Source organism: Sphaeramia orbicularis, chromosome 15 (genome assembly GCF_902148855.1).
Source record: "Sphaeramia orbicularis chromosome 15, fSphaOr1.1, whole genome shotgun sequence".
Classification (NCBI taxonomy): domain Eukaryota; kingdom Metazoa; phylum Chordata; class Actinopteri; order Kurtiformes; family Apogonidae; genus Sphaeramia; species Sphaeramia orbicularis.
The window spans coordinates 44,332,552-44,404,640 of NC_043971.1; the positions used below are offsets into that span (position 1 = coordinate 44,332,552).

Sequence of the window (72,089 nt, forward strand, 5' to 3'; positions counted from 1 at the left end):
AACTAAGGTTCTCATAATTCATGCATGAAAGGGTTAAAGATGTTTGTGCTGTGTATTAGTGTAACACTAACTGTTGTTGAAATCAAATTAATCTTTCATTTTCACTTTCTTGCAACCAAATGTCAAGTATACATCTGTGACACTGAGAGGTTATTTGGTCTTATAACAAATCTGTGTAAATGTAGCTTAAAAATAGCCTCAAAGCTGAAAGATACATTTTAAGAAATGATGAATGTATATGTCCTCATGTAGGAGCTTGGTTTATTAGTTTATTAGTTTTGATCCCCATTAGCTGCTGCACACCACAGCAGCTACTATTCCTGGGGTCATTAACAACATAAAAACAAAGCACCACAATTTCCCTCAACTCGCTCAACAAACAGGATGTACATACACTCAACTCAACAACACGAAAACCAAAATTCAACAATCACATAATGCAAAACAATTACAATAACAATAATAGCACCAACAACAACAACAATAACAACAAAATAATAAATAAATAAATAAACCCAAAAAACAGAAACAACTACAAAAGCACTCGGAGAGCACAGACCTCTGCCACGACAGATCGCCCCCCACCCCCGATCATCAGCAAAATTTAATCATTTGTTCCTTGTGCCAGTATCAACATTTCCTGAAATTATCATCCAAATCTGTCCATAACTTTTTGACTTATCTTGCACAAGGACAGACAGACAGACAGACAAACCAACACCGGCAAAAACATAACCTTCATGGCAGAAGTAAAAAAAAAAAAAAACAGCTCCACCACAAACAAAAGAAGAAAAACAAACCATCTAGATGATGTCATTATAGGATGTGCAGTAGCTCAGACAGTTATTCTTGGGTAAATATGAAAATTCTTAACCTTTTAGAAAAACAAACTGCTTGAACATTTTTTTTTTTTTTTATAACATTCATTTTAGTTTTTTTTTGTCAATTTCGCTGCAAGAAATGATAATGCAAAGGTATTTTATTACTTTTAAATTCAATTTTAGTAACAGAAATGATCCTTTTGACATTATTTCAAAAACTAAAATTCAAAACACATTTTAAAATACATCAAGTTATCTAGTACAGTTGTGCCTTGACTTACAAGTTTAATTCATTCCGTGACCGAGCTCGTAACTCAATTTGCTTGTATATCAAATCAATTTTTCCCATTGAAATGAATTGAAATGCCATTAATTTGTTCCAGCCCCATAAGTCGAAATATCTCTTGATAATGTCCAATGTATCCAAAATGTGTTTCTAACCTATGAATAATGTGCTTTGAACTTATGTGTAACTTATATTGAACTTATTTCCAATGCATATTGACATATTTGACGTGTTCTGGACGACCTCTTGTCACCTCTTCCAGACACAGCAAAGCGTTTCAGCACCTCCCCTCTGGATAGCGACCAGACCTTGTTGTGCATCAGGAGATAATACCTGCAAAACCTAATATCACCATAATCTTCAAATTTGGAATTACATTTAAAAAACTTAGGAACTAAAATAAAATGAATTTAAATTAAATAATTTTCCAAAGCCACAGGGAGCCGCAGCAGAGGGATGAAAGAGTCATATGTGATTCTGGAGCTGCCAAATAGGATATGGAGGCTGAGGAGATGGGGGATCCGGCACCAGAATACCTATTATATGACCTTCAACATTTTTCTTTTTATTGGCTACAACAACTAGCACTGAAGCTTGCTCATAACTCGGATTTTGGGTCGCAACTGAAAGCAAAAAACTGACCAAGTGACGGCTCATAGCTAGGAAAACTCATAAATTGGTGCACTCATAAGTCAAGATACCACTGTATGTATTCTTTTATTTAATGTTGAATTTATTCTGGCACCAACAAGCAGTGTGCAGTTGAAAAATGAAAGATGGAAATAAATCACATTTTGTTTTGATGCCCCCTTCAGTACAGAAATGACTCAAATCTCTCTTTTTTTTCTCTTTTACTATGCACAGTGCTATACAGTATTTCTTATAGGGTAAAAACGGAGTAGACTATTCCATTTTTGGAGACACCCTGTAGAGGTTTTACATGTTTTATATTGTCTAAACACCAAAAACAATTTTTTTAATCGTGCCATCAGTGTTCAGTAGAGTGTGAGCCCCTATTGGACCATGTGTGGAGGTGTGGTTGGGGTCAGCAACTGATGACGGAGTCCAGTTGCATTTTGGTAGCGAACTTTTGGCGAGGACTTCAACTAAAATCTTCTGCATATTACGTGACGGTGAGCTGTTTCATTCAGAAGAACATTTGGTTTCACAAGTTGCGTTTTGCGGTAAACCCAGTTGTTAGTTGCTATCAAAAGGATGCTAATTTAAAGAAATATTATCTTACACTGCAAAAATCTAAATCTTACCAAGATAATTTTCACTTGCTCCACTGGCAGATTTTTCTTTGCTTGAATTAAGGAAAAAAAAAATCTTGAATTGAGCAAAAAAAAAATCTGCCAATGGAACAAGTGAAAATTATCTTGGTAAGATTTCTTGAAATAAGATTTTTAACATTTATTGTCTTATATCTCACTGAAAAGTTACTCTTTAGGTGATTATGTCTTATTTTAAGTGTGATGAGATATTTTGACTAGATATGACAAAAATACACTTGGTATTTTTTTTTTTTTTTTTTTTTTGCAGTGTACAGGTGTCAATTTCAAAACTCTGACACTGAAATCACCTGTGTCTGGGTTTTGTGTATTATTTTGACTCATTATAACTCTTCACAGGACTGTGTGCATGTTTACAGGCTGAGCATGATTGACGTCTCTTTGCCTTTCATTTTTTTTTTTTTTATTTGGCATCCGTTTTGATAATTCTAAACGGTGCAGAACCTCAGCTAGCTCCCAGCAGATCTGTACCTACACTAAACCTGAAGGTAACTTAATAATAAAAAACACCTGAGTGGGTATGCAGGGGCTTTCAGGTATGGATGCCCTTTGCTTTGACATGAAAGGATTGTGTTTGGAATATCTCAGTTGCCATACAGAATTGCAGTTTAATAATAAAGCTATATCCTCTCAAGGCACAGTTCAAACACCCCCGCTACACTTGTAATGTAGATGTTGACAGCGGCAGCCAGCAGCGTCTGTATTGTCTTTTTTGTAGACAAGCAGTAAACAGAAGCTGCAAGTTGTTTTTAATAAATAACACAGACAGGGATACAAGTCTCTGGTGATTTAGAAAGATGCTGGATTTATTGCTTATTCAGCCACAGCGGGAAAGGACGAAGGAATAATATTCGGTGAGTGATTTTCATTGCAGTGGAGCAAACACCCACACCCACATACAAGTAATCAACATCATAGGTTGGGATAATTAGTTGTATTTTATTAACACAATATTGTGTGTATTAACAAAAAGCAGCAATACATTACATGTCATTTCCTAATCTTACACTGGAGGGTCAAGGAATGTCCCTTAAGGATCTATGAAGTTAATCTGAATATGAAAATATGGTGTGATGACCTTTTGCCACCGTCTAATATTTACTTCTCTCGGTCCATGTAGAAGAATTGAGGATTTAAATACGTTTTCTGATTGCAGTGTTTGTCCTATCCTGATAGAGAGCAACAGAAACTTGTTATCAGGTGTAAAAGATGACCAGACCCTTCAACCGGAACATCTCATTTTCATTGGGCAGCTCAAACCTGATTCACTATCCCAGTTTAACCAACTGTTTGATCATTCTGTCATGTATATTTTGTTAGATTATTCCTTTTCGACAGAACCAAGAGTCCGAAGTTTCTGTGAGCTGAACAAAAAACTACAGTTATAGTTCAACTCACACAAAAAGATGAAAATAAAAGATGAGCGTATTTTCCGGACTATAGCGCGCACCTGAATATAAGCTGCACCCCCCAAATTTTACAAGAAAAAAAATATTTGTACATACAGTACAGGCCAAAAGTTTGGACACACCTTCTCATTCTTTGCATTTTCTTTATTTTCATGACTATTTTCATTGTAGATCCTCACTGAAGGCATCAAAACTATGAATGAACACATGTGGAATTATGTACTTAACAAAAAAGTGTGAAATAACTGAAAACATCTCTTATATTCTAGTCTCGTCAAAGTAGCCACCCTTAGCTCTGATGACTGTTTTGCACACTCTTGGCATTCTCTTGATGAGCTTCCAGAGGTAGTCACCTGAAATGGTTTCCCAACAGTCTTGAAGAAGTTCCCAGAGATGCTTAGCACTTGTTGGCCCTTTTGCCTTCACTCTGCGGTCCAGCTCAACCAAATCATCTCGATTGGGTTCAAGTCCGGTGACTGTGGAGGCCAGGTCATCTGGCGCAGCACTCCATCACTCTCCTTCTTGGTCAAATATCCCTCACACAGCCTGGAGGTGTGTTTGGGGTCATTGTCCTGTTGAAAAATAAATGATGGTCCAACTAAACGCAGACCGGATGGAATGGCATGTCACTTCAGGATGCTGTGGTAGCCATGCTGCTTCAGGTTGCCTTCAATCTTGAATAAATCCCCAACAGCGTCACCAGCAAAGCACCCCCACACCATCACACCTCCCCCTCCATGCTTCACGGTGGGAACCAGGCATGTAGCATCCATCCGTTCACCTTTTCTGCGTCGCACAAAGACACGGCGGTTGGATCCAAAGATCTCAAATTTGGACTCATCAGACCAAAGCACAGATTTCCACTGGTCTAATGTCCATTCCTTGTGTTTCTTGACCCAAATAAATCTCTTCTGTTTGTTGCCTCTCCTTAGCAGTGGTTTCCTAGCAGCTGTTTGACCATGAAGACCTGATTCACGCAGTCTCCTCTTAACAGTTGTTGTAGAGATGTGTCTGCTGCTAGAGCTCTGTGTGGTATTCATCTGGTCTCTAATCTGAGCTGCTGTTAATTTGCGATTTCTGAGGCTGGTGACTCAGATGAACTTATCTTCAGCATCAGAGGTGACTCTTGGTCTTCCTTTCCTGGGGCGGTCCTCATGTGAGCCAGTTTCGTTGGAGCGCTTGATGGTTTTTGTGACTGCACTTGGGGACACATTCAAAGTTTTTGAAATTTTCTAGACTGACTGACCTTCATTTCTTAAAGTAATGATGGCCACTCGTTTGTCTTTACTTAGCTGATTGGTTCTCGCCATAATATGTATTCTAACAGTTGTCCAATAGGGCTGTCAGCTGTGCATCAACCTGACTTCTGCACAACACAACTGATGGTCCCAACCCCATCAATAAGGCAAGAAATTCCACTAAGTAACCCTGACAAGGCACAGCTATGACGTGAAAACCATTTCAGGTGACTACCTCTGGAAGCTCATCAAGAGAATGCCAAGAGTGTGCAAAGCAGTCATCAGAGCTAAGGGTGGCTACTTTGAAGAAACTAGAATATAAGAGATGTTTTCAGTTATTTCACACTTTTTTGGTAAGTACATAATTCCACATGTGTTCATTCATAGTTCTGATGCCTTCAGTGAGGCTCTACAATGAAAATAGTCATGAAAATAAAGAAAATGCGAAGAATGAGAAGGTGTGTCCAAACTTTTGGCCTGTACTGTATATAAGCCGCACCTGACTATAAGCCGCAGGTGTCCATATTGTAACATGAGATATTTACACAGAAAGATGGTAAACAGAAAGATTATTTAAATATTTATGTACATACCTTGACTGCTTTTTTCCAAACAGTGCCTGTAACACTGCAGTAAAACGGCACTAAAACAGCTGGTTAAAAAAACAAGAAAAGTCACTGATCGCTGTCTTCCTTCTTCCTTCCGTCTTCCTTCTGCGCATTGAAACATCACACACCATCACACACCTTCTCAGTCTCTCTTCCGTTGTCGCTCTCAATGGCACTTCCATGCAGCAGCTCTATTCCCTTCTCGGACAGACACATCGATTGCTTTTAACTTAAAAGCTGTATCATATGCATTTCTTCGAGTGTTTTCCATGATGAGGGTTTGTGGAAAATGACTGTTAAAAGTTAAGCTTAAAACTTCTCCTCTTCACATCAGCTCTTCCACCTGTCTCGCTTTTGCGCTTCCTGCTAGAGCACCCCTGGAGGCCGTTAGTCCGTAAAAATCTATACTTGAGCTGCATCGTTGGATAAGCTGCAGGGTTCAAAGCGTGAGAAAAAAGTAGTGGCTTATAGTCCAAAGAATACGGTAAATACCTGTTAAATAGTGTGTTGTTCATCACCAGGGTGGCTCAGGTGGTAGAGCTGGCCAATGATCGAAGGGCTGGTGGTTCAAATCCTGGCTCCGGCTGTCCACATGTCGAAGCGTCCTTGGGCAAGACACTGAACCCTACATTGCTTCCAGTAGGCCCTGGCATCGCCTTGCATGGCAGCAAATGCCCACTGGTGTATGAATGTGTGTGAATGGGTGAATATGAGGCTTTGTAAACCACTTTGGGCACCATAGAAGTGTAGAAAATGCACTACATAAGTGCAGTCCATTTACCAACAATTAAATTAATGTTCATATTTAAGTGAAATGGAAATTGAAATTGGTACAGCACTACCGTAATTTCCGAACTGTAAGCTGGTACTTTTTTTCACACGCTTTGAACCCTGTGGCTTAAACAATGATGTGGCTGATTTGAGTTTTTATGGGTTATCAAGCTTCATGCCGCCAGTACATTTAGGCTCGTCACACCAGACCAATGAAATTAAATGCTACCAGCGAGAAATCATTACCAAAACTGGTCACATGTGAAGAGCAATTTTTGGTCAAGTCTGACAGTGAATCCTGACAGTATGGAGCAGCATAAAAAAATCTACTATCACCAACGGGTTTCGAAAGGCCGGACTGCTGCGTGATGAAGAGGACAGCACAAGTTCAAGGACGAATTTGCCTCGAGAGCGTCAACGAAAGAAAGACTGAGAAAGTGTGTGACGAAGTAATTCTGAGGCTGTTCAATTCCGACACTGAAGAAGATGACTTTAGTGGTTTTGGTGCGCAGGAGGAAGATGAAAATAATGATGAATGACTTTTCGGGTAGGCTACTGTATTTTTTTTATTTTTTTAACCAGCCGTGTTCCAGGCACTGTTCGGACAAAAGCATTTTTGTTAAATTAAAAGTTTAAAAAAATCTTTCTTTGTAAATATCTCATGTTGCAATGTGGACACCTGCGGCTTATAGACGAGTGTGGCCTGCACAGGGTATTAAAAAAAAAAAAAACATTTTGAAAAATTACCCCCAGTTCCACATTTGATAATTTTTGGAATTTTCTTTTATGAACATTGGTAGGTAGGGGATTGGTGGATATTTGTCCAAATTTACAAACCCAGGTTTTCATGCATGAGTGCGTAGGGGCAAATTGCGCAACCCAAGATAAAACTGGTTTGCATGAAGCAGCGGTGGGATTTAAATCCAATCAAAGGTCATGGGAAGGGACAATGGGCGTCCATCTTGTTTCCCACAAATTTGCACGGTTACAGTATTAACACTTTGGCCACCATGTCAGTTTCATTTCTTTACCCATGGCAGTTGTTCCTGCCTTTCAAAGTTAATTCAACTTGTTTAGGCCTGAAAATGTCACTGAGGACAGGCCAAGTTAGGGTTAGGATTAGAGTCAGGGTTAGGGTTAACCCTAGAAACAGATGGATTTATTTCTGTAGTACATATTATGTCTGCTCTTTCTGTCTGTTTCATCCTCTCTCCTGTTTCAGTCTCAGACTACTTTTCTGCCATCACCTCCATCCTCAGCAGTGAGGTCACACACATCTTAGTTACTGGATATCTGTTATGGATGAGCAGAAAATTGGCTGCTGCATTCCTAATTCTCTTATTAACAAATGTTGATGTTGCCATCCTCGAGGCTTTCCTCTCTCTATCCCCTCTCCAGCCAACATCTCCTCCAGCTGTTTGCACCTATGATAGCAGCGGTGATGACACCCATACACCCTGGTTACCGCGCAGATGTGTGCAGGGCCGATAATGGCAGTGTTCCTGTGTGCAGTGTGTGTTAGAACTGTTTGTAATAAGGACTGTGTGATATGAATTATTGAACACTGTTGATGCTAGCGGGGGCCTCCCTGCCTGCGGGCTGTTTCTCAAAGATGGCATGTTAGCACAAGCTCCTGCTCTCTCCAGTGTTACACTCACACACACACACACACACACACACACACACATTCAGATGCATTTGCAAGTTGTGTCATGTGAACATACAAGTGCCATAATGTCAACATGAGTGACACAAACACACACAAACACTCTGTGGATGAAAATGGGCCATCACTGAAACCACTTTCCAGTAGGACATTAACAGAAAAAAACAGTTTGTCGACATCTGTGGCAGAAGTCGATGTTACTTTGGAGGAGTCGAATAGTCGTGTGTTATTCTTTCTCTCCCTTCCATCACCTGACACCATGTGAGCCTTCATTCAACGCATGTCGATACTCTCATGAAAACATGGAACGTAAGGTCATGATGCACGGATCAGCAGACCCAGGTTGGGTTGGTACTGGTCCAAAAAAAATGTCACTTTATTTGCGGGGCGGGTCAAATAATTCCACAAAAGCGGGTTGAAAAAAAAAAAAAAAAACGACCCGCGCATCTCTAGCACAAGGACTGTGAAGGAAGAAGACGACTCAGAGTAGGATTACTACACTGATTGTGATCTAGAAAAACTATCGTCTAAGTAATGTTCTATGAACCATGTAAGCACGACCAATATTGAATAATAATTTGGACAGCCAGTGTGTTTGGATTATTCTGTTCATTTATTCAAGACAAGGCAGATTTATTTTTATAGCACAATTCACACACAGGGCAATTCACAGTGCTTTACAAAAATGGAAAAGAGACAGATTAAAAACACACAATTTCAATTAAAACATAATCAATAAGACATAAATAATAATCAATTAAAACAAAGTAAAAGGTCAGAGTGCAGATAGAACTCTTTCAGTTGTTCTATTCACAGTTGAACAGAGCTGTTTTCAGTCTGGACTTAAACATTGTCACAGTAGAGGTCTGTCTCACATCATCAGAAAGACTGTTCCAGGGTTTAGCTGCATAGAACTGAAACGCAGCTTCACTGTGTTTAGTCCTGACTTTGGGCACCGGCAACAGACCAGTCCCTGAGGTTCTCAGGGTCCGAGATGGTTCATATGGGACCAACATGTCACAGATGTACTTTGGTGCTAGACCATGGAGAGACTTATAAACGAGCAGAGCTGTTTAAAAATTTGTAAAAACATGTAGACTCAAGGATCTCAGGAAGAGACTGTTGTTCCAATATTTTTCATATTTGTTCCACTGAAAGTGTAACCTTCGCTATTTTAGGAATACGACTACGTGATGCAAAGGACAAAACGGTGTCTCTTTATCTGCCCAGGAGCCCCATAGAATCTAAGGAGCCAGGGTAAAAACCCCAACTGCTGGGAATGGGGGGTACCCCACAATTTAAAAAGGACTTACCACTTGAAGTCGGTGTCGGGGGAACACAACAGGAGAATGAAGAAAAATTCACCAAGAGAAGGGTTGAGTTTAAAAAAAGTTTACCAAAATCTGGTTTATTAAAACAGCAAAAGTTTACAAAAAATCAAAACTTGTGAATTATCAGAGAAGGCAGTTTACCACTAGTATCTCTATAAAACACACACTTGTCAAAACAAAACAAAAAACCCTTAAAGCGTCTCCTTTATTACGTTTTATAGTCTTTAGTGACTGTTGGAGACTCCCCTTTCTCTGTGACCTCATTAATACAAGACTCACAATTGGTTAATAATAACACATGGGCAAAGCATATCCGTTATACGTCATTTGTTCAGCATTATTTCTAAGAAAAGCTTATAACAAAAGTTCATCTAAGTTCAGCGTGTGCTGTGTACGCCTGTCAATCAACCTTGGTTAGGCATCTAAGCCCAAAAAACCCATAAAATAACTCTCTTTCTACATAGTCCAACTGCAAAGCAATCCAAGTCTCAACACCTGCACTGTTAGGCTAGCATGTCTTGACCACAAAAATCGCCTAGTTCGTATTCAGTTTTTTCCGCTCTACGCTCTCTTTACCACAACTACTTTCTAAAGATGTAAAAATAGATCTTTTAGATAGAATCTGACCTCTGCTCTGAGTTCATCGCATGCAGGTGTTAGTTCAATCAAAACCACACACACACACACGATTCAAACCTGACTGTTCAGTACCTCTTAAAATAAAAATACAAGATACAGTTGGAAAATATAACTCAGAATATAACTGAAGACTTGCAAAATTAAAGACTCTTCAACCAAAACAACTTTGTAATGTAAAGATGAAGCAGACAACTAATGATGTTACTTTTCCTCTCCTCAATTTTGGTTCATGATGCATGATGTATGATATTCACCTGACATTGTAAAATTTAAAGTCACATACAACTACCAAACTACCAACTAACAAATTCAGGGTGCAGTTTGTCAAAAATAATGGGGCGGTTGTCCATACAGGCGGGTGGGCTGGGGGCAGCAGCAGTTATATACGTGGGACGTAGTCCATAACTAATGTAACTAATGCTAGTGTGAAACAAAAGTGAAACTTTACATACTTTCAACGTCCAACTCTCTGGTTCTATTCCTCTATTATACAGTGGATCTTACAAGAAATTTTCACAGCTTCTAACCTGTATCCACTGGACCTCCTCCACTGCTCTATGGGCCCCCCACAAATGCTGGGCCCCATGAATTTGTCACATTTACCCCCCCTTTATGGCACCCTAGTGCATGGAGACGTTTGTGAATTCTGAGACTGCCGACAGTTCAGTTCAGGTGAACGTTAGTGCCAGTAATGTAGGATATAAGTGTAAGAAAACTGTCACAACCTGCCTTTTAAATCAATTGGTTTGCTGCCCCCCCCCCCGAGGATGAAATTCATAGAGCAAAAATAGAGATGTAAAAACCCCCCACACCCCAACAAATCACACCCTGCATTTATTTCATGAGGACAATGTGCTCTTTTCTCTAACATGTTGTGCATCTTTGCTGCTGCTGTCTGAGCCTTTTCCCACTTTATGTTGTTCACTTAAAGTTAAAAGAAAATTCAAGGTGGTAGTCTATGTTTTGTTTGGTTAAAATGTCTGAGAAGGAATGTTGATGCTTGTGCCTTTCCAGTTTTTTTATTCTGCTCTTTACTGTACATTGTTAATGTGCCAGTGAACGTTAGTACAAGTTGCTCATTGTTGAACAGCTGTGTCTGTGATGTTCCTCCGCCGTCAATGTGATGATGTCATCATACGACTAGTCAACTCGACTTCAACTTTATTGACAAATTAGTCGATCTGAAAAAATCTGAAGTCACTAGTCACTTTTCCATTGGATATCTGCGCAAAACTTTACCGATATTTACTTAATGTTGAAAAAGCAGAAGTGCATAAGGTCAGTTTTTCCATCAAATCACAAATGCAATGATTTGTTTATTTATTGTCGCAAAATGACACAAGAAGTCATTCCATAAACATGGCGTAGAACGTAAATATGGTGTTGATTTAGAGATATATTCATTATTATTATATATTACCCCTCTATCTCGTACTAAATTAAAAAAAATTATTGGGTTTCCTGGTGTGTCCACACATACCGTGACATGTTTCTTCTTCTTCTTCTTCGCTTGTTGTAACATCTGTCAACATCCGTTTTTTTTAATTCACTTCACTGACTCTAGTTGCGAAAAAGGTCTTTCCATTGCAGTTTTGCATGACATAACATTTGCGCTACGCCCGAAAAACCACCTCTTGCCAGCGCAAAAACTTTTGATCGAAAAATGAGACTTGTGGTGAAATTGTCATTTTTCCATTAGGTAAATTTTTATGCGCAAGTTATATTTGCACAATTTGAGGGTCAATGGAAAAGCAACCACTGATGCCCTACTTTCCAGCCTTTCTTACATTAACACCATGATATAAAAAAATAAATTACAAAATAAAAATTTCAAAGTCATTCATGTTTCAAGATAAAAACTTACAAAATCATAACTATTTTGAAGAGGAGGTGAAATGTTTGGTCTCAGACATACTTGATTAAAAAACATGGGATATCAGTGGTATAGCCCTCATAAATATTGCTCAACAGATCATTAGTTCATCTAATTAAAACATTCAGAAAGCATCAATTTGGATTAGCCTGCCTGCACTTTGAAAATGTCAGCAGGACCATAACTGACCAAGAGTAATAACCAAGAAGAGGAGACTGATAAATGAATTTTTATAATCACCAAGGAGGAAAGAAAACAGATGAACCTGTTTGGGCACAAAAACACTGTATTTGGACTTAAAAATGACACCACAAAAGTTCAAAAGTACACATCCATTTTATATATTAGTATCGTTAGTTCATTTATGCTATTGTGAATGTCATGAATTAAGAATTGATGTATCTATGCTCTATTTATGTATGTTCAGGGTGCAGTTTCACATACATTTTAATATTGACTGGTAAATTATTTAGCATGTAAATGTATGGTATAGAAATGATTTGCACATTCTCATGCATTAAAGGTCAAAGTGTTCAAGTTTTTTTTTTCTGTTGTTTCTCTTATGTTCATAATTATCATCCTTTATACATGAACATCTAAATACTAAATGTACATGTGCACTGTTAGGCTCCTTCTTTTTTTTTTCTCTTTTCTTTTCTTTGTACTATGATTATAAATACTACTTTGTGTGTATACATATATATCTATTTATGCTTAATTTTCTTTGTCTTAGTCCTAAAAGTGTGATTGGCTATGTGTACAAACTTGTTAATATCATTATTATTATCAGTTTTGTTACTTATTTACTTTATTTGTTCAACTTTTTTTTCACTTTCTTTTTCTTCCTTTCAGTGAGCATTACTGATACCCTTTTTTGTTTACAAAAAATAAAACAAGAGAACAGTGTACTTTGTACTGTTGATGTCCTGTATAATGTCTTATGAGACTGTTCTGAATAAAAATTTTAATTAAAAAAAGGTCAAAGTGTAATCTTTCATCCTATCCTTAAGATTTAAATCAGATTAACCCAGTCATCTCACCTTCCTCTGTGGCTGTAAAATAGTTTAGCTTGAGCAATCAATAACATGGTGGGAAAGCAGGATCATCTAGCATCATGAACTCCCATGGTGCAAATGAAACAGTCAAAAATGAGACGAACAGCAAAAAAATAACTAGGAAATTATCCCAGAATTACTAACTCATAAATCCACAGACTGCATCACACCCACCTGGCTTTGATTCAACCGCACCCTGATCACTCAGACAGGGTGACGAAGAAAGAAAGAAAAAAATATATTTTCACAAACTTTAAGATCATTGACATAATGAAACGGCTATGTAGCAGGTAAGTAAACAAGCCAAGAAAGAAAAGCCCTCAGGTGGGTTTTATCCAGTGATGTCTGCTATGACAACACCAACCACATAATAATGAGCAAATGCTGCAGAGAATAGAATAGAATAGAATAGAATAGAATAGAATAGAAGTTGATTAACCCTTTTATCCCCAATGTCTCTGCAGTGCTCATTTTGAATGTATGATTTATTTTAAATATTCATAAAAATTCAACTGTTTGCACAATAACAAAATTTTCAATACATGCTGATAGAATAGACCTGGTTCTTTCCATAGTTATCTGAGCATGCCCAGTGCATCCCCCACCACCTTTGGAATGGGGGTCAAAACACAGAGTAGTGACTGAGACCGACTCGCTATAAGAATACACCGTTTCGGCTTATTTTTTTTACATGTTTTCCTTGTCTTTTTTTATATTTTACTATTGTTTGCAGTGTTGTGGTGATTTTCTTTTCTTTTCTTTTTTTTTTTTTTTTTTTTTACTGTGTTTTTTACCAAGTTCTGACCATGTGACTGCTTTTTGGAGTTCAACCAGGTACCAAAAAGCAATTAGACCGATTTAAAAAAAAAAAAAAAGCCCCAAAACTAAAACTACTGAATCAATATTCAAATCCTTGTTGTTGTTCAGTATTTTACAGTTCACAGTTCATGTTCAACATCCTAAATCACTTATTGATGTACATTCTGAGTGGCTTATTTAGTAAAAAACTGCAAAACTTCAATTTCTCTCCTTGTCTTTTTCTGTTACTCCACCCACTGAAACAGTTGCTAATTCACAGCTGCACATTTACCTCAAATAATGTCTCAGGGGTTAAAGGGTTAATGAGGGAGTTAAAGGGGGCATGTGAGTAGTGAACATTTTACCCACTTCATCACAGTGGTGTCCCTTGTTACTGCCAGTATTTGTTTTGTCTGTTCTGGCCTTTTTAGTGAAAGGCTCCTTCACAACTTGATGATTCAGCCAGTGTATGCCAACATATGACAAATTTGGCAAATACTCTGGCGTACGTTAAATAAGTTATGGGTAAGTTTTGTATAAGTTAAGAGCACACTGAAGCACGCTAGTATAGGCTGTAGTACAATGAGGCTGTCGAGAAAGCACATATCTCATACACTATAAGTTGTTGTTAATTTGTGTGATTGTGTCACACGTTACTTGTGAGTTACTCATAAGTCAAAATACACTGAGATAATGTCCAGTGTATCCAAAATTTATTTCTAACTCATGAGTAATGTGCTTTGAACCAACGTGTAACTTATTTTGAACTTCTCTCCAATGCCTATTGAAGTATTTGACGTATTTGACGTGTTCTGGACAACCTCTTTTCACGTCTTCCAGACACATGGCACAGTGTTTCAGCACCTCCCCTCTGGACAGCGACTGGACTTTGTTGTGCAGCAGGAGAAAATACGTGTAATACCTAATATCACCATAATCTTCAAATTTAGAATTATATTTTTTAAAAAAATAAAGTAAAATGAAATAAATTTATATTCAATACTCTGTTGCTTTGGAAATATTAATTTTCCAAAGCCACAGGGAGCCACAGGAAAGCATGCAGCTCTGGAGCCACCCGAAAAAGTTGTGGGACCTGACAGGTTATATAAAAATGGGGTTGACAGGAGGAACTCCTCAAGATGCTGTGGTGAGCAGAGAAATGGAGGATCCAACAGAAGGATACCTATTAGCTGTCACAACATTAGCATGACCTCATTGGTTTCACAAAAAACAAACCAAAAACACACTGATACTTCAACTTATGGCAGTGTTTTAAAGACATTTTTATACGTCTGCATACACTGCCTAAATCATTAAGGTGTGACAGGGCCTTTAGTAAAACTCTGTTCCACACTCAAACATAGATGATGGTAAGGCACCTTCATGCTGGATACCACCTGGCACTGGAGAAAAAAAAAAAAAAAAAAAAAAAAAAAAAGAAAGAGGATGATGTCTGTTCTGAGTCAAATTAGAAAATGGTGGTGAAACATGGTGGACTTTGTTCGTACTATTGAGTGTTACCTGATGTGTCCTTCAACAAAGCGCTTAACCCCTCATTTGCTCCCTGGTGCCTGACAGAGGAGCCCAGTGATCCTAGTCTGTAGTGTGTGCTGTGTTCCTGTACGTTCAGCTAGTGATGGGTTAAAAGCAGAGGGTCAGTTTCAGTGTGTGTTGTATGGCTACATGTAGAATATACTGACAAATAAAACATTCATTCATTCATTCATTCATTATTTGAACCCGCTTTATCCTCATTAGGGTCATGAGGGTCACTTGGAGCCTATCCCAGCTGCATAGGGGCGAAGGCGGGGTTCACCCTGGACATTTCGCCAGTGCATCGCAGGGCTGACATACAGAGACAAATAATCACTCTCACATTCACACATATGAGCAATTTTGATTAACCAATTAACCTATCAGTGCTTGTTTTTGGATGATGGGACACAGACACGGGGAGAACATGCAAACTCCACACAGAAAGGTCCCACCCCCCGTCAACTGGTGTTGGAATCGAACCCAGGACCTTCTTGCTGTGAGGCACGAGTGCTAACCACTGCACCACTGTGTCGCCCAAATAAAACATATTCTTTTTATCTTTTTCTAGTACTACTATTACTATTACCATCCAGAGTTATGTGAAATTTTACCAATATGGCATATTTTTATGGGGGGACCCCTGAATCCCTCACCAAGGGGCCTTACTCAATCAATCTATCAATCACATTTTATTTATATAGAGCCAAATCCTAACAAAAGTTATCCATGACACTTTACATATGGAGTCGGTTGAAACCAACTCTTCCGCTGGAACTCAGGCAGCATCTAAGCTAGGGTTTCAATCTTTTTTGAACCAAGTCCCACGAACAGCATCATGAGCCTATCCCCCCCCCCCCCCCCCCATGCCCGAAAAAAAGTTGTGGAAGTGGGGGTTGGGGGGTGGGTATGTAATTCTACAAAAAAACACGATGGACCTGTGTGTGGAGGATGGGGTGGGTTATAGAGCTCTGTACATAAAGCTGTGAGAAAGTGAAAATGAGGTCCCTGCACCTTATCATGGACTATCTGTTGACCCCCCCCAAAAACAAATTTGCGACTGGGGTGGTGGGTGACGATGTGCCTGATGATATGCCCCCCCAGCTCAAGGACCTCAATCCGATCTGTGAAGGGGGTGGGTGGGTGGAGGGGTGTTAATGTGCTGAGTGATTTATAATGTTGTGATGTACAACAGTAGTCGCTAATGCAACAATGTCACTTGCAACCCCTCCCATTTGCTCAAGTGCCCCCTCCCTCTCCTTCCTGTTGAGAACTACTGATCTAAGTCATCTGAAAACCTTAGAGAAGATAAATGATATTATGACATCCAGTATAAATGTACATCTGCATTACCTGCTGTGTTTGAGTGTGGATCAGACTAAAAAACACACTTTTATGTTTTCTGTGTTTGTCGGGGCCACCGCAGGAGAGGGAGTAAGGGATAATGGATTGATTTCAATCAGCAACTTCACTACTAAATTTTACCTATCGTACCTTTAATATGAAGCTTTATCATTTATTATCATTATTTTCTGCACAGACAAGGAAAAACAATCTGTTGATTACTCCGTGAACGGCTGAAAATGGGTTGATATTGCATGTGGGGTTGTATTAGTTTGCAGTTATTATGCTTATCTTAATCCCCTTTTAACACATGCAATTTTGTTTTCCCGTGTTTTCCAAATAATACTGAAGATTTCATCACATCAGCCGGGGCGATTTCATCATGTTTTAGCTGCCAAGAGGGACGCTTTCAACTCTTTCTAATAAAACCAAGCCTCAGCACTTTAGTGTCCCTGTCTTTTATCCTCCCTCTCTTTGTCTCTCTTTCTTCCTGCCTGCTGATGGCTGCCTTTGAACACATACAGATAAATATGAAGAGAGAGCCTGTGTATTTGCTGTTTTGAAAGACAGAATGAAAGAGCGATGGCCGTTGGCTGCACTGTCAAATGTCCCAGTCCGCCAGCGTGTGTGTATTTTGTCTTTGTGTGAACAGAATAGCTGAACGATAGATACTCTGTTTTTCAGAATTTCAAATATTTATACATAATCATCCCCTCATGACAAACACAGACCTACACTGCAAAAAAGGAATATCTGACTTCGATAAATGATAAACTGACTCGAATTTGGAATGTTTATCTTGAAAGATTTAAAAAAAAAAAAGTATTTATTTACTTATTGAGACTTCATTTTGTTACGATTATTTGACTTGTTCCAAGAATTTTCATCTTGAGCTACTCCACTTAGATATTACAATGAATTATTATCAATATATATAACAAAACAAGCTCCATTGTTGGGGGTTGAGTATGGTGGATACAGTAACTGTTTGCCCTCAAGACAGTTTTACCTGTTTTATGCAATTTTGCAGAAATCTATAGAGTCATTACATCTTTATAAGACCATACATTTGTTGGGGGGGGTGGGGGGCATCAATCCCCTCTGGTTTTTACATTCCTACTTCTGCTCAATGAATTTCATCCTTTGGGGGGCAACTAACCAATTGAAATAAAAGGCAGGTTGTGACAGTTTTCGTACACCTATATCCTACATCACTGGCATTAACGCTCACCTGAACTGAATTGTTGGCAGTCTCAGAATTTGTGAACGTCCCCATGCACTGGGGCGCCCGCCGGAAAGGGGGGATAAATGTGACAAATTCATGGGGCCCAGCATTTGTGTGTCCAGTGGATACAGGTTAGAAGTTGTGAAAATTTTGTGTGAGATCTGCTGTATAATAGAGGAATAGAACCCAGGAGTTGGACATTGAAAGTATTGTTCACTTTTTTTTTTTTTTTTCACACTAGTGTGACACCTATGAATGAGTTATCACATTATAGTTTTGAATGTAAACTATTTCGGGTTAAATGTCATTTATACATCCCAACATGTTAATTTTTTATGGTATATATGTTAAGGCTTAACACTTGGCATGGACCCAAATGCAACGAGACTCTGTTCAGTGGTCTAAGGGATTTATTTAACAAAAATTCAAAAGTACAAAAATGGATGAACAAAAAGAGGAAGCACAACGAGCTCTACAATAAACCTAAAAAAAAAACACTATTGAACTAAAAGAGGAAGTACAAAATACTCTATAAAAAACTAAAAAGCCTGAGGCAGATGACACATGGAACTAGATTCAAGATACAAGATACTTAACGTGGGGAGGTCGTCTCAAGAAAACAGAAACGACGCACTGACAAGAGACAAAGGAAGCGAGGAGAATATATAAGGGAGGCAGGGATCACAAACAGGTGCGGACAATTACAGGAGGAACACCAGGTGCAGGCAATGGTGGGATTAGGGAAGACAGAGACAAGACTGACAGAGTGCAGACTAAAACAGGAAGACGACCACAATCACCAAAATAAAACAGGAAGAGACAAAAACCCAAAACTAAATCAACATAAACGTCGATGCATGACAATATATGAGCATGTATTGCTCTCCAAAAAATAATTTCGTTTGACCACAAGGGGGCAACAGTCGCACAGCGGGACAGCCAGGTTGGAGTCGCTGGATCTCGTCTTCAGAACAAATGAAGCGAGTGAAGGAAACACTTGACCTGTTGCATGTCTCCTTATATTTTCTGTTCTTTACAGGTTAGTAATGGATAAAACTTTACCAAACTATGTCAAACGCTTGTTAGTACAGCGTACATGTAGGTGGCATGTTACTTTGAATCAGTCAATGTGTTTTCTTTGTCTTACACGACGTGCTAAGTGTCTAAGTATGCCGGCCTATGATCGTTTATGCTAGCCAGTTAGCTTAACGTCCGGTGAATAGTTTAAGGGATGTAAATACAGGTAATATTTTGGAGGTTTTATATTTCACGTTAACTAGTATGGCTCCCTGACAACCCAGAATGTTTCCCATAATGATATATGTGATCCAGTGTTTTGTGAAAATGTGTATTAATAATAGTGTGTTCTCAAATGGTAATTTTCAGTAGCTTCACCATAGATTATATTTGGTCCTTTGTTCTTTTGCAGCACACTGTGCTCAACGCGGAAAAGCCCTGTAACCAGCATATCTGGATAAGAAATATGATGATACAGTATAACATACTATGGCATTAGTTTATCATAGCCAGCAACTTAAAGCCAGTTAAAAGGAGGTATTGTACCTTTATTGGTTTCATCGTTATTGAAACATGGACTGTAGTAAATGATTCTGATTAAGTTAGAGAGATGTTGCAAACTGAAAGTGGTCAATCAGAAAAGGTTGATCCAGAAAATGTGAACATGAATAAGAACAAAATGTTGACAGTGAATAACATGACATATGTACAACAACAAAGAACAAGAGAAGCAAGTGAAGGAAACACTTGACCTGTTGTGTGTCTCATCATATTTTCTGTTCTTTACAGAACAACAAAATTAATCTGTATACAGGCCTCGCACCCAGGGTGTGTAACACTAGCATTAGTTATGTTAGTTATGGACTGCACCCTTATTATGAAGACTTGAAACAAGTATATTCTGCTTAAAATAAGAATGTTAACATTCTATAATCTTATATAATATTTTCTTATTTTAAGAAAACATGGCAAGTGCAATTTTCTTACTGCACTGGCAGATAATTGGACTTGAAATAAGACATTTTAACCCAATAATGAGTTTAATTTTCAAAGTTTTGTAAAGGCCTTTTTTGCAGTGTTGTCATATTGTACATGCACATACTGACACATACACACATTCATAAGAAAAGGCAAAAAACAACACATTCAAAGGACTGTCTCATTGGAATGTGTGTGTTTATATGGGAATCCTGCAGATGGGGAAAGTCAAAAGGTGAAAATTCCTCTAATCTGAATCATAAAACAGAAAAAAAATAAATAAATCCACAAATTCGCATAGTACATGATAAAACTGGTACTGGTTTTGTCATTCACATTACACATACAGTACACATACTGGAAAGAAAAGTCCTGAGCCTGATTCTCCATTAATATTCAACTGAACCATCCTGTTTTCATAATTCATGATGTTACTATAGCATGTACTTTAAACATTAACACTTTTACCTCCACCAAACAATCCCAAATGAGCACTCCAATGGATCATTTTCAACATGAAACATGCACACTTCATGTATCTAGGTGCAAGTACACCCCCAGTAGATATGTTTCCATGTCTTTATATGCATTTTTAAAGCATTTTTTATTTGTGTGTAGGCAAAAAATATATCACTAAAACGATTTAACCTTCACCCAGGATGGAGGAGTTACATGACTGTTTGAAAGGCTGCTGCAAATAGCTTACTTGCTACATCTTCAGTTCTTGCTTCTCCTTCTTTTACTTTGATCAAGCCTTAATGTCAAGCACCAGTCAGCTACAGTGTGTTATATCTGTAAATATAACATTATAGGGTTCTCAGGTAAACTTTGCACAGCTATACTGAGTGCAATGGATACATTTTTCCCACAAACTTGTTTTCATTTAATACTAAAGTAGTAATGTAAACATATATAGATATTTCTTTTTTTGTGGGCCAGATGCTGTGTCTTTTGTAAGCTTCAGGATGCAGACTTTACTGTATAAGCCTCTGTGCCTCTGAAACCTTTGTTTATGTTACACACAAAGTGAGGGGGAGACGAAGAGAGAGCGGAGAATCACTGAAGAAAGTGAATTCTGTTTCTGGGTTGTGGCTTCCTTTTACTTACCTTCATATACAAGAAAAACATGCACAAAAAAAAAGATTATACTAAAGCTGTTTGGTCTTAAACAACCACACATTTGATACAGGAACCATGCAAAGAAGTTATCGCCATACTAACACATAAATTACACATCAACTGTAAACATGATATGAGTAAATATGAGAACATGAATGGATAGAGCTACAGGCTGAAACAACAGCTCTAATACAAGAAGTGAAGTATGTATATATTTCCCTGAGTACTCATTCATTGTTGGTGTGTATTGTACTCATCCGTGTTCTGATGTAAATCCAGTTCTAGATCATGGGGGCAACAGCCAAAGCAGGGATGCCCAGACCTTCTTCTACCACATTTGCTATGTTTTCAGTGTTCTATAGTAAAATATTGGTTTATGAAGTTAGCAAATAATTTTACATAACATACTTGTGGAGCTTTTTTGGATTTGGGGCTGGATTTGTGAAACTCAAGAGTTTACACACCACATTTAACCCTATAATGCCAAAAGTATCATATGTGATACATGAGTTTTGAAGCCCTCTAAATCACAGGTGTCAAACATATGGCCCGGGGGGCCAATTCCAGCCCACCAAAGGGTCCAATCTGGCCTGCGGGATGAATTTGTGACATGCAAACATTACACTGAAGATATTAACAATCAGTGGTGTCAAAATCATTTTAATTCAGGTTCCACACACAGACACATACAGTCCAATTAAATTCCAAGTGGGTCAGAACCAATAAAATATTATCATAATAACCTATAAATAATGACAAGCCCAAATTTTGTCTTGGTTTTTTTGGTGAAAAAATGTAAAATTACATGAAAATGTTTACATTACCAAACTATACTTTTACAAAAAATGTGAATAACCTGAACAAATATGAACAAACGGAAATGTCTTGAGAAAAGTTAATGCAATTTTACCAATATTTTGCCTGTTACTAAATGTTTTGTGTGATTGTAATGCACATGATAAACTGATAAACCGAGGCATAATATTGTGAAAATTGTACTTACTTTTCTTAAGATAATTGAGGTTGTTCATGTTATTCAGATTTTTAAGGAAACTTTGTAGATGTAAACCTGATCACAATATAATTTTACTTTTTTCACTATTATTCTTTTACTGGTCCAGCCCACTGGAGATCAAATTGGACTGAATGTGGCCCCTGAACTAAAATGAGTTTGACACCCCTGCTCTACATGATCAGTGTGATATTTTCTTTCTTAAAAAACCTGATGTATACAATTAGATACATGCAATACATGGATAATCCACCAGGGGGAAGAATTCATTCACCAGAGGCCTTTCCACTGACACTACAAGATTGTCATTAATGAGGAAGGAGGCAGAACTTAGAAGGACGGAATTACCAGTTTGTTAGAGATGTATGTGTTATATTATGTTTTTGTTTGTTCCACAATAATAATATTTGAGCATTGGGACCTGATGTATCGAATATGATACAACATTGAAACTCATAAATTGAAAATTATATTTGAAAAAAAATTATTTGGTTGTTCAGAAGGACCAATGAAGGCTCCAGTTTCAAAGAACTGGAATTTCTGTTAATGATTTAATGGTCCAGGCTTTACAGAGTTAAGAAATCAGTGTTGAAAGAATAGTCCACAGGAAACAAGAAAACTTGTGTTTGTCTGGTCTTTTTTAGTTCCACAGGGCAGTCCAAAGCAGGGTTGTGTCATTGTGCCTCTTAAAGGTCCCGTATTATGCAAATCTCACTTTGTGAAAGTTTTCTTACAGTAGCGTGTGTTGCAGTAGCCTCATTATGAGGTTCGAATTTGAAAACTGTCTGTTTCCTCCCTGCCTTGCAACACCACATTTAGTGAAAATGCCTGCTCAAACGGCCGAGTTTGAGTTGGGTCCGTTTATGACGACATAAGCGGATTTAACTCCTCCCCCTGACTGTGCCCCCACCCTGGCAAAGCGAGCCCCGCCCTGGCAAAGTACCTCTTGGACAACAAACATGGCGAAGGCGAGACACGCAAGTTGTGGTGTTGTTGGCTGCACACACCAACACGAAAGTTTATTTTTGCTCCCCACTTCCGAGCCTCTCCGAAAAAAGTGGCTGGATTCTATCTGTGATGGTCATGTACCAAACGACATTCCCAAACGCTTGTATGTGTGTGCCCGGCATTTCACGGACGAGTGTTTTTCGAAAATGGGCCCATACAGCTCCGGTTTAACACAAAGACTCCGAATCAAGAAGGACGGAGTACCAACGCTTCGTGACCCAAGTACAAGTGTGGGAGATGTAAGTTCTTATCATTTTTTTGTGTCTTTACTGCATAACCCTACATTACGGATAAGCTGGTGGTTGTTGATGTGTACGTCTAACGTTAGCATGGCAGCTAACATAGCTCGGTTACTGCTGCTAACGTTTGCGTCCCCATTAACATGCAAGAGCTGATAATATCGTGAGACATTCAACAGAACTACTTTGAACACGGGCCTTTTGTGGTTGGCATCAGTATAGTTAGCATCAAGCTTGTTTGTAGCTACCTGCATTAGTGGCGGCAGGCGTCTTTCCGTGTCAGGTCCACGAACCCGACACAACACCGCCGTTTTCCGTCGGGGCTCAATCACGCCTCAAGGCAAAGAAAGCCAGTGTTTGGAAAGACGTTCTGTCTGAGACATGTGTATTGTAGACGAGAGAGCCATGGCTTCACAGTCAACATTAGCATATAGTACCGCTAGCGGAAGCCGCTTCCTCTCCCAGAGAGGAGAGGGGGAGTGGGCGTGGACAGATGCGTTCATTTGCATACCCGGAAGCAGGCCCAGAAACAGCCTGTTCTGAGGAAGGCTGGTGAGAGTGACTTTTTCGACCGCTGAAACTCCGAAAAAAGGATGATTTTGGGGCGAACAAACTTAAATACTATGTTTTTGGGCTTCTGAGACCTATATGACGTGACTGAAAAATAGCATAATACGGGACCTTTAAAGTCTACATCATGGCATCATGGGCATCGTTAAATGTGGACCTGGGTTCTGCTTCTATCGTCTCCATGTTTGTTATTACTGACTTTCTTCTTCTTCTCAAAAAAGTTTACTCTTCTTAGTGGCATTTGTCCAGTATGGTTAATTCAGAGTGCCGCCCCCTGGTGGATTAATTGAGAAACGCTCATTCCAACACATCAAATGTCAGTAGCAGCACTTTGTTCCAGTCAGACTAATGACAACGACAATAAAGCACATTTACAAAAGGAACTAACAACTGGAATGGGATGATTAAGTACTCGTATTGGTACTCAGTATCGGCAAGTACTCAAATGTAAGTACTCGTACTTGGTCTGGAAAAAATTGGTTTTGGTGTATCCCTATTTCTAACATTTAAAGCTGCAGTAGTATTGCTGTGTGATTTCCTAAAACCAGACTAGATGTGAAGGAATCCCTTCAGGGCATCCAGAGGTGCAATTTTTACCAACTAACCTGTTTTGACAAATGGCTGGATGGTTCGGTCTGGGCTGCCCGATCCCATGACCCGGATCTGTTCACTTCCTAACAGATAGTGTTTGACAGTCATATGGTTGTGTCGCCTCGGCATTCTGCTGCTCATTAACGTGACCTTTGCACACAAAAAAAAGCATTCTAGTCATTCACCGTCTAATTGGACAAATAGACAATGTTTCCCTTCGCTTTAACCTTTTCCATTAAGAACCAAACAGATATGCTCCTCCTCAACCTTTTATGATGAAGCAGTGATGAACTAATACAGCTGTCTCATTTCCACAAAAGACAAACTGGTGTTGTTTTTTTTTTCTCTTTAATGACTGTCTGGCATTAAAAAAAAAAAAAAAAAAAAAAAAAAAAATGAAAACGGCTAATGTTTTAGTGTGTTTTTTCGGCTGTAAAGGTTGAGGTTGATGCCAGTCCGTGTGCAGGCCTGTGTGTGTTTTCTGCTTTTCTGAATGTTTATCTCCACTAACGGTCCTGTGGTCGACTCAGTCAGCAGGTGGATGAGCGAGCAGCCTATCAAGCACTTCCAACTCCACTGCAGCAGTTTCATATTTGAGATGAATAAAAATTGTCGGTTTGTTGTGTGGTGTTAGTGCATGTGTGGAATGTGTTGATTATTTAAGCCTTAGTCAGTTTACAACAGATTAGCGGCAAAGCACTGACACACATATGGACGTCTGAAACACCATAAATACAGCTGCTTATTGTTTGGACAGTACAGAGAAAATCTGCCTTATGCTTTACATCCAAGCAAATTTGCGTGTACATATTTACTGAATATTTGTGTTGTTATTTCTCAAATATAGGCAGAGATGAATGTACAGGCATGCCGGTTGTGTGTCTGTTTCTTCAGTTCTTTTAAACCCTTAGGAGTCTCAGCCTATTTTGGCCATTTTTGAGTACTTTTTGCCTTTATATACTATATAAAGAAATGTTTACTATACCCATGTTAGGGTTTTTTTTTCAGCACATCATCTGTCTCATCTGCCTATTATTTTTTCACTTTAACCTATTATATCAACATAAAAGGCCAAAATACACACAAAAATATAAAATCGGATTTGAAAAATTTGTATAATTTATTGCATAAATGACACAAAGATGCTTAATGAACATTTTCAAAGACTTTAATATTGGTGAATTTTGGTTCCAAATATTAGGTATATAAAATTAAATTGGTAATACATTAAAACTCTTTTGAAATATTGGACATAAAACCATATCTTTACATAGGTGTTTTCTCCAGTTTTCTCACCCATAGTCTATGTTCTCACCCACCCGGTCCTCCCAGTCTCTGCATCCGGTTCAAGTGGGGGTCATTCCCACCCTTACCTTACGTTTTCCGTTTCGAAAAAGGACAAAAAATTACAAAGATATGGTCAGAAATATAACACCCCCCCACCTCATTTTCATACTTTTATTCACGTCTGTTTGCTCTGGTTTCAAACCGTCAAATCTCCAGTTGTATTTACTCTATCAACATCAAAAAGTGGGAGAGTGTTTCAAGTCTGCACTTTTAATTAAAAGTGTCTCCAGTGGTCTACGTGACCGACTCCTGATGCTACGATGTGTTGAAAATGTCATTTGATTCAATCACGGGGCTGTGATTGTGGACCCCTCAGGGTTAAATGAAAACAGGACATTGATCAACTGTTTGGATGTTCATCAGCTGTTTGGAAGTTTTCCATCATTTTTTTATGTTGGACTGTTTTTAAGATTTTTCAACTGGACCTGTTTTTATAGGACATGAACTCAAATATTTACATCAGGGTGCTTGCACAGGTCTTGAAAGTCTTAAAAAGTATGGAATTTTGAAACACTGTTTTGCAGACCTTGAAAAGTCCTGAATTTTGTGTGAAAGTCTTAATAAAGTACAGAAAAAAGTTTCACTCATAGTGGAATTTTACAGTACACTCAAAGGCACATGATCACGTAAGATAAGAAATACATGAGCATATAAGGCATATAAAAAAACGTCAAATGATTTCACTATTCAGTCGGTACTGGAATGATTCTTATGATACTTGTTTGTGTGATATCCATGTACTTTTGTGATTTTGATGGGTTTTGAAAATGTTTCTGTCGGTAAAACATAATTTACTGCAAATTATGCATTCATTCATTCATACATTTATTAAAATTTACTTTTCTACTACACACATCAGGTACAATCTCAACCAAAAAAGTAGGCACGCAAGTATAAAAGTACATAACATAAAGGTCTTGGGGAAAAAATAGTAGTTTTGAATAAGTCTGGAAAAAGTCTGGAATTTTTATTTGGACAAAAATCAAACTGAAAAAAATAAAATAAAATAAATAAATGAATACATTTGCTGAATACAGTTAAAAACAACTTCAGTAAAGGTTGTCATAAACCGCAAGATGCCTATTATACCATAAGAATTTAAACATTTTTTTTCAGAGACATTGGCAGATGTTACACTCAATATCATCATTTAGGTGCAAAAATGTGTAAATTACTCACATGTAATTGAAAAACAAACACCCTCTCAATACTGTGAAAAAGTCATCACCCAACATTAAGTTTGCTGGTTTAATAAAGTTTTAATGACCACATGTACATTTCTCAGTCTCTGTATTATGATTCAATCTGGATATATGGGAAGTACACTATATGGACAAAAGTATTCGGAAAGGTTGAATTCAGGTGTTTGTTTGTTTTGTTTTTTTTTTTTTTTTTTTTTTTTTTCTAACAAGGGTCTGGGCGACAGAACAATAATGACAAACATAATAAGATAAGATAAGAAAACCTTTATTTGTCCGACAATGGGGAAACTGCAGCATTAAATAAACAAATATAAGAAATATAATAATAAACAGAAACACAGAATATGCATCTACCTATCTCAAACTTGATGACAAAACTAGAATAATAATCTCTTAATATAGGTTTTTATTGTCATAAATATCATTGCATTGGTTAGTTTTGTTTAAATTATCTTTGCTTCAGAGATGGTTTTTACTCTATTTCTCTCAACATTGATTTTTTTTCTTTCTTTTTTTTTTTATCCATGACTATGATTTTAAATGTTCTAACTCTAAATTTCTAAAATGTTTTTCATGCTCTGACTGTAAATAATAATTTTCTACCACAGCTAACCATCTACTTTCTTCACATTTCACTAAGGAAAAAGAAATCTCCCATTAAACTTGTTGATGTTTAGAAACTATATGGACAAAAATATTGGGACACGTCACGGCTGCATCTCGTAAGATGTCCTGTTTTCTGCTGATTTGAGATATAAATGTCAATACTTTTGTCCAAATAGTTTATGAATATAAATATTTCTTTATAGTTTAATGGGAGATTTTTCTTCCCAAGTGAGATGTGAAGAAAGTAGATGGTTTAAATTTAGAGGTAGAACATTTGAAATCATAGCCATAGATTGAAAAATAAAAGTAAAATCCATCAGACGCTGACAACCTCATAAATTCAACTTAATGATTCTTGATAAGACATGCTGGTGAGATACAGGGGCATTGGTCCTGTTTTTGTGTCTTTTAAGGCTGTATACATATTTCCTGTATTTTCGTCTTTGTGTTTTCGAAGAAAAAAGAGTCAGAAACAAATATGTGTGCTCATTTCATCTGTATGCTGTATGCTATATGTATAAAAAAAAAAAAGTTAAAGGTGGCATAAGACTTTTACACAGAATTATACATGAAGTAGTCATTTACTTTTTACAAAATACATTTTTATGCTCCACACCAAACAGTGAACACAACTGACACTTGAGTAAAACCTTCACATTGTAAACATGCCATATAACAAAAATAATAAGCTGTCATTTAACTTTGTGTGGCAGCTGTTTGGTTCTGAGTAGATAACGTGCAGTCAAGGTTGTGTTCTGTACCACAGGATTTCTTGCATCGTACATCGGTTTGAAAAAGGTGCCATTCAGGTTGTCCCACAAAGCTGACAATCGCACGGTTCAGAATCAGTTCAATGCTCACTTTTATCATAAACCCTTCAAAATGTATTTCATATTCTGTCAAACGTTTGCGTGTGTATCATCAATCTGTCGTTTAAAGACAAAACTTGGCTGTCACAAAATGATTTTAATACAATCATTATAAACTGTGGTGACACACTGTTAAATCCTGCACATTGGTTCAGTTGGCCTTTTACTCATTGAGATTCAGTTTAAAAAAGTGAAGGTGTAAAAGGCTGCTTTTTCAGTTCTTAAGAGTCCAAAGAGTCCAAGCAATATTATAGAACCAGCAAAAAAAAAACAAAAACAAAAATCAAACAAAAAAAACCCACCTGTTTATGTAGCAGAATAAAATCCAAGTAACAATTAAAGGTAGTGATCAATATCTGCATATATTCATCACTTTCCAAGTCAGTCTGAATTGGTTGCCTAACATTCCGAGTACAAACATAGAAAGCGATAAAATCAATTCTACCATGTGCCAGGCTTACTCATAAGAGAATCCTCCTGCAGTTCTCAGAAGGCAGAACACATCTCCGGTACACGGTAATGACACTTTTATTTGATTGCTTTCAGAGTTGTATGTTTTAATCTTCCTCTTCCAGCAAACTGTGTTGTCAAATATTACCATAGGAGATAAACTTCAAATAAATCTGATGTAGTTTTAACAGGGAGAACTATATTTCCAGCTCTTGGAGATATTCAAATTAGAGTTTGTGTTGTGTTTCAAATGTCACTGCTTGAAATGAATGGAAAACGTGTTTGAACCTGCTCTCAGAGTATATGTTTTCATGTCTGTGTGGTTGGATGTAAGCTCACACTGGGTGTGATTTTAGTTTTGCTGTGGCTCCTTGCTGAAATGTCAAATCAAACTGTCTGGAAACAACTTGGCACCTTTTGACAAACTTTTTAAGGATGTGTGAAGGCTGACAGATGTCTGCTGTATTAGTAACATCATAAAAGATTGTGTAGTGAAGGTATCTACAGTAAACTTAGGTTTCAGTGCTTATGATTTGGCTTTAAAAAGCTTTATGGAGGTGAAATACTTCCCCTTTCTGCCCAAACTTTGTAAAAAAAAAAAAAAAAAAAAAAAATCAACAGAAATCAATGGCAAGAAACAAATAATTTTTTGATCCCATTTGAATTGTGCAGCCATTCACACATATGGTGCATCATATAGGCCTATAGTTTCTGCTCCGTCAATTTGTCAAATTGTATCAAAGATAGTAAAGAAAGATCTGTGCATCTCTCATCACACATACACACATTACCAACACCAAAAGACCAGTAAATAAGCACAACCTCATTTATGTGGGCAAAATGACAAAAGTATTAAATGAGGTGACTTTCACTGGATAGTCTTTATATTTATATAAATACATATTTATATTTAGTTGAACAGTTTTAGAACAAACTGTAATTTCCCTGACTTGTAAAATTATCTTTTAAATTGACAAATGTCATATATCTAAAAACTTGAATAACTCAAAGAGCATCAAAAAATGTGTTACCTCTGACTGTAAATACAGTACTTTTCCAAAATAAGGAACAACCAGAAGGAGCAGGATTTACTGTCTCTATGGTGGTTATAATAATATTATGATACTACAATATTATATATACATATATATTAAAAAAGTTGTATTTAAGAGCTTAACCCTGCTGAAATGCTCTACTGACTGGGGTCTCCAAGTATAAAGTGCAGTAAAAAACAACAACCATAGCAAATTATATTATTTTATTCTCTACTGCACACTTGCTATTTTATAATAATAATAATAATAATAATAATAATAATAATAATAATAATAATAATAATAATAATTATTATTATTATTATTATTATTATTATTATTATTATTGCAATTTTTTTGAACTTTAATACATTTTTGTTTTCTATCTTCTCTTATTTTTCTATTGAATTTGATGCCTATTGTCTTCTGTTACTGTACATTTGAATTTTCTCCTTGGGGAACCAATAAATTATCTATATTATAAAAGCCAAGTGGCCTGTGTGTGTGTGTCTTGGGAATCACACAAAATCTGTAAAGAGGTAACTGCTGCAGTTTGGCATACTTATGTATTTTTGGCCAAGGACGACAGTATCAAAAATGACAAGTTGGTGGGATCAGTATTTTGGGAAATGTTAGTTATTTTCGAATACAATAGGCTTACAATCTTGTTGCTATGGCCAGAACGCTTTGGTGGGGACTGCTGGACAAATGCGGTACAGCATGCACAGATACACAACGGCATAAAAATGACCACATCTAGAACCTGAGGATCCACACAGGTCAATGCACTTATCTTATCTTATCTTATCACAAGCTGAAATAAAACATATTATGCCATCATTTCAGGAAAGTTAGTTTATTTGTATAGAATGAAAAAAAAAAAAATTCTTAAACAGAAATTGTAGCTTTTATCCTGAAAACAACCCATGTTAGCACTTGAAGCTTATTTATAGTCCTTGTAGTTTGGTTTTTTTTTTACATTTTCAGTAAACTTTACCTACAGTTATATGATGAAACCAACTGGGTTCACTTCAACCCAGATCTATTCTATACAGCACGATGTAGTCTCAAGAAGTCTACTGATCCCTTACAATCGTACCATATCACCATATTACTTTCTTTTTTTTTTTTTCTGAGTGACTGGTTGATTAAAGGGTTACACTTATTGTTACGCTGCAGCATTCATGAAATCTGCATTTGAACATATGGTATAGTGGCATGTTTTTGTCTACATAAAAATTATATATTGTTTTTTTTACATTTAGCATTTTTGAATGTGACAGGAATTCCCCTTTTTCCTGTTTCTTTCTCACCTCTTTCTGCCTTCTTGTTTTTCTCTTCCTTCGTCTCCTCCCTTTCAGAATGATAAATTGATGTCTGCATACATCTCCATATCTTTATGCTGGGGACGACACCTCCTCTGATCTAATCACACACACACACACACACACACACACACATACATACAGAATGTACACAAGGACACACACACACACACACGCACTGATTATTGGCACATCAGAGCATGTTGAAGAGCAGTCATTGTGTAGAGGGGTGTGTGTGTGTGTGTGTGTGTGTGTGTGTGTGTGTGTGTGTGTGTGTGTGTGTGTGTGTGTGTGTGCATGTGTTAGGGTGAACCACTGTGTGTGATCAGTGGGTGCACAAGTGAGCAATGTTGTGTGTAAAGTGAATTCATTTTGTTCTCTGCTAGTGTGCACATGTGACTATGTCTGTCTTATTGAAGCCAGGAATTGTGTGTGCCATGTGTAATATTTTATTGCAGATTTGTCAGTGTGTTCTTCTGTGTGTGTGTGTGTGTGTGTGTGTGTTTCTCAGGGTCTTTGGTGTGTAATTAGTAATTGATTTTCCAATCTGTGTGGACCACAGCCTGGTCACAGAGCTGGATACAGCACAGGTGAGCTTCCTGTTAGCATCGACCTCTAACGCTGGCCGTTGGAGATAGGCCATAGTTGGGGGTGGCAGAAGCAGAAAGACTGGCTGAAGTACATTCTGCACGCTCGAAATTGAGTTTTAAAGCCTTTGTTATGAAGGGATGTCCTGTGGCGCTTTCAATGGCTTTCCTTTGAACTGAGTTATGATTAGGATTACGAAAGAGGACTACAGACCACTCTAAACCAACTTCTGTTCTCCAATAATGGGCTCTAAATTGACACAATCCACTGTCCTCCCCTGCTCTAATCCACACCTGTTCTATGTTTCATAGAGTTTTGTCTGAGACCATAACCAGTTCCAAGGTTGAACACCATTTATTCGCTTTACAACCCATACAAAAAAGTCATATGTGAAATACATGCTATATATGGTTCTTATGATACAATATATTATTGTCACACATAAATCTCCTGGATATATAAAAATATACCAAAACACATACACCATATGAACAAAAAATATATATGGATATGTAAGATTTTATATTCCTATTGAATATATTCATGTTAAAAAGGCTCATGTTGGTTGTTAATAATTGTTACAATGAATGTCAAATGGATATTTCTTTTAAGTTTAAAGGCTGATTTTTCTTCTCTAAGTGGCCGTTGAAGAAACCAGATGGTCACTTGTAGTTTAAAATGTTTATTTATGATCAAAATGTGACAAATATTTCAGAAATATAGAGGTAGAACATTACAAAAATTACAATGATTAAAGCTATACCGTATGATGTGGCATTTTTACACTTTTCTTTTGTCATCTTAAAATGCTCCTGATAAGCATGTGTCAAACTAAAATGTAAAAGAAATCCACCAGGTACTGAAACCCAACAATGTTTATTTCTCATATAGTTCTGATAAAAGTCTGACCAATCATTTTATTCGGTCTGAATGAAATAATTAGCTGAACCAGGCTGACCCTCCTGTCAATCATCCATTACAGCCACCCAGCATCCGATCCATTATTTTCGTCTCCGCATATCGGATGCAGAGATGCTTCACTGCCGCTGTCACTGACCACAGTCTACTGTCTAGGATGTGGATGGGTAGAACTGAAATGCACATGTGGAAGGAAAAAAAAATAATTTATTAACGGAAAAAACAACTAAGGGGAACAAACGGGAGTCCAATGAATGAAGGATGGAGATAAAAGTCCGGAAGTCGGATGTACTGGACTAAACAGGTCTGCACAAAGCTCAGCTTTTATGACCACAGGACTCATACAGGTACATGTACATGGTGTCACACAGTGTAGGATTATGTAGGATGATAAATGTATGGACTATGAAACTTCAAATGTCCATGGAAAATTCACAGAGGCCGCGCGTTCACAGTGCGCGCGCCCGTTGCCTGGGCATCTCATCTCCATGGTGCAGTGAAGACACTGACCCAGCGCTGCACAGACCCTTAAATACAGGGTCTACTGATGGAACAGGGGCCGCGGGCCCATGGCAGGTGGATGATGTATCTGATTGCTGAGGGAGGGCTCTGCGGACACACCGAAGCAGACTGGACCTCCGCTTCCACCTCTATTTCCTCCTCCGTGCGTATCAGGTGAACGGAGGAGAGAGGAGGGGAGCCTCAGAGCTCAGGCAGAGGGAAGTGGGCGGGGTTTTGGAAGGAGGCGGGTTGTTCATGTTCAAACTTTTACTAAGTGCTGTGAGAAATGCCACATCGGTAGGTATAGCTTTAACCCTATAACACCAAACGTACCATATTTGATACATGAGTTTTGAACCCCCTACAAGATCAGTGTGATATTTTTTTTTTCTTGAAAAACCTGATGTATACAATTAGATACATGCAATACACAGATAATCCACCAGGGGGGAGGAATTTGTTCACCAGAGGCCTTTCCAGTGATGCTACAAGACTGTGATTAATACGGTGGCCCAGAGGTGCAACAGGCCAAAAAATTATCCACTAGACGAAAAAAATTATCTACTACAAGAAAAAAAAAAAAGAAAGAACAGCCCAAAAAAATTATCCACTATAAGGAAAAAAAAGGGGAGAACAGCCTAAAAAAATTATCCACTAGATGAAAAAATTATCTACTGCAAGAAAAAACAGAGAACAGCCCAAAAAAATTATCCACTATAAGAAAAAAAAGAGAACAGCCTAAAAAAATTATCCACTAGATGAAAAAAAAAAATCCCCTATAAGAAAGAAAAGAGACCAGCCAAAAAAATTATCCACTAAAAGAAAAAAAAAGAGAACAGGCAAAAAAAAAATTATCTACTAGCCCAAAAAATTATTCACTATAAGAAAAAAAAAGAACAGGTGAAAAAATTATCTACTATGAGAAAAAAAAGAGAGCAGCCCAAAAAAATATCCACTATAAGAAAAAAAAAAACATCATCCACCTTTTCAATTACGGGGGCGCTGTTTTCCCGAAAGGTGCCTTGCTTTAAAATTAAGGCCACCACAAAAAATAAAAGGATAGGCTGAAAAATTTTAAGGCTTTCGGCTAATGTGGCTAATGCTAAGGAAGTACCCCACCGGAAGTGGAAGTCGTGTGCTAAAAAATAAAGTTATTTTAAAATATAGATATTTACATTAATATAGTTTGCAAAGCAGTTAAATGATTAAATACGGTTCCAGTGTCTGCTCAAGGTTAGGCATGGGCGTTAAATGGTTAAGGTTAGGGTTAGGGTATGGTTGGGGTTAGTTTTCAGTGGTAAATGGCCCCTGTGTGCACTGTGTGAAGGTTCGTTGCTAAGCTAATGCTAACGCGAAAAGTTGACGGCAACTTTGTGAACTACCAGTGCGAATAAACAATTGTGTGATTACGGTGTTGAATTGTTCAGCTGCCTGACATTCAATATCATTTTTGATGAATATTCGTTACAAGAAGTTCTAAAATTATTTTATTTTGAGAGGAGGAGAAGAGGAGCTTCCTGTGGAGCTCTACTATCATGGCATCACCCATTTGTTGAGAGACAGCGAGTGCATATTGCGGCACCGACACCTAGTGCCGTGGCACCACGGTTGATGCCGCAAGGTGCTGTGGCACCTCGGCTGGTGCCGCGACGTACCGCGGTACCACGGCTCGGTGCCAACCACTTGCCATGGCACCGCGGTGCCGCAGCTTGGTGCCAGGTACCCCAGCATGGCACCGCATACCATGGCTCGGTACCACAGCTCAGCTCGTTGCCAGGTGCCGAGGCACTGCGGTACCACGGCACACATCTTTATCTCCACAAAATGTCCTTCTTGATCTAGTGTTAGTGAAGACACTCCGTTTGAGTTGAGGAGGAGAGGTCTACCTGCAAACAAATGGGCAATGCCATGATAGTGGAGCTCCACAGGAAGCTCCTCTTCTCCTCCTCTCAAAATAAAATAACACAAAGTTGCCGTCAACTTTTCGCGTTAGCATTAGCTTAGCAACGAACCTTCACACAGTGCACACAAGGGCCATTTACCACTGAAAACTAACCCCAACCATACCCTAACCCTAACCTTAACCATTTAACGCCCATGCCTAACCTTGAGCAGACACTGGAACCGTATTTAATCATTTAACTGCTTTGCAAACTATATTAATGGAAATATCTATATTTTAAAATAACTTTATTTTTTAGCGTACGACCTCCACTTCCGGTGGGGTACTTCCTTAGCATTAGCCACATTAGCCGAAAGCCTTAAAATTTTTCAGCCTATCCTTTTATTTTTTGTGGTGGTCTTAATTTTAAAGCAAGACACTTTTCGGGAAAACAGCACCCCCGTAATTGAAAAGGTGGATGATGTTTTGTTTTTTTTTCTTATAGTGGATATTTTTTTGGGCTGCTCTCTTTTTTTTTCTCATAGTAGATAATTTTTTTCACCTGTTCTTTTTTTTTTTTCTTATAGTGAATAATTTTTTGGGCTAGTAGATACATTTTTTTGCCTGTTCTCTTTTTTTTTTTCTTTTAGTAGATAATTTTTTTGGCTGGTCTCTTTTTTTTCTCATAGGGGATTTTTTTTTCATCTAGTGGATAATTTTTTTTAGGCTGTTCTCTTTTTTTTCTTACAGTGGATAATTTTTTTTGGGCTGTTCTCTTTTTTTTTCTTGTAGTAGATAATTTTTTTCATCTAGTGGATAATTTTTTTAGGCTGTTCTCTTTTTTTTTCTTATAGTGGATAATTTTTTTGGGCTGTTCTCTTTTTTTTCTTGTAGTAGATATTTTTTTTCATCTAGTGGATAATTTTTTTAGGCTGTTCTCTTTTTTTTTTTTCTTATAGTAGATCATTTTTTTCGTCTAGTGGATAATTTTTTGGCCTGTTGCACCTCTGGGCCACCGTAGATTAATGAGGAAGGAGGCAGAACTTTATCAATTTTGAAAAGGAAGTACCAATTTGTTAGACATGTTTGTGTTATATTATGTTTTCGTTTGTTCAAACATAATAATATTTGAGCATTGAGACCTGATGTATCAAATATGATACAAAATTGAAAGTCATACATGGAAATTGATATTTGAATAAAGATGTTTTTGGGGGGTTGTTCAGAAGGACCAATTAATTCTCCAGTTTCAAAGAACTGGAATTTACTGTCAATGATTTAATTGTCCAGGCTTTACAGGGTTAAAAAAAAAAAAAAAAAAAATCAGTGTTGAGATAAAATGAATGAAAACACACTCAAGCATGTTTTTTTTAGCTGTCAATGGCAACAAAATGAATCCCAAAGACGAAATAAAGATCATTATTGCAATATTTATCTCAATATAAATGTTGACATTTGCCTTTTATGAAAGAGAATGGTGTATATTTTCAAATTAAGCTACATTCTGGTAATGGTTAGCTTATTGGCAGTTTGGGTTTGAGAATTTAATCTATTTTACTTCCAGTTTTAGTGATGAGGGTTTTGTATTGGTCTCTCAAAGGTTCATTCACATACTAGAGTAACCTTCACTCTGAGGTCACCTTGAGCTAAAAAAAAAATAAATAAATCATATATCCATGTTTAAATACCTACAATATTAAATCAATATAGCTCTGCTGGATGTTACTTTTATTTATATAAAGCACCCTGAAAGGTATGAAAAGCACTGCATAAATAAACATGTCCTTTCCTTAACATGATTCATTCATTCATTCATTATCTATCTATCTATCTATCTATCTATCTATCTATCTATCTATCTATCTATCTATCTATCTATCTATCTATCTATCTATCTATCTATCTATCTATCTATCTATCTATCTATCTATCTATCTATCTTCCAGGAACACCCATAATAAATAGATGTTTATCTTGTACAGTCACTGTCTTGGGGGCTGTTTGCCATCAGTCTGGGGTGAAATCCATGAGGGAGTCGGTCGAATGTGCACACCAGAAGTAAACCTGCACTGCTCTCTACCAGCCTCTCCTTCACTTCCCCACATCCTCCTCTTCTGCAGCAGTAGGACTTGAGTGCCAGCACTTCAGGGGACAGTTTTACAGGTTTCTGTCCTGTGTTGAGAAAACAGGTTTATGAGTCCTCCTTCTGGCCTAAAAGGCTTGTTTTGATGCTGGTGCCATACAAGTTGTGGCAGTGCAGGTTTCTGAAAGGTTCCCCTCTTCTCCAGGGGGTCTTTCTATACCCTCTTCATCCTCATTGACCTCTGCTTGTAAAAACAAACTCTGTCTTAGTGCACAAACAAGTTTCCTTGGGGAAAGCCTGCCACAACAGGCACAAGATTTGGCTGTGTTTTTTTCATTGCAACTGCAGTAAGTAAAAAGAGGAGGCAGAGTGGTAGCAGGAGAAGAGCCACACCCACGGATCCCCAGGCATGATGATGTCTGCATCCGACTGCAGCATGATATGCTTACACATGCATGAGTAGTGGAATATATGCTGCGCTTCCACTACATGGAACTGGCTCAACTAGACTAGACTCCACCAGGTGCTATTCCTGGAGACCGTTTCCATTACAGGATACTACCGACTTTAGAGTACCTGGACGTCATAGCACTGTGACGCGTTACTTCCGTGTCGTCTGTTCAGAGAGTTGCTGATAAACTCGCTCGTTGCGTGTTGTCTCGTCTGAATTTTTACATCGGCCACCAAAGACTGAATCTCCTCGACTGACCATGGTGTAGTTTTGGACTGTTATCATGTGGATTAATGTACCGCTATATTTACTGTCCACTTCCACATCTGTTTTTTGTAAAATGGCGAGTTACAGAGAAAACTGTCTGACCAATCAGTGGTCTGCAGTGTTTACACGTCACGTTTTAGTATCTGGTCCCCAGTCCTGGAACCTCAGCAGAGGTGATACCAAAAAAGTAATACCGGGTACCAGCTTCCAGGTCCTTTTTCGTAATGGAAAAGCAAAAAAGGCCGAGCCGAGTCGAGTCAAGTCGAGCCAATACCACGTAGTGGAAACGGGGCAAAAAAGAACCAGTTCTTGATTCCCATCCCTAATCATAATATGAGTGAACAGGCTAAAATGTACACTAACTGTGTGTCACTGCAACCCTTATATTTGAGCCAAAATGCATTTCATATTAACATTTCTAGATATGTGTATACAGTGGTACCTTAACTTACAAGTAATTTGTTCCATGGCCAAGCTCGTAACTCAATTTGCTAGTATGTCAAATAATTTTTCCCCATTGAGACTAACTGAAATGCCATTAATCTGTTCCAGCCCCCCAAAAACCACCCCAATTTCACTCCTGACTTATAGATAACTCATATCAATGAAAGCTCAGCGTGTTGTCCATGACGTAGCCAATAAAAGAAAACATAGTATCTTGAGGATTACTGATGGGTTCCTCCTGTGAGCCCCATTTTTCCATAGTCCACCAGGCAGTTCCAGAGCCGCATGTGACTCATTCATCCCTCCCTGTGGCTTTGGAAAATTAATAGTGAGTATTTAATCAAACTTATTTTATTTTAGTTCATTAGTGACCGTAGGTGAGGGTAGGAACATAGATTGACCGGAAAATCAAGAGCTTTGCCTTTTGGCTCAGCTCCTTCCTTACCACAACAGCATCCGTAATACTGCTGCCGCCACCCTGATCAGCCTGTCAATCTATGGTCATGAGCTGTGTGTAGTGACCGCAAGGACAAGATCCCAAATACAAGTGGTGGATATTAGTTTTCTTCGCAGGGTGGCTGGGTTCTCCCGTAGAGATAGGGTGAGGAGTTCAGTTGTCTGGGAGGGGCTCAGAGTAGAACCACTGTTTCTCCACATTAAGAGAAGCCAGCTGAGGTGGTTCATCTGGTCAGGATGCCTCCTGGATGCATCCCTGATGAGATGTTCCAGGCATGTCCAACCAGGAGGAGACCCCAGGGCAGACCCAGGACATGCTGGAGGAATTATATCCCTCAGCTGGCCTGGGAATCCCCCCTGGAGGAACTAGAGGAGATGGAGGGGAGAGGGAAGTCTGGGCTTCTCTACTCAAGCCTGGATAAGTGGACGAAAATGGATGGATGGATGGAGGGAGGGAGGGAGGGACGGATCATTAGATTTTTAAATGTAATTTTACACTGTAAAAAAAAAAAAAAGAAAAAAAAAATGCAAAAAAAAAACAACAAACAAACAAAACAGTATTATTCCGGCAGCAGAGGTGCTGAAAAAATACTGCTAAATAACGGAAAATAACCATCTCATAAAAATATGATAATTTTCCCATAATTAAAATACAGTTTTTTGCCCTGACTTTACATGAGATTTTGCATATTTTTTTTGACTTTTTAATGTTTAATAAGGAATATTTACATGTACATCTTCCAAGGACACACACAACACACACATTTTTCCCCACTCCAACCGTCTGCCCTCAAACTCTGTTTTTTTTCCACCCTATCCCCCAAATCCTACCAAATCCATGAAAAAAGTACCAGCATGTGTCCACGTGTAATGTGTGAAAACTGTATGACGTCTTATATTTGTGCTTTGCATTATCTTCTGTTCTTCACAGCAAATTTCAAAGAAAAGGGTTCTGTGGTGGCGCACCAGCTAGGAGCAGCGGCCCGATGTCCCTAATCATCGATCTCAGTTTCGTTTGATGTACTCTGTGCTGTCAAATGACAATAAAGGCAATTCTGATGTATTTAAAAAATCAAATTACCTATAAATAACATAATAATAATGGACAAACATTGTTATAAAATGAATAATAGGGCTCAAAATTGCAGAAAAGTTCTGTTTTTAGTTGGTGTTTATCACATAATTTTATGTTAAAAACTTGTATATCAATTAATATTTGATGTAATAAAATGATATACCACACATAATCGCATTTCATTTATCTTTCAAAACCTGTCAATTAACTGTTAATAAATGAGTTGTCTGGATTTTAATTTCAACAGTTTACCATTGATTTAAGCTGACATAAAGTTTAAACATTATATTAACAGGTTATTTCACATCTAATCATGTGGCTTTCTTACATAACTTCTTATTAAAGAAATACAATTTTAACATAAAGTTACACAGTCCATAAACCACGAAGATGTCAGCCATAGTGCAACTACGGTAGTACAGGAAGTGCTTTTCATTTGGCAAATTCAGTGCATAGCATTGAACTTTAACTATCATGGATGAACAGGAAACGCATTGATCTGCCTATGGCTTTCACTCATGGTGCACCTGAACATAAATACAAAAACAAACACAAAAAGGCCAGTAAACATTACCAAACACACGTTAACCCCACATTCACACTAACACCACAACCCTGCTGAACCCCTGCACAGAAAAAGAACACATAATCAACAACACGCCCAATACCCACAATGCAATGCCGCAAATGTACCACATTATCTTTACTTTTAAAAGTACAGATAATCATAATACAGATAACCGACCATTTATATTTACAATATTCTACTGCTATTTTAAGAATATGTTTAGTGTTGTGGCTGAATGACATATACTTTTCAATGAGACTCAGTTGTACAATTCACTGATAAAAGCTGTATTTGGACAGTTTATCAGTGCTTATACATGCTATACATTCACAAAAACACACTTATTCAACATTTTTGTTTTGAAACCTCCCATAATTACACAAGATATTTGTCAATTAACAAACAAATCTTGCTAAACTTACAGAACAAAAACTTATTTTACGGGTAATTGACAGTAATTTTATCTTGTTTCATTTATTTATTTTTTTTACAGTGTTAAACTTTAAATTAATAGTTTAATCTCATAAATAGAAAATAAATATTTGTGAAATTACAATACATTTGCAAATGTATTTTAACTGTATTTTTCTGTGAAAAAATAAAATTTCTTTTAAAAAATGAAAATTGTATAGTTATTCACAGTTACAGTTTTTTCGTGTTATTTTACATTTGACATGTAAAATCACAGTCTATTTTTGTCATTTCATTGACATTTTCCTGTATTTTAAAAATACAGGAAAAATCTGTAAAATAAATGCCAAAAGTTCTGTTAAATTACAGAATTTCTTTACAGTGTAAATTTGAAGATTATGGTGATATTAGATGTTACAGGTATTATCTCCTGCTGAACAACAAAGTCCAGTCAAGTCCGGAGGGGAGATGCTGAAACACTTTGCCGTTTGTCTGGAAGAGGTGAAAAGAGGTCGGACCCGTGGTTAGGAAAAAGAAATTTGGCAAAATGACTGCACAAAAGTACAACATAACAGATGTTTCAACAGTGAAGTAACCATGTGAAGTGAATGAATGAGACGCGGGATGTTGGGCGGATGTTGCGCTAACTAGCGGCGATGTATCTGAAGCTCACTTGCAACTCGGATTTTGGCTCGCAACTCAAAGCAAAACATTGACTGAGCACTGGCTTATAACTCGGAAAATCTGTATGTTGAGGCACTCGTAAGTCAAGGTACCGCTGTATATAAAAGTCCAGATGTCTGACACCCACTTTAGTCTTGTCTATTTCATGTAATAATAATAATAATAATAATAATAATAATAATCATAATGTCTTTGGATGGTGGGAGGAAGCCGGAGTACCCGGAGAGAAGACATGCACTGATAGGTTAATTGGTTAATCTAAAAAATTGCCCATAGGTGTGAATGTGAGAGTGATTGTTTGTCTCTTTATGTTAGCACTGTGATGAACTGGCGACTTGTCCAGGGTGTACCCCGCCTTCGCCCCTATGTAGCTGGGATAGGCTCCAAGCGACCCCCGTGACCCTAGTGAGGATAAAGCGGGTTCAGAAAATGAATGAATGAATGAATGAATGAATAATAATGGCTTTATTTATATAGCACCTTTTAAAAACAAAGTTTACAAAGTGCTTTTGACAGACAAAGTAGAGGGCACAACAGCAGGATACAAGATGCAAGTAAAAACACTAAAACGGAAGCAACACAATAGGACAGATGTGTACAACAGATGCAGAAACATGACACTTCGAATAAATTAAATGAATCGGAATAAAGAGGGCAGGGATAACGTAACATGATGCTGTCAAATCAATGCAAAAATAAAGGAGCAAGACAAAAACAGCATCATGTATGAGAGTATAAACCAACAATCAAACAGGATAAGATTCAAATTTAAAAAAGTAAAAATTAAAAGGGACAAACATCACATAAAAACAAGTCTATAAAAATGTGTTTTAAGAAGCGATTTAAAAGATGTCACTGATTCCGCAAGCCTTATCTCTTCGGGCAGGCCTCTCCAAAGTCGAGGGGCCCTGATGGAGAAGGCCCGGTCACCCTTAGATTTAAGCCTCGACTTTGGAACAGCCAGGAGCCCTCTGCCCCCCCGAGGATCTAAGGCTGTGTGCTGGCTCGTAGTTAACTAGCATCTCATCTATATAACTCGGGGCCAGGCCCATCTGGGCTTTAAAAGTCATCAGTAAAATCTTAAAATCAATTCTAAAACACACAGGGAGCCAATGGGGGGATGCCAGGATAGGGGTTATGTGATGTCACCTGTTAAAACCAGTGAGAAGCCTAGTTGGTGTGTTCTGGACCAGTTGGAGGAGGGACAGTGATTTTTGATTGATGCCGGACAGAAGTGAGTTCCAGTAATCGAGTCTTGTGAATATGAATGAATGGATAACTGTTTCCAAGTCGGAGTGTGGGACTATTGGTTTGATTTTTGAAATGGGTCGCAGATGTAAAAAACAGGACTGGATAACTTTATTGATGTGAGGTTGGAATGTGAGGTCTGAATCATATATTACTCCAAGATTTCTGGCAGTTGGTGTAATATTTGAGGATAGAGGACTTCATGTGGAAGTACACATAGCTTAAAGGTCCCATATTATGCTATTTTTCAGTCACGTCATATAGGTCTCAGAAGCCCAAAAACATAGTATTTAAGTTTGTTCGCCCCAAAATCCTCCTTTGTTCAGAGTTTCAGCGGTCGAAAAAGTCACTCTCACCAGCCCTCCTCAGAACAGGCTGTTTCTGGGCCTGCTTCCGGGTATGCAAATGAACGCATCTGTCCACGCCCACTCCCCCTCCCCTCTCTGGGAGAGGACGCGGCTTACGCTAGCGGTACTACACGCTAATGTTGACTGTGAAGCCATCGCTCGTCGGGATGCAGTAGTTCAGCCATACCAGTTTGATGCTAAGCTTGATGCTAACTATACTGATGCCAACCACAAAAGGCCCGTGTTCAAAGTAGTTATGTTGAATGTCTGTTGATATTATCAGCTCTTGCATGTTAACAGGGACACAAACGTTAGCAGCAGTAACTGAGCTATGTTAGCTGCCATGCTAACATTAGACGTACACATCAACCACCAGCTTATCCGTAATGTAGGGTTATGCAGTAAAGATACAAAAAAATGATAAGAACTTACATCTCCCACACTTGTACTTGGGTCTCGAAGCGTTGGTACTGCGTCCTTCTTGATTCGGAGTCTTTGTGCTAAGCCGGAGCTGTATGGGCCCATGTTCGAAAAACACTCGTCCATGAAATGCCGTGCACACACATACAAGCATTTCGGAATGTTGTTTGGTACATGACCATCAAAGATATAATCCAGCCACTTTTTTCGGAGAGGCTCGGAAGTGGGGAGCAAAAATAAACTTTCGTGTTGGTGTGTGCAGCCAACAACACCACAACTTGCGTGTCTCGCCTTCGCCATGTTTGTTGTCCAAGAGGTACTTTACCAGGGTGGGGGTCGCTTTGCCAGGGTGGGACTCACCTTTTCATGCAGGGTGGGGGCACAGTCAGGGGGAGGAGTTAAATCCGCTTATTTCGTCATAAGCGGACCCAACTCAAACTCGGCCGTTTGAGCAGGCATTTTCACAAAATGTGGTGTAGCAAGGCAGGGAGGAAACAGACAGTTTTCAAATTCGAACCTCATAATGAGGCTACTGCAACACACACTACTATAAGAAAACTTTCACAAAGTGAGATTTGCATAATATGGGACCTTTAAGTCAAAAGAAGTGACCCCCTGGGGGACATAGACTCTATACAATAGTGGATATTGACCACTGTGACATCCTCCACTGGTTTACAAACTCACATTCTGGCAGTTTGTATTTTGGAGGCTGAAGAGACCATATTTGGACAGGAGCTGATAAATCCTAGATTAAATGTATCCGTGCTTTGCAGAACAGTAACATGTAATCCTGGCAGATAATTTCTCCAGTTTCCTGGATGTATGATGGTAAAATGTTGATAAACATACTTTTTCATCTCACCTACAAAACACACAAAGCGGCATTGTAACTGTGTCCGTAGTTATGACAAAAAAACGATAAAGGGACACACTGCACCAGGGAATGTGTGTTTATCTGTGTCGGAGAGCCCTCAGGGTGAAGGCACCATGTCTTCACACAAACATACTGTTCTCCCAAGAGAAACATAAAGCACTTGAAACTCCTACTTGAAGATTAAGATGGGATAAACATGATAATCTTGGGAATTACCCTAAATCCTGTGTTGTAGCTAAAAGGATATTTATGTTAATACGCTCGACTGTGCATTTATTTGTGTGTTCATAAATGGTTGCCAGTAACAAAACTCCCTTAAATTGTGTTATCATCTGTTTTATGTTTTTCCAAGTACGTGCTTTATGGATTGAAATAATAACTGTTTTGTTTTTTGTTTTTTTCATTTACCAAAGTATTTCTTTTGAAATGTAGACTGGTTCCATTTACTCACGGTCAACACTGAAGCAGTGAAGTGACAATGGTTTATGCTTTAGTCATCTCCAGGAACATTCAGTGTTAAAAATTCACTGAAATGTTGCTGAAGTGCAAGATATTATATGTTTTGTACAATCTATGTATAAGAACACTTTAACCCTCCGGTATCCAGGTGCACTTTTTACACAAACTTTTTACTTAATGTTAAAAAACTTCATATTATTTTTCAAATTTAAATAAGGTTAGAATTCAAAAGTTGTTCATTTTTGCATGATCTTTAAAATTCTGGCCACCAACTAAAATTTGCACATTGTAAACAAAAGAAAATTACAAGACTAGCATCTGTCTCCCAAGTGTGCCTAAAACGCACTATTTCTTCCATTATAACCACTGTTTTTGATCTGAAAACCATTAAGGCATTAATCCTGCTTTTACTGATATCTGGGCTTCATTTGAGAGGTGAGGGTCTAAATTAATTTATTAACGTTGCTAATGTTGCTGTTAATCATTGACATATGCCAGGCTGCAAAAATCAAATAATATGTAATCCAAGTTTTGTGTAGTATTTAAAAAAAAAAAAACAAACAAACATATTTTGTGTTTTTTGCATCAAAAAATGTACTGATATCATGATGAAAAGAGATCATTTAAAGGGTTAAAAAAAAAAAAAAAAATCTAAAATGAATGATTATTTGATATGTATGATTAGGGCTGACCTTGATTTACAAAAATAAAATCAAATTAGAGCAGAAAAATAAATCAATATATAACATGTATTAGTTTGATTTATAGGTGTGCATTTTACACACACTTGGTGACAGATGCTAGTATTTTTGAACATTTGGCCTAGCGCTAAAAATAATACTGCAAATTAACCAAAGTTGGAGTTAATCGTTGACATATGCCAGGATGAAAAAATTAAATAATATGTGATCCACTTTTTATGTAGTATATTGAAAAAAAATGATTATTATTATTATTATTATTTTGCATTAAAAAAAAAAATGGTTTGTTGACATTACAAAAAGCATTTAAAGGGTTAAAAAATGTGACATTTATTGAGTATTTGGTATTTTTATTTATGGCTCAAGTTGATGAAATAGAAAAAAGTGTAAAATAATTAAAAACAAAGTGTATGAATTTTTTTTTTTTTTTTTTTTTTTTTGACATTGTTCCACAAGTGTGCCAAAAACGCACACTTGGTGTTTAGCAAGGGCCTTGGTGGATGGTATACCAGAGAGTTAACAGGCAAAAAAAAAAAAATAAATAAAATAACTTTTTTTTTTTCTTTATCGTCTTGAAACAGATTTTTTTCTGTCAGTCCTCTGGTATCTTGTATTAATTTTTTTTTTTTACTTGTTTTTACAGGGACATTTTTTCCAGTGTAAGATAAGATAAAATAAGATAACATAAAATAAGAGTCGATAAGATAAGACTTTACTGATCCCACCATGGGGAAATTTCACAGTCAACAGCAGCAACATACAACACAGAAAAAGAAGGGCAGAAAAAAAAGTCTGATCCATTGACAGTGCATTACTTCATATTATACCATTCTTCTCAAACCATGACAGTACTGAAATGCTCCAATGACTTTTACTTCAATGAAAGACTTATACATTACTGTTAAAAACTGATATCAGATCTGATGTCGTTTATCTTTTCATCATAAACTGGACAAAACTGTGATGCATACACGCTGTAAAATGGGATTCCAAATACAGTCAGCTGCTGCGAAGAGGACAGTAACAGTTTTCTGTTCATTTTCTGGCCACTAATAAAGTGATATTTATTCAAGTTGTGTAGCTGATACTCCACCTCATTTGCCATGGAGGGTGTGCTGCTCAAAACACGATTTCTTGCCAGTTTATGCTGGGATCAAGCTGTTCTCACTTCTGTCACTTATTTAGAGGCATTCAAATCATCTGTGTTTCAATATCTTTCATATATATTTCAAACATATAGATTTTGCTTCCTTTTTTTTTTTTTGCTGTATTTCACTAAGTTCCCAGCATATCTAAATATACAATGAGATTAACACAATTATTAAGAAAGAAAAAAAATTACAGCAACATCTGACAATGCAAGAGTTAAATCGTATCAAGAATAACAAGCGTTTTCATATGAAGGTTTGTTTACACTATTGAGGAAAGGGCATCAAGCAGCACATCACCCTTCCTTCTCATATAGTAGATTTGTATTCTTCAAACTCTTAATATCCTGCATCAGATTTCAGCGCACTGACTTGTTGTTATCTGAATATGGAACATCAGAAAGTAGCAAAAACAAATTTCAATGCATCAGGAGAGGGCAGGAGTTGTAGGTAGTCAGAAGGGGAAATATAAAGTAGTGATATCAAGTAGTGGACAAATACAAAAGAGAAGAAACTTTAAAAGGGATGAAGGACAAAACAACACTAACTGTGGAAAAGTGTTTAGTAAAAAAAAAAAAACCTGATAAAATAGTAAAACTATTGTGTTTGTTTCTAGTAAGGCAGGTATAGCATAGTCTCATAGAATGAGAGAATGTAAAAGGATGTTTGTCAAAATGATTTAAAAGAAGGTATGTGCAGTGAAATTAGGATGTCAGGCTGAGCAGAAATGTAGATTTTCTTTTGTAAATTCCTGTGATAACCATTATCTGTAAAAGCAGAAACGAAGACTTTAAGATGTTGAAGGAAAAGGTTCATTCATGTGAAATGGTGTAAATCCAACTTAGAGACAATTCAGTACAATTACAACCACCCATTCTCCTGAATAAGGCCTGAAAATGATATGGTTACCGGTGTTATCTTCAGAGCCACATTACCTGTGTTTCCATATAACTGTCAAGGAATATTTTAAAGTGAACTTTTGAAATGTTCCAATATTTTTTTTTTTTTTCTAAATAGAAGAAGTTTTATTGTAAACAAATTAGCTGTTCCCAATAAAATAACATTAAAATAAAATAAAATAAAATAAAATAATACAAGGAGATAATAAGGTTTTTCAATCTTGGAGTCAGGACCCCACATCCGGGTATGCAAATGAACGCATCTGTCCACGCCCACTCCCCCTCCCCTCTCTGGGAGAGGACGCGGCTTACGCTAGCGGTACTACACGCTAATGTTGACTGTGAAGCCATGGCTCGTCGGGATGCAGTAGTTCAGCCATACCAGTTTGATGCTAAGCTTGATGCTAACTATGGGGTCACCTGAAATTTTTAGTAATTGATAAAAATAAAAAGTAAAAAACTTACTAATAAAAATATATGATGAGTTGAGAGAGGCAATCACAATACATAAAAAACATGACAAACTCTGAAGCTGAAACTGAAGCACTGTGGTACTGTTTATCTTTCAAATGTTCATTGTGGTTGGTTTCAGATGCTGCAGCTCTTTCATAATTCATAGTTTGAGTTCTTGTTTGTTCAGTATTAATTGTCAGCCTTGTAAATCCAAGCTGGACTGACTGTACATATCCTGACCAAGGAAAATCAAATTCTCCCTTTGTGCAGTAATCTACACCTGGCTTTTCTGCCTCCGTCCATAATAATACACATCATATAGACTAAATGGCGTCAAAAATTAATGTTTATTTGCAACATAGTATCGCAAACTATTACATGATCAAAAACAAATTTATTTTAGCAAAAAAAATGTCTCCGTTTTGAATGTCTGGGGTCACCAGAAATTTGTGATGTTAAAATGGGGTCACAAGCCAGAAAAGGTTGGAAACCACTGGACTAGCATTAGCCAAACTGTGAAACCTAGGGCACTTGTGATTCTGTTGATGTTGTCCAAATAAGATGATTTCTGGCACCAAAAATCAACACTGAAAAAGCCAAACTGCAAACTACAGTCTTTAAAGTGACACTTCAGAAACTAACGGGTGACGTCAGGGTTTCTCATCTGTTTACAGATCTAACAAATACTCTCCATACTCACCTCTGCAGTTCGTGCTATTCCTCTGTTCTTTTCTTGCAGTAACAATGCAATACATATTCAATATTTATCCAAAAATAAATGCACTATTTTTTTATAAACTTGAGTTCATATATATGTACATACTATTTTATATATTCATACATACATTGTTAACATTGTATCTATTATATCTATTTTTATATTTATTCTACTTTTAGTTCTATTCTTATTTTACTTTTTGTAAAATGTTGTATTCTATTTTCTTATCTTAGTTTTTAGTTTTTCTTATTTTATATTAGCTCTGTTATTATTCTCTGACTTTTTATTTATTTATTTATTTATTTAATTATATATGTCGAGGCCCAAAACGGAATCTGGCCCGATTCAGAATCGGGCCGGCCCAGAATGGAATTCTATTCTAGGCCGGCCTAGAATGGAATCCTGCTGCTATAATGTTATTTTTATACCATGTTTAATGCAAATGATCCATAATTCCATAATTTGTCATGATTTTACATTTTCAGTCTTACATACCTTGAGTAACTATTGTCAATTTCAGTCGATTTCACTGTACCATATATTGGTGGGGAGTACCATTAGGTTCTATTTGTAAATAAAGTGTATTATAGTTTACAATTAAAATGTTGTTTGTTTCATTTTTTTTTCACATATTTGCAAATTCCATGTATTGATTTTTGTAATAATTTAGATCATTTGCATTAAACATGGTATATATATATATATATATATATATATATATATATATATATATATATATATATATATATATGGTAAATAATAGGCCTGTAACGGTACACAAAATTTTCGGTTCGGTACGTTTTCGGTTTTCAAAGCCACGGTTCGGTTTTTTTCGGTTCGGTACAGGAAGAAAGAAAACCCCTCAAAATGTATTTCATACATTTGAATTTTTGAACATTTTTCCCCCAATTTTTGGACACAATAGAATATAGAAAAACAGGAGTAATATAATTCTGCTGCTATAAATCAAATAGAAAATAAAATAAATTATTAATATGACTAAATGTATTTTAAACATTAGTATAACACTTTTCCCTGAAAGGTAGTTTTGAACAAACAACAAAAATCTAATCACAGTTCTGTCAGTTTACAGTCTGCATAAAAATATCAACCAAAAAATTCTGCATGTAGTTCAACATTAACAGGAGGGTAAACTGGTATTCTGTTTTAACAAACTGAAGAGCAACATTGACAACAAACTTAACCAAATTATTTATTTTAGGACAGAGAACAAACTGTTTAGGACACTTTGTGTACTCGTGTGTGCGCGTGTGTGTGCGCGTGTGCGCACACGCAAGGTGCGATTTGTCTGGGGGATGGTTTGTTTGTTTGTTTGTTTTTGGTCGGAGCCGGGGGGGTGCGGTCCGGTCCATAACTAACGTAACTAACGCTGGCGTGAAACGAAAGTGAAACTTCATTTTTATATACTTTCAACGTCCAACTCCGAGTTCTATTCCTCTGGTATACAGCGTGCGTGAGAGACAGACAGACAGACAGAGCTAGTGTGTTTTAGAACTACCGTAGCTCCCAGGGGCCACACAGCGTTCGTCTTATCTCCGTTTCTTTCCTCGTTGTTGTCTTTCACTGGGACCTGAAGTGATCCCAAACTGGACTGTACTGATGGTGGAGGGTCTTCAATCTCTTCCTTCCAGGTTCTCATCATATTTCATATATCATATTGTAAAGCCCTTTGAGATAACCTTGTTGTGATATTGGGCTATACAAATAAAGTTGAATTGAATTGAATTGAAATATATATATTTTTTTAACCTTATATCAGCTGCTATTTCGTATTTCAGGTCAATGTATACGTCCTTAAATATGTCCGTGTGAAACTTGCGCGTATTTAAAGTTCCGCATCAAACAATGTCTTTCGTTCCTTTTTCTTTTTCTCAACAGACTGTGCCGTTTCGGTACAACTGTGTACCGAACCGAACAGGTGTGTACCGAAACGGTTCGGTTCGGTACGTGTACCGTTACAGGCCTAGTAAATAACATTATAGCAGCAGGATTCCATTCTAGGCCGGCCTAGAATAGAATTCCATTCTGGGCCGGCCCGATTCTGAATCGGGCCAGATTCCGTTTTGGGCCTTGACATATATATATGTGTTAATTTTATTGCACTGACTGGAGTAGCACTCCTAATTTAACTGAACACACAATGACAATGAAAGGCTATTCTGTTCTATTCTATTCTATTCTGGACACTAATTTGTTGCTCCTCTGTCCATTTTGTTGTCATGACTACACCATGGGTCAGAAACTTTGCTGTCTGAAGAGCCATTTTAGGACTGAAATTGAAAAAGCTAAAAAGAAATTACATTACACCTACAGTCTGTCTGTCATTCTGACTTTATGGTTGTGACAATAATAGCAAAATGTGAAAAAAAAAAAAAAAAAAAAAAAAAAATATATATATATATATATATATATATAGGTAATTTGATTGTTTTAATACATGTAAATATTCTTCATTAAACATTACAAAGTTAAAAAAAAAAAAAAGCAAAATCTCATGTAAAGTTAGGGCAAAAAACTGTATTTTTATTATGGAACATTACCATATTTTTATGAGATGGTTATTTTCTGTTATTTTACAGTATTTTTTCTGCAACCCTGCTGCCGGAATATTACCGTTTTTCTTGACGTTTTTTTTTTTTTTTTTTTACAGTGTAATATTTAGTAAAGGGAAAAAAAAAGAAAAGATTTTAAAAATTCATAAAAAATTTAAAGTTCCACCCATTTTTCCCAAAATGTAATGACACCAATTCTGGATCACTGCCAATCTATAAACCCAAGTCGGTATGAATTCAATCAGTAGTTTAGCTGCTAGTGTTAACAAACAAACCAAACCAAAAACAACACCCCTTGCCTCCTCTTTGGGGGGTGGGGTAATAAAATACAATGTCATTGCTTTTCCACACTGGAAAAGCACTATTTCTTATCAAAGGATTGTACAAACTAAACATTTATGTATTTTAGCTCTTTTTCGAAAAAGGTAAAAATCACCTCAAGCTAGTAACAACTTTTCACCATTTGCATCAACCTTTTCCAGTGCACAAATTATGCATACAGATATGATGACGCCAACACAGCTTTTCAGCCTTCTGCTGAAGGCCATGCAAAAAAAAAAAAAAAAAGAAATACTCATAATATCTTTGACATGCCACGTATCACACATGACAAGAAAATGCAGAGAACATTTCTAACAAATAAGAAGGTCTGTGGTTGTACATACAATGCCACTCTCCTTCTTCCTGCAACTCTCTCTCCATCTGCTTTGAATCTCGACCATCTCCGCCTCCCACTCTCTCTCTATTATAGTAATCATTGTGTTTATATGGGGCTAATAGAGTGATAGTTATGCATGCGATGCTGCTGTGGTTCAAGTCAGATAAGTCATTCAGCTGAGAGGACCACTTGACCAATTCTGACAGCGTGAGAGCTTCAATTAAAGCAAGGCCAGATACCCACCCCACCCCCACGCTCACTCTCACATCTGCACACATTCATACACGACAGAACAAAAACACATCACACACATCTCAGAAAGATTTGTATTTTTTTCTTCACCGGCAGCTGCTGCATCTAATCACATGAATAAAAAGGTATCCTCGCTCAAACACACACAAACTCATACACATGCTATTATGCCAGTGCTGCCTCTTGACAAGGAGTAGTATTACTAAAAGGTTTTCCCTCCCACATACTTTTAAAGGGGAGGGCAAAGTGTGCAAAGAGAGCTCTTGTAGCTCTGGAGTCATTATGTGCTCGCATACACACTTTTTTTTTTTTTTTTTTTTCAACACGGATGTTTGTGTCTGAGTGTGTGTGAATGCAAGCAGGAGATGCAGACATTGTAGGAGTTTCCAATGAAAAGAAAGAAGGATCATTTACAATAACATTATGTCTATTTACAGTGTGTCTGAGAAACACGGGGTATGAGTTTATGCACCGAGGAAACTGCGCCGCAATTTTTAGGGCAACCGAGCATGCACCAATGGTTGAAAAAAACATTTGCAAACGCTTGACATTCACATTCACAGTCAGAAACACACTGTGCACAGATATAACCTCTGTGTACTGTCATGCAGCAGTGCACTTATGACTGTGACTGTGGATATGCATCTCACGTGTGTGGATATGTTGGATTTTTTTTTTTTTTTTTTTCCCCCAGTTGTAAGAATCAGACTAAATTTGTATTTACTAATACATAAACAAAGTCAAACATCATTTCTTCTTTTCCTACTTTTTAACACTAAGGTACTGTTCTCTAGTTACAAGTTATAATAATCAGATCTTCTATAAATGGATGAATAACATATTTTCTCTAAAACTGCATTTACTGTCTCTCAAACAAATATTTAATCTTGTAATATCCACTTGCTAGGTCATGTTTAAAGTCATGTAGTTTAGGTTGTGTTTCAGCCACACGTTAGACACTAAAACTCAAAAATGTTGTTTTTCTAATGAACACTAATACATGCATATTGACCTTAACACCTCTTTTAATTATACGTCTAACCCTAAGCTTAGAGTTCCATGAAAAGAATAGATGTTGAAAGGCTGAATAAAGTGTTGGAGGTTACTACATTCGAGTTTTTAAAAAAAATAAATTCCAACAGGAAATTAACTGCATTATAGCCTACCCAGTTACTATCGTATTAATGTATTACAACAGCAACTTTTTTTTTTTTTTTTTTTTTTTTTAAAGACTTAATTTTTCAATTTTCAAATAAGCATCTACATCAGCATAGGACATATGAAGTAGTCCAAGGCAGAACAACACACAAACATCAATCATCAACCCCCCAACCCAAAGACTCAGAGAGAAGGGGGGGTTGATGGTGTCCTCCCCTCCTTGGGCTCAGAGTGCCCCCCCCCCCAGCCATATTAATTTAAATTAATTCAAATAAACTCAAAGCAGATAGTAACTGATACAAATATAATATAAAAATATTAAATTATTGTACTCACTGTTGTATTGTGGCTGCCTCCGCCGCTACCGCTGCCACAATAACACTAACAAATTAGACTACTGGTATTATTATTATTATTATTATTATTATTATTATTATTATTATTATTATTATTACTACAACAATTATTATTTCCCCCCTCACTCCCCCCTCTCTCTTTCTCACTTTCATTCACACCCCCCTCTTCCCCTTTTCCCTATCACCCCTAACCAAGCTATGTTGTTTAGTTGCTCTTTACATTTCTGATCTTTTTCATTGTAATATGATGTTGTCGTTGTTGTCAAAACTCTGTCGTTGTTGTTGTTGTTTTTGGTTTGTTTGTTTATTTGTTTGATTTTCCCTTTGTTTATGTGTTGTTGTTGTTTTTCTCTCTACAATGTCTTGTTAACGATCAATAATAAATTAAAAAAACAAACAAATAAATAAATAAATAGATAAATAAATAAAGACAATAAAGACAAAAGGGGGCACACAGTTAGACTGTCTTTTATCATGAAAAAAAATTAAATAAAGATAACAGTCTGATGCATAATGGTTGTGTTAATAGTATGTTTTTTGTAGAGTTATATGGTACCAAGGGTCACTGCAAAAATGAGGACAGAAATGGAAAAAAAAGAGAAGGAATGAAGAAGTCTACTGGAAAGAGATGCCTCGAATGAAATTTACAAAAGGGTTCCAAGTTAAAGTGAAATCCCTACGCTTTTTTTTTTTTTTTATCTATTCTGTATCTATGCTTTTCCAGTGGTAGCAGGGAAAGTACGTCCTTCATCCATTGTAGGAAAGATGGTGCTTTGTCTGATTTCCAGAAGAAGAAGATAAATCTATGGGCAATTAAAGATGCAAACGCTACAACAATTTATTTAGTGGTGTGTCAAATATAGCTTAGTTACGGTCTGTTCGCAAATATGTGAGAGTACAATACATGTTTTCCCAGGAGGGGCACATCCAAAACATGTGTCTTATTGATGCAGGGCTATGATTACATCTCCGACATCCAGAGTTAGTATTCGGAAAGATTTTCGCTAGCTTATCCCTTGAATAATGTAGGCGATGGAGCACCTTAAACTGAATCAACCCACACCGCAAACACAGTGAAGAGGCGTGGATGTGCGTTAGGCTCCATGCCTCCTCCGAAATATCCATACCCAGGTCTCGCTCCCAAGGCTGTCTAGTCTTATAACTGTACCAATTTTTTAAATAAATTTGCTGGAAGTATGAGTCTTGGGCCGAACTCATCCATCTATATATTCTTACTCTTGACTTGTCACATTCCACCATTTTTTTAGGGCATCTCATTTTGATACAGAGAGGTCAGTTTTCACTAGTCTAACAGACATCTGGACAATGTCAAGCTCAGAGTTTGGTTTGATTTGGATAAAAAAAACAAACCAATAACAACAAATAAACAAACAAAAAAACAACTTAGTACTTATTTACTGTTGGAAGAGTGTGAGACTAAAGGCTAAATTGAAGACCCTGATGCTAAAAATACTGAAATCACAAAAAAAAAAAAAAGTCTGTTAAAAATATTTATAGGGTGGACTTAGCTAAACAAATACAACATGCTCAACTTGAATTGTCCAAATATGTGACTTAAGTACTTTTTAATTAAGAAAAAAAAAGAAAATACACAAATAAATGCAGCATGAAATGGGACACAAACTCTGATCTTCTGTGTAAATCAACAAATAATGGTGTTCCTCCTAAACCATCAACTACCTCGTACTAAGGTTTTTGCCTCTCATCACCTGGTCCATGCTGTTCATAAAGACTTCTATCGATTTCTGCTGGGTACCATGTATGTTGAAAAGTGATGTGACAGGAGCACCCAGGGACTGACGGCATGTACACCAAGGGCTATGTAGCAACAGCACATGACGATGGAGTGAGACTGGACTCAGTCTTTTCAAATGTGGAACCTTTATTATTAGGGTCTGGCCAAGGGAGGGTTAACATCTCAATCAAAAAATACATTTAAAAGATGCATATATTTTGAAAGTACATTACTTCTAATGTCCTGCACTTTTTTTTTTTTGAAAAATGTTTTAAAGATACTTAGAAGGCATTATATTCAGCATAAATGTACAGGGGTTGGACAAAATAATGGAAACACCTTAAAAAATCAACAAAATATAATTTAATATGGTGTAGGTCCACCTTTTGCAGCAATTACAGCCTCTATTCTCCGAGGTATTGATTCATACAACTTGTGAATTGTTTCCAAAGGCATTTTAAGCCATTCTTCAGTTAGAATACCCTCCAACTCTTTTAGAGACGATGGCGGTGGAAATCGACGTCTTACTTGAATCTCTAAAACTGACCATAAATGCTCAATAATGTTGAGGTCTGGGGACTGTGCCGGCCATACGAGATGCTCAACTTCATTAGAATGTTCCTCATGCCATTCTTTAACAATTCTAGCTGTATGGATTGGGGCATTATCATCTTGAGGTGAAGGTGTTTCCATTATTTTGTCCAACCCCTGTATGTTTGCACGTTTTGTCCATCATTACAATTCAAAGCATCACTTTGATCCTCTTCTATTGGACCTATATTAGACTTATAATAGATTGTAAGGCCAATTTAAAAACCTTTTGATAATCTTTTTACAGTGGTTACAAATATCTAATAAACTCTAAGCTCTACTCTCCATTCTACAACTTCATTTCTATATATAGTAATTATTTGTTTTAATCTGTTTATTTCTTTGTATTTTATGGATTGTTTGTTTTATCTTGTTGTACAGTGTCCTTGGGTGTCTTGAAAGGCGCTTATAAATAAAATGTATTATTATTATTATTATTATTATTATTATTATTATTATTATTATTATTATTATTATTATTAAACTGAAATGAATATACAGGGTGAGTCAGAAAAAACGCTCTTTCCATTTAAAGAAATTGTACTGCTAAAACGGAAACACTGATTTTTCTTTTGACCATACAGTCATATTGATGTGGTTATTGAGCATGTCTGGTGATGTAGTCATAGATTTATTGCATTGCATAAGAGAGAGAAGGTTCATTGTTTATTGGGCACTGAAATACCTGCCAACACAATGTATGCCACAGTGAACAAACTTGAAATTGACAACAATTACAGGAGTCGGGGCTTTGCTTTCACACTCAGGACATAGGCCTACATGACAGTGCCCAGGGAGTTTTCATCATGGCAAGACCACAGCGATTGCAGGTATTATTTCCTCATCGAGTTGTCTGTTTGGGTCAGGAGAGAGAGTGGCCACCTAGATCCCCGGACTTGACCCCCCTTGATTTTTTCTTGTGGGGGTATCTTAAAAACCGTGTGTATCAGACTGTTCCACAAACTCGTCAGGAATTCCGAAATCGCATCACGGCTGAAATCCAAGCCCTACGACGAACACGAATGGCGAGAAGAGCTGTGTTAGAGATGCGACAACGAGCACAGATTTGCATCAATCTGAATGGTAGCCAGGTTGAAGGTCGTGCTGGACGACTTCATTGAGACAAAACATTTTGATGGCGAGTCAACATGCTGTCATGGTTGACAATTTCAATTTCATTCACGGTGGCATAAACTGTGTTGGCAGATATTTCGGTGCACAATAAACAATGGACATTCCCTCTGTTATGCTATGCCATAAATCAATGATTCAATCGCCAGACATGCTCAATAACCACATCAATATGACTGTATAATCAAAAGAAAAATAAGCATTTCCATTTCAGTGGTACAATTTCTTTAAATGAAAAGAGCGTTTTTTCTGACTCTCCCTGTATGTTAAAATGTATGAATCTAATTTATTAAGGTATTTGACTTTTATTTTATATATGGAATGTATAAACTTACAAGTGGTGTCAGGCACAACAAACCCCACCCCTTGCATGTATTGCAACTTATTTTGGCATCGATCCAGCTGATGTCATCATGTCTATGCATGTGCTGATGTCAGCATATCAACTGCCTCTATATATGTGCCAAGTTTGAAGTAAATTGAAACAAAATTGATGTTTTTATAGACATTTGAAATTTCTCCCATTATAAGTAAATGGGGGGAAAAAAGATTTTAAAAATTCATTAAAAATCTGAACTTTGACCTACTTTTCCCAAAATGTAATCAGATCTATTCTGGGTCACTAGCAATCTTTAAACCCAATTTGGTGTGAATTTAATAATAATAAGTGGATTAGATTTCTATAGAACTTTTTTGGTCACTTTACATTACACTGGTCTACAAGGAAAATGCTTCCAGAATTAAAGTAATGAAATTTTACCACATGAGAGTCACTGATAAAGAAAAATCAAGTAAAAAATGCTGGTTGGCTGAACTTTCCAAGATACAGCCTTAGGTCAAAATGTGAAATTCAAGAATTAACAAGAGAATGGGTTTGACTCAAAAGGAATATTTGTTTCAGAGCTACAAGATCTACTTCAAAACACTGTGTGCACATTAGAATACATTCACTTTACAGGTTCTATTTAGTGGAAGATTTATAAAACTATTATATAAATGTACATAAACCAATATATATGTGTAACAACACTTAATCATATACCTTGAAAACATCAGCAAACCGGCACTTTTGTCATTTATTTTTCAATTAATCTTATTAAAATATGTAACATTTAGCACATTTAATCTCTGAAGCAAATCATTTCTAAAAAAATTGTAGACCAGTGTTATTGACCCATTATTCATTCACTCTCACATTCTTCAACTACTACCAAACATTCATACACCAGTATGAGTGGCACTGGAGGCAAGGAGGGTAAAGTGTCTTGCCCAAGGACACAACGGACTGAGTAGGACAGAGCGGGATTTTAACTGCCAACCCCTCGGTTATTGGACAACCCACTCTACCATCTGAGCCATAGCCACCCCACAACTGTATTTAACCAATAGTTTTGCTGCTAGAGTCTTAACAAACAAAGAAACAAACAAACCGAAACAATACCCCTTGCCTCCCCTTTGGGAGGCGGGGAAATAAATATACTGAATAAACAACTGAAACTTGTAGTTACCAAAACACTTAGCAAAACTCTTGCTATTTTATGCCCTCATATATTGAAAAAAAAAATACAAACTGTTTACTATTTTGCAAAACAGACACCCTAGAGGACCAATAGTGAAGATTTTACACTTTTATGAAAATTGGAACTGCACTTTAAGGCAGATTTTATAAAGTGGTCAAAAACAGATGTTTATTTTCTGTCCATCTGTTACTGAGGTTTTTTTTTGTTTTGTTTTTTTTTTTACTGATTTTAAGCCAGAAAATTAGGTTAAAACATTTTTTTTTTCAATCGCACATCTAAAAGTGCTCCTTATTTCCTGTAAATTGAGGGATTATTCTTCTTTCTACCATAAATAGTTATGAAAGGGGAAAAAAAAAAAAGTACTAAGGCTGTCCATCCATTACTGCTTGGCCAGCCTCATTATTTTCAATTAATTGATCACATTTGGTTGAGGTGAGCGTTCATGGAGTACACGTCTAAGTTAACATGTTACTGTAATGTAAACACAGCAGCTGTGGCATATGTTCGATGCTCACTTTAGGTTTTGGCATCCCCACTATTGAAGTGTTCCATTTGATACACCACCTCTAGAAAAGGTGTTCATTGTTTCTTCATCACTTATGCTAGCACATGTGACTCTGATGTCACTGTCTGTGTGGCTGTGAAAAAGATATGAACCACTAGGTAGGATCATGTAAACCAGGTGTGTTCTGAACCTGATCAGCTGATTTTGGTCAATGATGATGGATTTCCACATTTGTACTAAACATACAATGTGCTCAGACAAATCCAAACATGGACCAGATCCATGTTTAAGTCAACTCTTCATAAAAACAGTAGTTTTGGTCTACATTAACCTTCCGGTATCCAGGTGAGCATATTACACACACTTTGCACCTCAGGTTATAAAAGGTCAGATTTTTTTTTTTCACAATTTGTATTTGGTCAGAATTCAAAAGTTGTTTATTTGACCCAGACACTAAAATCAACATAGTGTAAACAATTGAAAGGTGTGTATGTAAGGTGTGTGATGAACTGGTGGTATGTGTTCAGGGTGGGATGGGCTCCAGTACCCCCATGACCCTCCGGAGGACTGAATAGTACAGAAAATGAATGAATGAATGATTAAACGGTCAAGTTGAATATATGAATGTTAACTGAATATCTTATAAGTATAAATAAATAAATACATACATAAATATCATACCTTTGATTTGCATTGTGTGTGTTTTTATCTTTTTATCTCCTGATAAATCTACCAGGAAAGAATGTGAGAAAGTGACTAGTTCCATTTTTTTTTTTTTTTTAATCCACAGTAGTTTTGTAAAGGATATTTGATGTGATGTGATCTTTCTGATACTCTGTGTGTGCGTGCATGTGTGTGCGTGTGCATGCGCATGAGTATGTGTGTGTGTGTGTGTTTGTTTGTTTATGTAACTATGTTACTTGTGTTTTCCATGGAGTTGTAAGTGTATTTTTAACCCGGCCCTCGAAGGGGAGGCAAAGGGTATTGTTTTTGGCTTGGTTTGTTTCTCTCTTTGTTAACACTTTAGTAGCAGAACTGTCGATCAAATTCATACCAAACTGGGTGTATAGATTGCCAGTGACCCAGAATAGATGTTATTACATTTTGGGAGAAGTAGATCAAAGTTCAAATTTTTTTATGAATTTTTAAAATCTTTTTTTCCCATTTATTTATAATGGGTGGGATATTAAATGTCTATAAAAACATCAATTTTGTTTCAATTTACTAAATATTTGGCACATGTATAGAGGCAGTTGATATGCTGACATCAACACATGCATAGACATGATGACATCAGCTGGATCGATGCCAAAATAAGCTACAATTTGTGCGAGGGGTGGGGTTTGTTGTGCCTGGCACCACCTGTTTATTTATGCTTTGCCTGCTTGATACATGGGATTAGGGGTGTTAGAAAAGGTCGGTTCTTCAGTATATCACGATATTTCATTTCACAATACTGTATCGATATTAAAAAGTACTGCATTGATATTTTTAGGTATTTTTTCAAATGCAGATATGGTGGAGGTTCATTTTTGTTTTTTGTTTTTCTTTATTGTTTGTATCTTATTTATTATCATTTCGCACTGTTTCATTAAATCATGGTTATATGAAGCATCCTAAAAGCACTTTTTACTGTCTGAGAGAGGCTGATGTTGGTTCCTTTGTTGGGATCGCACAAAAATAATGTCATGATGTTAGTTCTGAACTACAGTCTACTCTCGTTAAACCGCCCGCCGTTATACCGCCATTTCCGCTTATCGCCATCCGCCAGCCCAGTTCCATGCACAAACAACACTTATACCATTGATTTCCTGACCGTTATACCGCCAGCGGCGCGGCGCGGCACCTCCGAGGTGCGCCGCCGTGGCACCTCCGAGGTGCGGCTCCCAGTGTTGTCTTTTCCGTGGAAACCGGGTCGAAATGGCTCTTTGAGTGTTAAAGGTTGCCGATCCCTGCCTTATAACATAACAGAATCAAGATTTATTTAGAAACGTAATTAGAACGGGTTAACGGAGGCAGCATAGACATCATATAGTAAAGACATGCACATTATGGACGCAACCCGTTGTAACGCCATTTTCGCTATACCGCCAATTTGGCCGTGAACGGAAGTTGGTGGTATAACGAGGGTAGACTGTAATAGAATTTGAACATTTAAACAGGATCTTAAACTGTGATGTCTGTAAAACATAATTTAAGTTTCAATACAGGAACATTTTGTGATATAGCATTAGAACCTGTTGTGATCAAATAAAAATGTAGTATGTAAATGTTGTATTTGTGCATATTTCTGGTGTAATTCAATTCTTCCAGGAAATAATCATTTTAAAAAAGAAACAAACAAAAAATTGCCTTTTTAACAGTATCATGATATATTGTGATATATCATATTGCGATCCTAGTATTGTGATTTGTATCGTATCGCCAGATTCTTGCCAATACACACCCCTACATGGGATAACGTTCCGCTGGAAAAAAGAAGAGAAAAGTGCTTATATTGTATTGTTTTGGATGACACTTAAAAATTAATTTAACCCTTCCATGCACGAATTATGAGAACCTTAATCAAATTTTTTTCCTGAGTGTTTTTATTCCTCTTTAGGCATGAAAAAATCAATGTGACTGAAGACTTTCTTCTGAAAAATAAATTTAAAAAATAATAATGAAATAAAAATGTTTTTTTTTTTTATTTAAAAATACATAAAAAATAATAATAATGAAAAAAAAAAAACATTCTTATGAACATATTTTTCATGAAGTTGCAAAAATGTCCACTCAACTGGACACCATGCGTTTAATTTTTGACGCACAGAAACATGTATTTACTGATAAATTGTGTGAAAACTATGGGGAGGGCTTGTGATTCTGGGGGTTTATGCTCAGGAGAGATATACATAATGTTACCAATTCATGTCAGAAAAGATATGTAGTGTCTTAAAACTTTGATAAACATATGTGTAAAAAAAACAACAAAAAAAAAAACCCAACGTAAAGAACAACAAAATCCATGAATATATAAGAAAACACCTGTAGAATAGCTGTCCACTGTAGTGACCAGTATGCATGAAAGGGTTAAAAAGTGAAATCAGAAACCAGATTCATTCATTCATTCATTCATTCATTCATTCATTATCTGAACCCGCTCTAGGGTCAAAGGGGTCGCTGGAGCCTATCCCAGCTACTTTATGGGTGAAGGTGGAGTACACCCTGGACATGTCACCAGTTCATCACAGGTCAAGAAGAGAAAAGTTTTTGTATTGTATTATTTTGGATGACACTTAAAAATTAAGTGTAAAAAAAAAAAAAATGTAATCAGAAACCAAATTGAAATGCTAAAAAGATACATTAAAATTCTGGAAAAACTGTTAGCAAAATGAATCAGTTAAAGCGCGCTGTGATAATTGTTTCCAAGCTTTCATTTATTTACAGACTTAAAAGTACTCAGACATTTTAGAAGTAAACGATGTTCCCTCAGTGGCCCCTCTTTGGTTTTCTCTCATTTTGCTCATAAAAAAAAAAAAATCTTGCGGAACCTGTAATAATGTATCACACAAAGGATTCTGTTTTCTCTGAACTGATGGTTACACTTTTAGTCAATAAACAGTCTTTATTTCATAAAAAAGATAAAGGTGACCACATCTAACTCACAGTAAGAAGCAGAATAAATCCCGTTGGAAACCACAGACATATTTAGCTGTGGGATTTACTGTGTCCTTTTATGTCTCAACCGTTTGTTTAGTTGGTTAGGAAGTTTTCATTTAGCTTTAGTGTGGCTATAGTGTTAGTGTTCCACACAGAGCCGTTTAGAACAGGCTACATAATTAGCTTTTCTATGGTCCTTGAGTGCTTGTGTGGGCTGTGTGTTTGGATGGGTATTGATTAAAGCAACGTGGCACATGAGAGCACTGCTGATGTGTGTGTGGTCATCAGACTCCGAGTTGTGTAATACAAAGGTTCTGTGGTTGTCTGTGCTCAGTTTGTAGTGAGTTGTGACATATACTGGTCAATGTGTGGGTGAGTATTTGTTAAAAAAGAGGCTTTGGTGCACAGATTTTCATACTACCTCTTCAAGACTTTTCTATTCATTCGTCGGAACAATCGTCACATTGTTTCTTAACTATACAGGTGACTTAGGAATACGACATGTGGGATGATAAGAACGTAAAATATAGCGTGTTTATATAAGAGAGCATAGTTATGTGTGCAGCATTCTCACAAAACCTACACATTTTATCTCATAAACAACAAGAACTTAAAAAAAAGCAACCTACATATTCTCACACACAAGTTTTCGGATACTGTCGCTTAATCAGTGTTACATTTCGATAAGATATATGCTGGATAACACAAACATCAACAACAAAAAAAAAAAAGTTGATGTTTTTGGTTTATTTATTTGATTTTTCCTTTAATGTGTTGTTTTTCTGTCAACAATGTCTTGTTAAAAAAAAAAAAAAATAGAAGTATAAAATTATAGCTGTAGAGAAACAGTCTAAATCTGCATAACAGGATATGAACCAGTTCAGCCATTAAATGTAAGATAAAAACCTTCAAACCAACATTTACTTGGAATTATTGATTTTGCTGTTTAATTTTTAATTTATTTATTGATTGATTTCCTTTCTTTATTCATTTATTATTATTATTATTATTATTATTATTATTATTATTGATCTATTTTATTGTACTTTTATTTTTATGTATTTATTTTCTTTTCCCCTAAGCTTCTTTCTATTATTGTGTATATATATATATACACACACACACACACACACACACACACACACACACAAAACAAATAGCCCTTTGTTTGCACCCATCTTTGTTTTGCTTAATGTCTGTCTTTATGAATTCTCTTTTGTTTGTTTGCTTGTTTATTTGTCTTTGCTACCCCTGTCACAATATTTTGTCAAGCACTAATAAAAAAAAACAAACAAAAAAAAAAAAAAAAAAAAAAAAAAAAAAAAAACATTTCCTGTCACTGTTGCCCACGTCTGAGGTGTGGGTTCAAGTTTTGGGTCTTTATCTCTCGTATAAACCTGTCGAATAAAAAGCGGATATTTAAAAAAATAAAAATAAAAAACCCTTTCAACTAATAAATAAATTGTTGGGAGGGTAGAATAACATACCTTATATCATTGAGTCAAGAACATACTTGACAAATAAAGACAAAGACAGCCTTTTTTTCTCCATGTTGCTGTTGCTTTTGATATTTTATCTGACATTACTAAGAGGCACTAAACACTATATTTAATTTTTTTTAGTTGCAAACTGAATTTTATGAGTACACCGTGATGAAACAAATCACATTTCTAAAAGGCATTTGATGGGTGAAAATAACTCAACATGCCACTTCATGTTTTAAAACCCTCCAGAGGCCCCACTCCCAGGTGTGGATGCTGACATACAGGAACCATTTGGGATTAATCTACGTCAACTACATAAAAAAAAAAAAAGGAACCTTAATCATTTTCAGACTCTTAGATTATTAGAAACTTGTGACTCAGACTCTTATATAGAATACTCTGCTTCACACATCCACATCCCTCCACTTCCCTTGAGGACTTTTTAACCACTTTGCTAAACCACGCGGTAGGTGAAGGAAGGGTTGCAGTGAAAGTGAAGTTCACACTTGAATTAGCAGCTAGGTATTTGCTAATTCTGACATGTACTCTCACACTGAAAATCATTTGCAGGTGTAAATTCTGTAGGTGTGTTGTGTTGACTGTTCTGTTAATTTAATTCGCATTGTGTGTCTTCTCTTTGCATTGGTCTCTTTGTCTGGATAATGCATTTTGCTACATAAATATAGAATGTAGTGAGTTACTTGATAAAATATCGATCTTAACTTCACCTCAGCTCCTTCCCCAACCTTGAAACCCAACCCTAATGTGTCAGGCATTATGGCATTGTGTTTTTCTTATCTGCTTCACTCCCTCTCTGTTTCTTACAGATTGATCAATAGAACTTCAGTAAACTGTACACTTTATTTTATTATTTATATTTAACTCTTAACTGCAGTAAGTGTCCTCTCATGTCTTTAACGTCAAAAAAGATTGGACAGTGCCAGGATTGATCAGGGACATCAGGCTTGTGACAGAATGGTTCAGGGAGAGTGAGACATCATTTTCACACATGGACTAGCCTCCATAAAGTGTGATTTGACTTGATGCAGCGGTCCCATTCTCCATCATCAATAATCAAAAATTAATGCAACTATGAATGGAAAAAATATTAAGAACCTTATTATGTCACTACGTAAACATTATGTGCCAAAAAAAACATGTCACAGTGAATGTCTCCTGTAATCAAAACAAAAGGTGGTGCGGTGAAATATTGTATGTGGGACTTTTTTATGTGTGTTTAGTAAAAGTATATCCCTATTTGTTAGTAATATGGGGATAGGGATGATAACTGTGAGATATATTGATGAATTTAAAATGTAACTGATTTCTTTATTGCATAATACTTGCTTGTGTTTATGTAGCTAAAACAGTCCTGCACTGGGTCAGGATGGGTAACCCGTAAAAACATGTAGGGATGGGTTAAAAAAAAAAAAATGCAAAGAATTTTTGCAGGTACAGGCACTGGTAAAATTAAATTAAATTTGGGTGGGTAGTGGGCAAGGAAGTGAAAAAATAAAAGAAGATTTGTGGATGAAAATAATTAGCAGGACATTCAACCCTTTCATGCATACTGGTCACTACAGTGGACAGCTATTCTACAGCTGTTCTCTTGTATATACATGGGTTTTGTTGTTCTTTTCCCTGTTTTTTTTTTTTTTTTTTTTGAAGTTTTAAGACACTACATATCTTTTCTGACATGAATTGGTAACATTATGTATATCTCTCCTGAGCATAAAACCCCAGAATCACAAGCCCTCCCCATAGTTTTCACACATTTTATCAGTAAATACATGTTTCTGTGCGTCAAAAATTAAACGTGTGGTGTCCAGCTGAGTGGACATTTTTGCAACTTCATGAAATATAGGTTCATAAGAATTTTTTTTTCATTATTATTTTTTTTCTTTTTTTCTTTTTTTTTTTTTTACATACATTTTTCAGAAGAAAATTTTCAATCACATTGTTTTTTTCATGCCTGAAGAGTAATAAAAACACTCAGGAAAAAAATTTGATTAAGGTTCTCATAATTGGTGCATGAAAGGGTTAATGATGATGATCATCTAATTTGACTGTGGTTGATCCACAGCCGGTTTGTTTTATTGTGAAGTGAGCTTCATCTTTGTTTACATTCCAGCCACAGACAGCATTTAGCGGCACATACTAGAGATTTACTGACGATGTGCATTTTAGCCAAAATTAAATTCAGATTCAGATTTCTTTAATAATCCCCGAAGTGCAATTCAGTTCACAGTTACCCTGCCTTATGGGACGTCCAAAGAATTAAGGACAAACAAACAAATGCAAAACATTCATAAGCAGCATATGACAGCCACATACATACACGTTCATCTGTCAGTACCCACAGAACCACAACCGGACAATAAGTTCAACAGTGGAATAAAATGAAATGACTAAAAGGCTAAAAAGTTAAATAAATAAATAGCAAATCAAATCACCTTCAGTCATTTCCCTGAGTTAAGCAGCCTGATAGCTGAGGGAATAAATGAGTTGGAATATCTGTTTGTTTTCCTAGGGGGTGCATAGTAGTGCTGCCCAGAGGGCATGAGAAAAAAGTCGGGGAAGAAAATGTGTCCAGGCTGACCTATAATTCCCCCGGTTTTCTGGACCAAAAAGCCCTTAAAAGTGAGTTACTGTGTAGACCAGGGGTGGGAAATCCTGGTCCTGGTGTGCTGGAAGAGATTAACATCTAAAACATGCAAGATACCAGCCCTTGAGGACCAGGATTGCCCACCCCTGGTGAAGACAACGTGTTTAATCACGGGTAGGGTTGGGTTGTGGGTCTAATGTACGAGTGGGTGTGGATTGGACTTGAAAAAAAAAAATGCGGGTCAGGTTGCGTACTCAGCTTTGGGGTTACAGGTGGGTGCAGGTTTGGAAAAGTGGACCCGTGCAGGACTCTGAGCTGAAATACTTGAAATACTGGGCATTATTTTATGGGTCATTTTATTCTCAATTAACACACATTTTCCTCTAGGTTTAAAAGCAAAAAAAAATAGAAAAAATAATAAAGGAATTGTACAAGAATGATGCTAGTCAAAGTATTTGACTAAAGACAAATGGTTTATATAGGGATGGGAATCGTTAAGAATTTAACGATTCCGATTCCATTATCGATATTGCTTATCGATCCGATTCCTTATCAATTCTCTTATCAATTCTCATTGGATGAGGGAATAAAAGAGTACAAACGGGTGTGTTTGCATTAACTGTCTTTCATATTTCCATCTCTGTACAGAAAATATAACATATACAGTATGTACTAATGATAATAACAGATGACGCCGGGTCGGTTGGGGGGGGCATTGAAAGTGAAACTAAAGACACTTTACTAATTCCTCTATTGCTGCATTTCTACTATGTGGAACCGGTCTGACTTGGCTTGTCTCCTGTTGTTGTGCACCTCATTTCCTTTCCCTTCTTACCTTCGGAAACTTGTATTTGAGGAGTTATGACGTTTGTTGCCCGCACCGGAACCGGCCCGGCGTTCACTCTGCCGCTACATTCACAAGCGCCGCTAAGTATCAAATACGTGACATTCCTGTAAATGATTCACATGCTGTGGACAAATGTTTGAGGATATTGGAGGGATTTCACCCTTTTGAAGAAATGGAAGCTTTGCAAGTGTTCCAAGTAAGTGGACCTGGTGTCGTCTTTTTAGACGGTTTCTGCCTCAACGCCATGTTAGCCACGTTCTGACCAAAACAATGCAGCGTACATGTGACGTCATCGCGCATGCACAACGAAGGAATCGATAAGCAGAATTGTTAAGCAGGCAGGCAAACGATTCCAAGGAATCGAGCTACTGGGAACCGGTTCTCAAAAAGAACTGGTTCTCGATTCCTGTCCCTAGGTTTATTGTCAGGATCTGTGCCTGTGTGACTTTCAGCTCCTCCCTCTTGGTTATGGATCTGTGCCTGTGTGACTCTCAGCTCCTCCCTCTTGGTTATGGATCTGTGCCTGTGTGACTCTCAGCTCCTCCCTTGTGGTCATGGTCTGTGCCTGTGTGACCCTCAGCTCCTCCTTGTCATAATCATCATTATCATCATCAGACTCACCTGCTGGCGCTGCGTGGCTGCAGCCAATTACCGCTGGCCTATTTAAGGATTAGGTTTGCAGCCATGCAGCGCTGGTCCATTTCTCCTCACTCCTTTCCATAGCCCGGACATTTTTCCATATTCATCCACGGACTCTGATTCAGGTTTTGTATGTTGTTTTTTTTTATGGACTCTGTCTTAGTTGGTGTAAGGTTTTTCGTTGTGTTGTTTTCATTTTTGTTAAATAAACTTGTTATTTTTTCCCTTCAGTTCCGTGCATTTGAGTCCTCTCTTTTCCCCCCATTGTGACATTTATATGACATGTTCAGTCAGTCGACCATCCCTGAGCATGCTTAACACACTTTACACTTTGTGTCAAAGAAACCCAACTCGAAAATCAAGTTTTTAGAGGAAAAAATCTAGATTTTAATTTTTGCCAAAATTGTGCAGCCCTATTATGAGGCTAACGATATATGCCTTTTTTTCCCCTAATATACACATGTCTAATATTTCCACTGTAGTTGGTGCATGCAGGTACGTTTTTGTCATGACCCTTTTTTTTCATCTGACTTTTATCTGCACATGCGTACGCAGTGTGACTTCACAATGCAGCCCTCTTCTTGAATAATGAATGTGAGTAAGCACAGGCCTTGATCCTCTCCTTGTTGAATAGGATCTAAGTGTGTGTGAGTGAGATCGCCTATTGTGAGGCTCTAATGCTGCTATTTGTACAAACACATGTATATGAGTAAAAAGCTTTTAAAAGGGTCACATCACGGCTTCACTAGTGCTTTTAACAAACACATACTCTTCCTCTCTCTGATGGGTGGGTACTGGACGGCATAACCAGTTCAGCTTCGATCCCTCTTATGCTTCCCTTTACCCTCCTCCTCTACCCACTCCTCATCTCTATTTCACATCCACTTCTCTCTCCTCTTTCCCACTGGGTCCTCCCATTCCCCTCTTTTTTCTTCTTCTCATGTCTAGTTGTGGCTTTGTAAACTATTTTTATTGTTTTACTTTACTTTCTGTCTCTTAACCACTCGCCTCCTACTGCTGTGACTTCCTCTTCATACATGTTAAAGAGCACATGAATAAAACATGTCATTATTACAGTAGGTGTGTGTGTATATGTGTGTGTTTGTGTTCAGTGTTGGACACACATGGTCAAGTGCACACTCTTATCCTTATCAAATGAGATAAAAGCTGCCTCTGTATGACTCCAACCTCCTCGTAGCGGCAATGACCTTCATCCGTGCATTAGCTGTAAGACCAGTACTTAGATAAGCGTGTTGTTTTCATACGTGTTAACAGCCATGTGGGGCCTTTAGAGACAGGAGCCTTCTTATCAGAGGAATATATGTACAGCTCTGTCTGGCTGCTTAAGGTATTTTCTCAAGTGTGTTCGAGGCCGTATATTTCTGGCTCAAGGTGTTCTTCATTCATAGACTGGAGCTGGACCTAAGAAAAATTTCCTCCCTATCTTTCTGCAACACTTTGCTCAGGGCTACAGACAACTCTAGTTGCAAAGTCAAAGTTTGCCAGCCAGGGAAAGGAATAAGTGAAGAGAAGTTGTGGAGAGCTTCCTGGATTCATAGCACCAGTCAGAATACTCACCTTTTCCTCCCAATGCACTACTGATATTGTCTAAACTGAAGTCTTAAATTATTCATACTTAAATACAGTTTTATTGTATTTCTATACACTGAACAATGTCAAAGAACACATCCAGCCTTTTTGGCCCTAACCCAGATTTTGTTAAATTGTATATATTGTATTTAATGTGGTTAGTTTTTGTTACTTGTGGTAACTTGGTGGTAGTCTGTTTTGTAATAAGAACATGACTGAATATAAGAAGTGAAGCAAGGAACTGTGATGTTACCCAGCAGTTTCTGAACCGTTATTATGAAGCTAGGAGTTTGTGACTAATGCTGCATTTCCACTGTGTGGAACCGGCTCGACTCGACTTGACTCAGCTCAGCCTTTTTTGCGTTTCCATTACGAAAAAGGACCTGGAATCTGGTACCCGGCACTAGTTTTTTGGTATCACCTCCGCTGAGGTTCCAAGTGATACTAAACCGTGACGTGTAAGACTGCAGACCACTGATTGGTCAGACAGTTTTCTCTGTGACCCACCGTTTTACAAGAAACAGATGCGGAAGTGGACAGTAAATATAGCGGTAGGTTAATCCACATGATAACAGCCCAAAACTACACCTTGGTCGGTCGAGGAGATTCAGTCTTTGGTGGCCGATGTAAAAATTCAGACGAGACAACATGCAACGAGCGAGTTTTCAGCAACTCTCTGAGCAGACGACATGGAAATAACACGCCGCATCTCTATGACAACCAGGTACCTTCATCAGAGGGAGCCCTCCATGCCGGGGGGGGCTGTGGACTCTGGTAGCTGTGGCGCCTCCTTTCACTGGGGTCTGCTCCTTTCTGGTGGGTGGGGGTTGGCCCTGTCTCACTGGTTGGGATGCGGTGCTGTGTCGCTGGCGCCTGGTTGCCAGGGTCGGTGGCTGCCTCCTGGTGCAGATGGCTCCCTGAGACAGCGCCTCCTCTTCTACTCTTTTACGTTTATTTTTTTACTTTCTGGTCCTCTGTGCTCAGTAAGCCGTTTTAAGTATGTCTGTGCTTGTGTGTGTGTGTGTGGGTGGGTGGTACTGATTTTAAACTTATATGTAAAGCCCTTTGTGCTACACCGTAAATGTATGAAAAGTGCTATGCAGTGATCCCTTATTTTTCGCGGTTAATGGGGACCGGCGCCCCCCGTGAAAATCGAAAATCCGCAAACTGGAGCCGGAGCCCCCTGAGCCTATCCTAGAACTCTCTCTCTCTCTCTTTTAACATTTTTATATAAAATAACACTTACATTAGACTCCAGAGGCTCCTTCCTTGACTGACAATGAGGCCCATGATGATGATGATGATGATGAAACACCTGTGCACTTCGATGAAGATGATGAAGATGACACAATGCACAGGTGTCAAGGGAGCCTTATAGCTCTTCTAGGGGCGCCTCGTCGTCAGATGTTACTTGAGGCGCTGGATCGTCTAGTAATGCAGCTTCTTCGGAGGGAGTTGGCGAAGCAGCTGCAGACGGGGAGGCTGGCAGGGAAGCTGAGGGTTCGGCTGATGGCTTCCGAGGGACAAGGAACATGGTGATGGGGAGCTGTTGCCATTGCTTCTTCTTTTCGGCAAAGATGCTTTTATACAGGGCCATGACACCCTCTAACCTGTTGCCGAATTCAACAGCCCTCACCATGTTGTCGTCTATTTCCTTAGCCGTATTCTGCAATTCCCTGGCGATATTGCAGAGCCTCTGCAATATCAGGTGATGCGTCAGCCAATCAGATCGCTCGGGGTAAGCAGTTGCTGGGCCGTCTGCGTTTCTCGTGTTGCTTACAGGAGGCTGTGAGTCATCGTTTGACATTTCGCTGGCAGCTGCGGCCTCTCGTCTGCTGTGGGGTGGGTTTTCGTGGAATTTCCGCAATTTTTTCTTGATTTTTTTATTTTTTGATGAATATTTCTGAAAAATCCGCGAATAACTAAAA

General features: G+C 37.4%; 1 long non-coding RNA gene across 1 annotated transcript; it reads right to left on the reverse strand.

The window, feature by feature from the left end:
• Window positions 1-1,709: 1,709 nt before the first annotated feature.
• On the reverse strand, window positions 1,710-26,977 carry LOC115434282 (uncharacterized). The gene is made up of 4 exons (XR_003937498.1): window positions 26,965-26,977; window positions 23,445-23,446; window positions 17,777-17,786; window positions 1,710-1,821 (listed from the first exon to the last, which is right to left on the reverse strand). It is a non-coding gene; the product is annotated as an uncharacterized LOC115434282 (long non-coding RNA).
• Window positions 26,978-72,089: the final 45,112 nt, after the last annotated feature.